Consider the following 72,089-nt stretch of genomic DNA (forward strand, 5'->3'; position numbering starts at 1 on the left):
TGTCCCCAGTGGCTAAGGTTGGTTCAGTGGGTTGAGTAGATTCCCTGGTTGGGGGGACTAGTGCCTCTGTTCTGGTGGATGAGGCTGGATCTTGTCCTTCTGGTGGGCAGGTCCTCGTCTGGTGGTGTGTTTGGGGATGTTGGTAACCTTATTATGATTTTAGGCAGTCTCTCTGCTAATGGATGGGGCTGTAGACCTGTCTTGCTCTTTGTTGGGGATAGGGTGTCCAGCACTGTTCTTTGCTGGTCCTTGAGTGAAACTGGGTCTTGGTGTTGAGATGGAGGTCTCTGGGAGATTTTCGCCGTCTGATATTACGTGGAGCTCGGAGGTCTCTTGTGGACTAGTGTCTTGAGGTTGGTTCTCCCACCTCAGGGACACCGCCCTGGTGCCTGGCTGGGGCGCCAAGAACCTTTAATCCACACGGCTCAAAATAAAAGGTAGAATAAATAGAGAGGAAAGAAAAGGAAGGAAGGAGGGAGGGAGGGAAGGAAGGAAGAAAGGAAGGAAGAAATGAAGGAAGGAAGCAAGAAAGCAAGGATGGAAGGTGCAGAGGAAGAAAGGGAGGAAGGAAGAGAGGAAGGGAGGAAAGAAGGGGGAAGGAAGGAAGAAAGGAGGGAAGGAGGGAAGAAAGGAAGAAAGAAAGGGAGAAGACAGAGTAGTATAAAGTATAGTTATTAAAATAAAAAATAATTATTACGAAGAAAAATTTCCTTTTAAAAAACAAAAAACAAAACAAAAAACAAACAAACAAACAAACAAAAAACAGAAAAATGGGTCGGTCTAACCCTAGGACAAATGGTGCAAGCAAAGCTATACAGATAAAATCTCACACAGCAGCACACACATACACACCCACAAAAAGAAAAAAAAGGGGGAAAATAATAGTATATCTTGCTCCCAAAGTCCACCTCCTCAACTTGGGATGATTCGTTGTCTATTCAGGTTTTCAACAGATGCAGGGCACTTCAAGTTGATTGTGGAGCTTTAATCCGCCGCTTCTGAGGCTGTTGGGAGAGATCTCCCCCTCTCCTCTCTGTTCGCACAGCTCCTGGGGTTCAGCTTTGGACTTGGTCCCGCCTCTGCGTGTAGGTTGTCCGAGGGCGACTGCCCTTCGCTCAGACAGGACGATGTTAAAGGAGCAGTTGATTCGGGGGCTCCAGCTCACTCAGGCTGGGGGGAGGGAGTGGCACGGGGGCGGGGCGAGTCCGCGACGTCAGAGGCCGACGTGACGCTGCACAGGCCCAAGGCGCGCCGTGCGTTCTCCCGGGGAAGCTGTCCCTGGATCCCGGGACCCCGGCAGTGGCGGACTGCACGGGCTCCCGGGAGGGCCGGTGTGGAGAGTGACCTGTGCTCACACACAGGCCTCTTGGTGGTGGCAGCAGCAACCTTAGCGTCCGACACCCGTCTCTACTCTCCGTGCCGACAGCCGCGGCTCGCGCCCGTTTCTGGAGCTCCTCTACGCGGTGCTCTTAATCCCCTCACCTCACACCCGAGGAAGCAAAGAGGCAAGAAAAAGTCTCTTGTCTCTTCGGCAGCTCCGCGCCCGCTTCTGGAGCTCCTTCAAGCGGCGCACTTAATCCCCTCTCCTCGCGCCCAGGCAGCAAAGAGGGAGGAAAAGGTCTCTTGCCTCTTCGGCAGCTCCAGACTTCTCCCGAACTCCCTCCCGGCCAGCCGTGGCGCGCTAGCCCCCTTCAAGCTGTCTTCACTCTGCCAACTCCAGCCCTTTCCCCGGGATCCGACTGAAGCCCGAGCCTCAGCTCCCGGCCCCGCCCGCCCCGGCAGGCGAGCAGACAAGCCTCTCGGGCTGGTGAGCGCCGGTCGGCACCGATCCTCTGCGGGAATCTCTCCGCTTTGCCCTCCGCACCCCTGTGGCTGAGCTGTCCTCCGCGGCTCCGGAGCTTCCCCCTCCGGCGCCCGCAGTCTCCGCCCGCGAAGGGGCCTCTAGTGTGTGGGAGTCTTTCCTCCTTCTCGGCTCCCTCCCACTGGCGTAGGTCCCGTCCCTATTCTTTTGTCCCTGTTTATTCTTTTTTCTTTTGCCCTACCCAGATATGTGGGGAGTTTCTTGCCTTTTTGGAGGTCCGAGGTCCTCTGCCAGCGTTCGGTGGGTGCTCTACAGGAGAAGCTCCACGTGTAGATGTATTTCTGATGTCTCTGTGAGGAGGAAGGAGATCTCCGCGTCTTACTCTTCCGCCATCTTTAAGCCGTCCCCGTTGTGACCTTTTTAAAAGTACGTTTACCACCTCTTTCATGTCTTACTTTATATTCTGAGTCTTTTTTCTTATTCTTTTACAACAAAAATGAATAATGAAATCTATACTGCAATTACCTGAGTGATCACGTGGGAAGTTTAGGACTTATCCTTGTCCAAACTTATATTACTATACCTAAGACCAGTCTTAGTCTGTACCTTTGGTTGTAAGTGATAAAATAGTAAATCAAATGAGTTTAAGCAAAAATAGCAATCTATTCGATGGGCGTCTACTACCTACAATAGAAACAGTCTGGCTGTTCATCAAATCATTGTTCCTCTCCTGTGGGCACTCAGCTGCACTTGTTTCCCATACTCTCTGCAGTTGGGCATTCCTGTGTGACTGGGTTCTGTCAGTGGAATATGGGCAGAAGTGATGTGTACCACTGCTGGATCTGGTCCATGAATCCCTCTTCTGTAATATGCCGTTCGCTTTTCCCCTTTAGTCCCTGAGTAGAGAAGTCGCCAAGGACAGAGAGAGGTGATGCATGAGATGGAAAGCAACTGAGTCATCACTCAAAGAAAAGCCACCTAATGGAGCTACACAACCATTGAGGACTATGTGAGTGAGATAAAAAATATCTTGTGTTAAGCCACTAAAATTTTGGGAAGGTATTAACCATTGAGTACACTGGGGTAAGGAACGTGAGAGAGATCATGTACCGTAATTTTTACCTGTAGGGGAGAGATTGATTAGGATTTAGAGACAAGTAGGAAAGAACACAGAAAAGAGGCCCTCCCCAGAGTGCCTCTTATCCAAAGAGACATTGGAAAAGACTCAAAAGGGTAATATTCAGGCTTGGCTTATTATCTTTTGGGCCCCAAATTCAGGAAAGTTTTCAAACTCCTTTGAGGGGAAAGGGAGATAACTCTATTAATATTTTGATAGGGCTTAGGACCCTGCAACTCTGCCTTGAGTCCACTAAAAAAATGCAGACTGTTACAGTGACTTTTAGATATCCAGACCAAAGGATGTATATTGTACTCTTATAAATTATTAATTTTTTACTTATTTATGCCTTGGCTGCCATCGAGAATAAGTGCCTTGTGAACTTTCTAACACTCCTTTTGACTCTGCGGTCTTATTTCAATGTGTCTAATATGTTTTCTCATTGATGGCTTATTGACTTGTCACTTGCTCCTCTCTTCAGCCCCAAGTTTTATTTGGATGAACAAATTCAGATTAGAAATTCCATTAAATTACTGAGAGAAGGCACACCGTTGTTTTCGAGGAAGCCTAAATTAGGAATGCCTTTCTTTTCTGGAGTAGATCATACTTGTTTCTTTGGATTGTATTGAGATAGGAATTTTAAAATGTTAATACTCATATGCTGATCAAAGAGGTTTAAATATTCCTCACTCCCTGTCAAATACTCTACAATATCAAGGAATGCAGGAATATTACTTGCTCTAATTTTAGCAATTTGTTGAAGGTGGGAATCTTCAATAGTCAAAACACTCCCATACCCTAGAACTCAAGAAGGAATATAAGCAATAAGTGAATCTACCTGCATTACAAATGAACTGCGTAACCACAATAAAGAGGATGGGGAAGAAAAAAGCTAAGTAACCGTGGAAAGCACTATTTCAACTGGATACTGCAAGGCTGAAAATTAAAAAGAGCTACATACAATTCTTGTGCTTTAGTTAGTAAATTTGTTGCTTACAGAGATATGGATTAGCAATTCTGCAACTTCTTTATTTGTATTCTAGGATTGAATAAGTAAGTGAATACAATGATATGATAATGAAATCCAAGTTTTTTGGCCGAGAAAGAACTTGCAAATAAGTAAAAAGGGAAGGCTAAAGAGAACCCTGTGCTATTGGAGTGGAATCAGAGATATCTGATTATAAACTCAGTTATATTTGAGTGTAAACTCAAGATTTTTAATCTACATAGAAATAGATATAGGTATATATGTATGTATGGTTTGGAATACATTCATATATTTTCTACCTGTGCCACTGCGAGAGCCTAGAAGTAATGACACCCCAGTAGCAAAAAGAACACCTACCCCCCAGATCTTGGTTTCTAACACCACTCACGAATTAGAGGATCCGTAGTCCTCAGAGCAATGTCTGACTTAGGGCTGGGGTCAGGAAAGTACATGATGAACCTGAAACATTTATGATGCCAGAAAGTAAGAAGTGCTCAAAAATGGATGGTTTCATCTCAAGGAGTCAACCTGAAGGAATTCCAAACACATTTGAGACAGTTTGTGTGAAGAAAGATAATAATGGCAATGGCTTAAAATATGTAGACTAAAATAAATATCCATGAGCCCATACAAACATAAACAATTAAATAAGTGGTGGAGAAAGGACAGTTCTTTAAGTTGAATTCCAATTAATAAATTAGGAAGTCATAGTGGAAATAAATGTCTGAGAAACTGTCAAAGCAAGGGGAGCCTAAGGAGACATGGTAACTAAACGTAATCTGGCATCCTAGATGGGATTCTGGAATAAGAAAGGATGGTAGGTAGAACTGAGAAAATATGAATAAACTATGCACTTTAGTTGATAACAATGGATCAATACTGGCTCATTAATTACAACAAATATATTACTGTAAGCTGTTAGGAATAGGGAAACTAGGTGTGGGGTATATGTGTATTCTAAAACTGTTCAAGAATAAAAGTTTAAAAGTCACCATTTGGTTAATACCATAGTAATATTTGTTGCAGTCAAGTATCATCAATGGATGTTAAAGTTAAGGGGCGAAATATGAAGAGAAATAGGATGTTTGTGTAGTTTCAAAGTATCTCAGTATAAAATGCTTATTAATTACAAAGGGAATATAAATAACTTTATAGTGGAAAAACCTAGCAGATACCGCCTCATCCCAATGATCAAAAGCAACACCAGTAATGAAACTTATTGACAACCTATGCCTCCTCTTATGATGCAATGCAGTGCTTCTCAAGTTTTAATATTTATACAAATCACCTAGGGATCTTGTTAACATGAAGATTTTGTTTGAGGAGGGATGGGGCTTGAGATCCTGAATTTCTAGTAAGATCCCTGGTGATCTGATCATGCTGTCAAGTGGACCACACTTTGTGAATCAAGGCCTGTAGGAAAACCCTGTAAGCTCTTCAGCAATGGGGGAGCTGGGTGGCAGGAGAGTGTTCTCATCCCTTTTATAACCCTCCTCCAGATTTTCCTTTACCTTATTTGAGATTTCTTTCTCCAGTGCTTTTTTAGCATCATAAATATCCAAAGCTCAGATAAGTATTATTCCTAAGCAAAAAGCTTTAAGTGAGGGATTTGCATGTGACAGGAGTTTCCCTTTCTTGGAGCAGATATGTACCCCATCTGTTTTGGAAGAGGCAAGAGATCTAAGCATACTTTACTTAGAAGCAATCGGCGATGGGCTCCACCTGTTAATATTATCTGGTACCTATGAGTAGAAAACTTCGTTGCACCATGAACGGAAAAGGCACATTAAGAGACCATTTAGGGAATGATCCTGAAGGTTCACAACTACCACAAAAGACCAAGTAGTGCATTAATACCAAGGCCGAAGAGATTTCCAGCGGCATAGGGCAAGTACAGAATGGAAGATAGGTATCACTGTGCATCATTTATTGGTATTGATTCAAATGGAATTTTGTATCCTCATAGAATTCTGCATTTGGTTGCTGTTCAGGCTTCTCAGTAGCCCGTGAGGTTCCTGCTGGCCTGGCCAACATCCCTAACCTTCCCATTTCAGAGTCAGCAGCTGCCTAATGATATAGAACTAAAGGGCCCTCTTCAGCAGGATGATTTGAAACGGCACTTGAGCCATTTTGTTCTTGGCCTTAGTTGCTGGACTGGAAAGATCCTCAACTGTAAGGAAACATGAGTAGCTTTGCTCCCTGGTGCGATTGCATTTTATGTTTCAGGGTCATATATGAATTCACGAGAGTTGAGCTAATCTCATCTAAGAAAATGAAATTGGCGTGGGAGAGGGTCCAGGTGTCAAGATTTGGGTCAGCCCCTGAAGAGGTTCCCTCTCAGCCTGCTGCTGGCACTAAGTCGAAAGTGGCTGGAAATAGTTTGTATTTTTTTTTGCCCCAGGACATTTTTTCTGGCTTCATGTAACAGTCTCTACTTCCAATCCCTTTGCTCTCAGCAGGCTTTCCTACCATGTTCTTTCATCTTTGAATCAATGATGCTATGGAAAATCTGCCTGGCTTTTAGTTCAGCCCTGTCCCCTCACCACTCCCCTATAGTGTTATCTCTCCGGTTATCTTACCTGACTTTGTGTCTTACAGTCCACAGGCAAGCAATCTTTCACCCCTCACATAATCTATCAGAACCTCTTAAGGCAGGTGATGCCTTCAAACTTCTAAGGGATAGTCATATCTAACCTAGGATTCTATTCTAAGTCAAACTTGTAATCACTTTCCTCCCCAAAGTCAGTATTATTTTTTATAAGGAGTTTCTTGGAAATCTGCTGAAGATATGATGCACCAAGGGAAAGAACAAACCCAAAATACAAATAGTTGAGATCCTGGAAACATGGAAACCAACACAAGAGAGGACTAAAAGGAATAGTCAACGTAGTGATCAAGTGAGATTCCCCAGGATGGCAGCTGTGAAACTGTCAAGAATGACAGTCCAGATTGGAACAAGAGGGTAGAGAGCCCGAGGAGCAATTAAGGTGAACTATATTGGAATTTTGGAGAGGGGCAAAATATGTGTGGGGGAAAGGGAAGACATGTAAAAAGATCAGTGTTCATCTTCCGCTTAATAACATGGGAAAGATAGACAAGAGCCCTGTATACATGCTTTGGAAACAGGAAGAAGAGAAGAACAGCTAAAGGAGTTGCAAGGGGTTGCCTCTGAGGATGAGAACTGGAAAAGAGCACAAAGAGATAACTATTTTTGTTGAAAGTCTTAGAAAACATATTATTCATACACACACACACATATATATGAAAACGTCAGATGTTAATTGTTTTTTCAAATAAGTGTATGGAATGATTTACTTCAAGGGATAAGTAACCCTGATAATGGTCTTATGAGTCAGGTGACTGAAGTAATGCAATTCAAAAGCCACTTATTTAAGCATGTGCTGTGTGCCAGATGCTATAGGGACAAGGATGAATAACATACCATTTCTACCCTCAAGGACCTCACAATCTAGGCCAAAGAGGACATGCACACAAATACTATGATGCAGAATATGATAAGAAATATTACAAATAATGCTCTAGGGAGTATGGAAGAAGTAGCAATGACATCAGAGTGGCTGGATTCGGGGAGGATGCAAGCAGAGTTGCACGCGAATGGCATTGCCCAATATCTTGGGTGAACTAGTTTGTTTTCTAGTTCTTGTTCCTTTTTTTTCATTTGAACAGAAATCAAATGATAAGGAAGCTCTTCCTTGATTCTAAAGATTCTTTGGGTTAGGAGAGATTTGGGCCTCTGGAGATAGGAAAGAGTGGAAGAGCACTACAGATGAAGAAGGAATTGTACGCGAGTTGTAGAAATAGGGCACAAAGAGTGTGTGAGGAGAATGGCAAGTATTATATGTGAGTATAACGTGCATGAAACAGATTTGGCCTGCGGTCAGTGGAGAGCAGTGAACGCTCAGAGGAAATTGGTCTATTTAACCAAAAGAAATGAATGAGATTCTGAAAGTAAACTGGTCCATAGAGGGTCCTGTATAAGAGTTGGGGTTATCTTTTCCAGTGCCTGGTTAGTATCTGGCATGAAGTAAGCAAGTCAAGTTAATAGAATGGAATCATTCTATTGAGGCTAAGTGCAAAGGTGCCATTTCCTGAAGGATTATCTCTAATGATACTAGTAACACAAATGCAGATGATTCACATTTATTGAGTATTTAACATGTGCCCCATTGAAGTAAACACTTCCTTGAAGAAGCACGGGCTTCTCTAGGTGGTAGGTATTATTAGTAGGTTCATTTTATAGATAAGTAAAACTGAGACTTAGAGAAGTTAAGTGACCTTTGGATTTTGAAACAGATGCCATTCTTCTCTTTACTTTAAATTATGTAGGTGTTTAGATCACCCAGTTATGAAATTATGTAATATTTTTAAAGGATTATGATACTGTGGTACTGCTTTATTTGATCCTACAAAGAGCTCAAATTGTTTCATTTCATTTAAAGTTGGCCACAAAAACGCATAAATATGATCCCAATTTTGATTTGAAATAATACATATAACTGGAAGAAAATAAATTTCATCAAATCCAAGATGGCATCAGCAATAGTATTCAGCATTATTTCATATACCAGTAAGATATAAAATAAACTGCTAATGAAATTATAATATGCCACCAATTGCAAGGCAAATGCCATTTCAGAAAAGTTACAATGTGAGAAAATGTCCATCTTATAATGAATCAAATATACTGGTTATAGGCTAGTGAAATTATAGGTGGTTTAAATTCTGTTTTTTACAATATATGTATGTTTCTAAAATTTCAGCATTACTTTTATACCAAAAGAAGTTAATTTTTTAAGTGTTGGAAACAGTTAGAACATCCTCACAACCAGGAATATATATATATATATATATATATATATATATATATATATATATATATATATATATATATATATATAAAATATAGATAGTAAACATCAATGTAGCTTATACTATTCTTATTTTTTGAATTAAATTCAGTAAAAGCTTTGTGATTGACATGTGTGAGAATAAATTCCCTAAAACAGACTGCTGTCAAACTGTTTAAAAGGGAAAGAGGATTTCCTGCAAAATATGCTGTAGTAAAGACATGTTTATTCTAATTCCTATCGCTACCCCTTGCCAGAAACCCAATGAACACATACACTTAACTTTGGAAATATAATATCTTACTTGTATTAAAACTTGGAAATGACTAAAATTCCCAGTTACAGTCTATGAATTGTAATCATCCATCAAGTATAGTAGGACTTGGATCAAATAGAAGGAACATATTGAAAGCCAGTATTCATCTCTCTGAGCCTTAAGCAGAGTATAGATTCCTCTCAAAGTAAGTAAGGGTTCTGATAGATCCATGTAATTTTTTTTTTTTTAGTGGGAACAATAAGGAGTAAGGGTGTGAAGGATCATGAGAAAAATGAACATGATTGCTGGGCATATACTGCTGACCAAAGAGAAACACTAAATCATCCAATAAAAGGCCTTCATGATGAGGTGCTTCCCTGCAAGTCACATAGACTTATCTGAGTGATCTGCTGCAGAAAGTTCTCCCCACGACAGAGGACAGAGCGGATCTGGTGGAAAAAAGTGCAGAAATGACAAGCCAGTTAATGCAGGTCAAACAACTGCCCATTCCCATACTGTTATGAGTGATAAGCAAAAGGGATCAGAAAAGAAACTTGGCACAAATGCTATAAAACCAAAAAGATGAAAGATACCTAATTTATATTAAAGGGCAGATGAAGGCACATTTTAGAAAACCGTAAACTTCCTAGGAAATAGAAGAAAATTCTAGCCAGATACTCTTTATACACTCAAGGAATTAGAGATACAAGGAAATATTTTGAAAATAAATTGAGATAAAAGTAATTAAAAGAGATAGCAAGACAATAGTAGGAGCTAGAAGAGGTACTGACAAAGCTCAGGAAGGAGGTTAAGGAAAAAATACACTATTGCATAAATAGAAACTACATTTAAAACAGCGGCAAAAAATAGAATGTATAGTACTAATAGCATTTCAAAATGGAAAAATATCATGTCAGTGACATATTTAGGCTTGAGGATGTCACAAAGGAAAATATAATTAGAGAGCTGATAGATATGGAAGCTAGAGGAGATCAAAGTATCAAGTAGTATATCTGAGGTACAAAACATTTAGAAATGGAAGTATATCCAAAGATAAAACAGAACAAGTCTCCACAAATAAAGGAAGACAAAAATTTCCAGGGTGTAGGGGTGGGAGATCAACCCTGTAGACATAGAAACAGAAAGAGCAGTTTAACTTAAAGCGTGATGTAGTCTCAGAGTTTCCTCATTGTCATCACGGAGTTCTGAGATAAAATACACACACACACACACACACACACACACACACACACACACACACGTTGGAACAATTCTATACCTAGCCAAGATGTTGGTTTTGTATAAATGCCATAGAATGATAAGCATGTAAGGACTCATGAACCTTCCTGGATTACAAAAGCCAAAAAAAGAAACTTCCTTGATGATAAAAATTCTTTGTAAGAATTGTCAGAAAAGGTAGGCTCAATTTAAATATGAGCCTTAGCTTGAACAACAGTGGGATTACAATCACAAATTGAATGTAAATGTTAAAAACCTTGACAATATAAGATTAAAATATGGCACATATAAATATCTGACAGGATAAGAAAGGAGAGGTGGAAGAAAATATTGTCATATTTCATAGCTGGAAATATTCCCTAGCATAAATGATGCCTAATGTTGAAAAGAATCAAGAAATAGAGCTTTAGTACTTAATATTAAATTATAAATATAATCACTAAAAAAATTATCGTAAGAAAGAATAAAAACATAAGCAAAGTAGATAAGGGAAACTATATAACAATAGGTAGAAAACAAAGGAATTTTAAAAATATATATGACATATAAATCGTTTTAAGACCCAACTTACCTGTTATAATTCATACTAGTGCTAATTCAATTTTTTTTTTTTTTTTGCGGTACTCGGGCCTCTCACTGCTGTGGCCTCTCCCGTTGCAGAGCACAGGCTTCGGACGCGTAGGCTCAGTGGCCATGGCTCACGGGCCCAGCCGCTCCGCGGCATGTGGGATCTTCCCACACCGGGGCACGAACCCGTGTCTCCTGCATCGGCAGGTGGACTCTCAACCACTGTGCCACCAGGGAAGCCCATGCTAATTCAATTTATTCAATAATCTAATGTCAGTTAAGTGTAGGCCAGTTAGCTTCTTCAATGTGTATAAGCTCCTAACAAAGGCAGGATCATGAGCTCAATATGGGCCAGTTTTATCTATTGGAGAATATGTGTTATACTCTTAACCCCGGTTACCCAAGTTACCTCTGTCATAAGTGTATTTGGTCATGAAAGGAATGGAGTGGAGATGGCAGGACATGGGAAGTAGGCAGGGCAGAATTTAGTTAAAAAGGAGAATATGTATAGTTTATATAATCCATTACTATACTAGAAAAATAATTTAAAACATCTATGTTGTGAAGATCTGTCAGTAGCATCATCTTTATTATAAAGGACAAGATTTTATTATTTGCTAAATATCAGTAGGTTACTCAACCCTGTACCATTGGTAAAAATCAATGTTTATCAATATGGCAATAAATTGGATGCTCTCCTATTCTTGGGTGATTTTCATATACTTTTAGCAAGAGATGTTTTGGTGCTGTCCAACAAACACTGCAGGGCTTGGAAGTGACCTTGAAACTTGTTTAATGTATTTGGAAACTGGTGGATTGGAGATGATTATGGGAAGGGGAAGGTCTTTCCAAAGTTTCGATGAGGGTGAGGGTCCAGATTTAAATACTAAGTGCTAAAAACCAAACAGATAATGGATCAAGAATATACACTGATAAATAAAAAGCTGTAGAAAACATTAGATCATAGAAAATTTGAGTTTTAATGAGGACATACTGGGCCAATTCTGAGTTCAGAAGAGACTCATTAATGTATGCTTAATTGTGTTCAGAGGAAGTTACAGACCAATAATATACATGTTGTCTACATAAATGCACATATAAATACATAGCTACCTAAATGTGTGTGTGTGTGTGTGCACTTAGATTAACTGAGTATCAATGGGCAAGAGCCAAGTAAATATCTGTATTTAAAGAACAGTGTATGTATCATATTTTCATTTATTCTTTTATTAAAAGAATAGTTGCTGAGGCTAATAATTTTCTGTTAAAGGGCACTCTAAAGACCTCTGAGATTCTGCCCAGCTCAGCAGTTTTTATAGAATTACAAGCACTGAGAATTTACCATGTACAAGGTCCTTGACATTTATTTTAAATTATTTAATTCCCTACAATAACTCCATGAACTCTGAACTATTATTGTCTCTATATTAGAAATGAGGAAATTGAAGCTGGGAGAGAATAAGTAATGTGCCTAAGGCCTCATGATTAATGGAAGGACTAAATTTTGATTCCCAAACCATCTTTTAATTCTATACTGCCTCTTTTTGTACTTTATATCAGGATTGATAGCACGCTAAAAAAGAAAAATTGGTAGAATTGGTGGATGGGGTTAACCTGTAAAATTTTCAGAATTCAAAAACACTTGTGAAATTTAAAAAAAAACATAAACATAAAACAATTTTATAGGTGATAAGGCAGATAAACAAATACATAAGCAATTAGACCTGACAATAAAAGGCTACATAGAAATAAAAGTGTGGTTTTACAACTTAAATTAATATCACTAAGGCTAATAGCTGCATTTCTGTCTTAGCCAAAATATGAACTCAATATGATGAATTATGCATTACTTGAGCTAAATGTGATTGTGAAATCCTCTGAAGAATTTACTTGAATCCTGTTTTTCCAGTTAGAGCTTTTACTTGCTTCAGGGAGAATTTGGTAGTGAGGGGAGGTTCAAAGAAAAGGAGTAAGTAAGAAAGAGATTTCTCCAACCCACCTCACTAGGGAATAATTGGGAATTTATGGACATACTACCATTAAAAAAAAGCAACAAGAGTAACAATAGCTGACATTTCTTGAATGCTTACTCCCGTTTGGCTCTCTCTGAAGGGCTTTACGTATGTTAACTTGCTTAATCCTCACAAAACAAAGGCAAGAATAAACCTGATAAGAAACCCTGGCATTATGGAACTACTTTTTCTGGTAGAGATGCACTCTGCTTAATGAAAGAAGTGAATATTTCAATCATGTATATGAGCTGTCAATCATGCGTTACATAGAAAGAATCATTATAGAGTTGCTTTAAATAGCAAACTTTTCTAACACATTTCAGCTGATTGGATTTATAAAACATTGATTTAGAAACTTTCAAAAATATCATTTTTAAATTAAAAATATATATACAACATGTACTTCTCATATTTATTTGTCAACCCCACTAAACCTAAAGATGCCTGGCTTAGAAACTTAAGAGAGATAAGATTAACTAGTAAGAGGATTCCTCTTTTGTATTTGTTTTTGGAAGTGTTATTACTAGATCTGTACTAAATGAATGGCTTAGGGTTCTTCTCCTGCAAGACTCATTTTCACTTCCCTAGGTCTTACTTTATTTTCCTATGGCCAAGGACCATGTCAGCATAAGCAGTTGAAAAGGATAATGCATAGTCTGTTTCTGGTTGCCTGGTCAAGGTTGGAATCATGGAAAGCTTAAGCTGGAAGGAAACCCCTATATATCATGTAGTAGTTTACCTTTCCTCTGTTTCTATATAGATGAGGGGAAAAAAAAAGAAACCAACTGGAGAGTGGTAAAGTGACATGACTTTTGCTGAGCAACACTTTTAATTCATTTTTTTCAGCATTGATTGAATTATCCACATGTTTAATTTTGGCTATTTTCTCAGCTCATGCAAGTAGGTAGGTAATGTAGAAAGTAAAGATTTGGGTAGACTGGATTCTCGGCTACATGTCAGTGAAATTTGTAATTTGATTCCTCTTCAGTCTACCTCTTATTAATAATGTAGTTATTCTTTCCAAAAGAACAGTTTGACCATCGTAGTTCATAATCTGAATATCAGAGTCTATTAGCTGGCAAATAGCTTCACATGTGTTCTTGGCCTTTGTCCTTTTGCCCAATAATTCACTGAGAACAAAGTAATGAATATTATTACAGATCACACCCTATAAGATTTAATGGCTTAATTAGAGTCATGTTGCTTATAACATCTCTTTAATAATTCTCAAGGTGTCATTGGGTCATCTCACCAAGGCACCAGAGAGGGAGGTATGCCTGACTGACAATTTATTGTTGGGGGACAACCAGGGCAATTTGTCCACTAAATACTTTGTTTTTACCCACTCTATGCTGAATATAATGCTAAGTCATGTGGGAAACTCAAAGAAGTAAAGGATGTGGTCTTTAAGAAGTTTCTGTGGTACTAAGGAGTTTCTGTGGTACTATGAGTCAGGGTGAGGTGTTGGCATGGGTAAATCAGAAGAAAAATCTAGCAGTAAGATGAGGTAGATGGGAAGGAAAGTGCTGATCTGAGGTGAGTGTAGGTGAACTAGTTCCAAGAGAATAACAACTTGTTTATTGAGTTCTTACTTTGTGCCAGACACTGTTCTAAGCACTTCACTTGTGTCACTATAACAATATATATAATATAAACATTTATATTAATTTATAATAATCCAATGAGGTAGACCTTGTTATTGTTCTCACTTTGGAGATGAGGAAGGCTAGACAGAGCTGTTGGTCTACTTGCTTAAGACCAGTTGCCTGTAAAGTGAAGGAAGCAGATTTCAATTCCAGGCAATAAGGCTTCAGAAGTCACGTGCTAAATCACCAAACCATAGTGACTTGAATAGCTGATTGTTCCATGACAACATAATTAATTAATTGGCCCATAGACACAAATGTCTTAAAGGAATCCCAAGAGTCCATCTTGTTCCCTAAATATCAGCATAGATTATTACAACCACAGTGACATTTATTTAGCTTTTGATGCTTTTAAAAGCTCTTCATCTCAGTGCAGGAAAAAATATGGGAAGCCATGTACTTTAAAGAAGTACATTATAAAGAAATCATTATCCTGTTTATCTTTTTAAAATATTTTTAATATTTTGTTTTAAGAATTATTTTTATTTTATTAACATATATTTTTAAAAATATAACTAAGATATATTTAATTATACATTTTAAAACACTTTTAACAAAGTCAGTACACAAAGAGAATCAAAATGACTGCTTACTGTTATGCGCTAGGCAAGAAGATTACCTAGCCAGAGCATCACACCTAGACATTATGGAAAAGGTAAAATTTCTAGTGATCTGAGTATATAGAGCAGACTTGGAGGACAACATCATATTAGATGAAGGCAGAAAGTGACGTAGGTCAAATGTAGCAATGTCAGCTTGAATGGCAGCTCCTCTTTGTGACAATAGTGAGATTGCCATTCAATGAACTCATTCATTCTCTTTCCTAATAACTTGACGCATGTGATGATTAAGAAAGGCATAAACTGCTCTTTTAGATAGATAACCAATCTTTCAGTACCTCACTTTAGATCCTTTCCAAGAACTGTGAAAGAAGCTACTGTCGTGAGATCTATTCACCTCTTCCAAAATGATCGTCACCTTAGTTAGACGTTAGGCCCCGTGGTATCAAAGGCTGCTGAGTGTTGAGATAATTATCCAAGATAAACAAATGCTGTCCAATTCATTCAGAAGGCATCGACATTTTGAACAAGGATGCCTGGTTTTTATCCTAAAATCATGAGTCAGTGAAATTTCAAGGATATTATAAAGAGTCTCAATGGAGTTCCAATTTATTTTTCTTCAAATCTATCAGAATTCTCCATCTGTAAAAACGTATATCACTCCATACTTTGGGTAGTGGCCTCAAAACAATATGCAGGACAAATTACTGTCTTGATTATATCAAAATATCCAAGCCATGTAATTCATGTATACTTTAATGACAATGCAACACTCAGGCCAAAATCCAAGGTAGCAATTGGTTAATAGTTACTAATAAATATTTCCCAATGCCTTTGGTCTTTTACTGTTAAAATGATTATACCTTCATCTCATGTAGGCATGGCAACACAACATGTTCTCTCTCATCAGGGAACTCCAGATAGGGTAATAAGTCATTGGATTTGACCTGTAACTTTTTGTGGCCCTGCTGCCAAAGCACTGACACCATTATCAGATTTAGTTATAAGAATCTTTCCAAAGAGGCTGAGTGTGAGTTTATGCTGTTCTCTGACAAACAACTTTACACACTGACATGTTCCTAATGCCATGAGAAAAGTCTTGGAAGCTTGGTCCACCTAAGGCTATAAGGTTGACCATTTGGGCTGAATTGGACAGTCACTGAAACAACTGCTCAACACATTAAAATTATAAATAAATAAATACATTAAGCCATAGTTTTAAATAATTGATTATGGCTCAGAAATGGGTTGAGAAAACGTTTGGCACAGTGAGGCCAAGTGGTATAGAAGAAACCACATTGGATGCCACAAAGAGGATCCTAGTTCTGAGAAGCCATGTAAAATGTGCAAGTCACTTCACTGTTCTGAGTCCCAGTTTCCTTATCTATTAAGTATTGAAATTGCTGAAAGATTTGATTAGGAAACTTCACTGGAAAAACTTACTGGGATGGTTAAAAGTTACTTATTTGAAGCTGTTTAAACTTTTTTTAACATTAGCTGAGTTGATCAAGAGGAGGCTGTAGTTCTCCCCTCAGATTCCTATTATTCTACCTACTCACCATACAAACCGTAAACAATAGCTATATAGCAAGTTATTTGAAAGAAAGAACCACACTTTGGATCCCAGTGTATCACATAGTAAATAGTTTTCAGTAAATTTAGTTGAATGGAACTATCTTTTATCCACATTTGGAGATCAAAGGGCAAATAGCTTTGGGAATCTTAGAATTATCTATTAGTTTAATTCCAAATCAAGTCTCTTTGGATCCTAATAAATGAGCTGCCTGCTTAATTCTTACAGTTTTCCCACTGAAATAACCTCTTCCTTACCACTGTGTTTGGAGAATTCTTTTGTCCCCCAGGATTGCCTGGTACCTCACCCACTAGGAGAGTCATCAGAGTTCGGCTCAAGTTCAAAACTCTTCCCTGTCTAGCATAGATGTGAGAACTATGTACCTGTTCTCTACCGCATTTTATCACCAAGGTTAATCTCATTAAGTGTTGTTAGAAGGTAACTTAGTTCTTTCTGTGTATGACTCCAAAATGGGACGCTGATAAGGACCTTTATTTCTTTTTGCAGGAGCTCATAGGACGATTGCGGCAATTTAATGGGATTATGTAGGTAAATTTCCCAGTACCATGCTTGACCCAGAGTGGGTGTTCAATAAATGTTAGTTCTTTCTATATGTCTTTTTATATTTTCCACCAGGAAATATAAAAGCCAACTTTCACTTAAAAATGTTTTTTGTTGAAAGTTATCGTTCCTGAGTTTTTGGCTTCCTGGCTCCTTCCGTATTGAGGAAGCAGCTTCAGTTTCCTGAAGGGGTAAATCTGTAAATGAATTTCCATGGCTAATTAGTCTCTTTGACCTCTTTTGTTAATATTGGGAACGTTGAATACAAAATTTACCCAGATTCCTACCTGAAGTGTTTTTGAACTGCATCCTTCTTTCTTCATCAATCTGACAGTTGAAATTCAAAAGGCTATTTGTCACTTGCTAGTGTTATTACCAGCCCATGATGTTAGCCAGCTGCCACATTCCACCTCCGAAATGACTGCAAATCAGCTGTTAGTGAAGGACCCCAATATGAGGGCTTTTCAGCTACATGTTGAATTTCTCAGGAACAGAATCCTAATTTGTTGAGCTTGCGTTATTATCCAGGCTTGGCCTACATGCACAAACCATCTTGGGAATGAAACAGAGATTGAATTCAGTTTATTCCTTTTAAGTGACTGACTAAAACCTTTTTATTAGTTTTCTTTCCCCAATATGACTAGTTTTATTTCCTCTTCAAATTATTGTGTCTAAATAGACAGGGCCTTGGAAAGAGATCACCAAGTCAACATTCCGTTATAAATCTTTTTTGACTGCAAGGAATAGAAAAGGCAGAGGGGAGGGGAGGGAGGAAGGAAGGAGGTAGGGAATCAAACGTGAAAGCATCCCAGACAAGAGCAAACACTGGTAACCAATGTCAGACACATTTCCACCTGCAGCTGCCTAGAACCAACCGTGCTCATTATTTGATTTGGGAATATTTAGTAAGGTTCAGTTGACTTTTCCAGAATGGCTTGTCTCGTGTCCATTCCCACGGTCGGCCTGTCCTTGGACTTTTTAAAAGGCCTTCCAGAGACATGTACTAAAAAGCACTTTTTTCAGGTTCCCTTAGAGGAATATCCATACTGGGACTCTTCTTTTAGTGCTATTAATTTACTGAGGATGGATGGAAATTTCCCTTCTTCCTCTTTTCTTTGTTTTTCTTTTGAGCCAGTCCTCATCTTAAACTCAATGTTATTATGCAAAAAGAAGGAAAAATTTACTTGAAGAAGAACCAAATAGGGTTCATTTCAAGCCTGTAGTTAAAAGAAACTGCTCATTATTTCATGTTCCAATTTTCTCTCTGTTTTTACAAATATGCAACTATGTAGAGACCGATCCTAATTGCAGAGTGACTCCATATTCCAACTAGCTGACAGAATGACATGTAATAATCATTTAATTAAATAGGCCTTCACTTCACTTAACAGAACCGGTACATTTTTTTAGAATATGGAGGAACCCATGAAGAAGTTGCATTAGCCAATAGGCACAAATAGGGAAAGCATTATAGCCAATGGACACATTCACTGAACAGCATCACAAGATTTTTGAACTAATGGTACAACCCAGAGCTCAGATTCAAAATACCAGCTGCTGAAAGAGAATTCAAGACCAAATGTTTTATACGTGTGTCACAGAAAACAACAATCTGCTGCACTTCTTTTTCTGCAAGTAGACGCTCTCCAAATTAAATAGGGCGATTCCTGAGGAGCGTTCCATAGATTCTATAAACATGTCCTGTTTGTATCAAAAATCCCATTAGTTGGGCTTCCCTGGTGGCGCAGTGGTTGAGAGTCCGCCTGCCGATGCAGGGGACGCGGGTTCATGCCCCGGTCCGGGAAGATCCCACATGCCGCGGAGCGGCTGGGCCCGTGAGCCATGGCCGCTGGGCCTGCGCGTCCGGAGCCTGTGCTCCGCAACGGGAGAGGCCACAACAGTGAGAGGCCCGCGTACCGGAAAAAAACAAAAAAAATCCCATTAGTTGGTAAAAAAGAATAGTGTGGTATTTATACCTAATTGATTTTTTTCCAACAGCCAGTTAATTGAAGAAGCTTAACTCCCTCAAAGGTTTGGTTTCCAAGTATTCTAAAAAACACTACATCCAAAATCTTATCAAAGTTTGAGTTAGCCCTATGTGGGATTAAGGAAATGTGGCAGAAACAGTTCCTTATTCCCAGGAGGGTCTAGTGCTACGTTAGTCAGAAGAGCCTTGCAAAGTATCTGGAATATTAGGCAATTTCTAAAGGGCTGCTTACAGGGACCTCCGCATTGACCAAAAGCATTGGATCAGGCTTACCAATGATCAGTGCAGTTACCTGTTTTCTCAATCTAAATGCTACATTGATATAATGAAGATGAGAGAGGCAGGGGACCTACACAAACTACTCTTCCCTGTACACTTTTTTCTCATGCATAGATTAGAGCAATAGAGAAATCTTCCTCCCTCCAAAGATTAATTGGTTTTCTTGGTGTAAACCTAACTTTATACTGCAATTACTCTTAATTAAGACTAGTTAACTCTACCAGTGAGAGAAGGGAATGTGACAAGGGACTTTAGGAGACATCACTTTTATCTCAGATGTTTTATTTCTTATGCTGAGTGAAGAATTAACAGATTATATTATATTATTTTTATATTTTTTGTACATCTGAAACACCTCAGCATTAAAAAAAGAATCTCTCAGGTGAGCAGCTAAGAATTTTGCACTTTGGAATCACACAAACCTAAGTTTAAGCCTTGTTTCTCCTATACATTAACTGTATTGGTTTTTTTTTTTTAAGTTGCTCCACCACAGATCAATTTATTCATCCTTAAAATGAGCATACAGTGCTACCTGCTTTACAGAGTTGTTTTCTGGATTAAATGAATTAACCCATTTACAATGTTTAGCATACTGTTTGACACCCTACATTCAAGACATGGTAGGTATAAGCTTACACATAAAGTGCAGGTTATCTCCTACACTTGTGTATAGTATAATTACTCCTTTTAAAACTTACTAGCTATATTATCCTGGCTAAGTCATTTAAACCTCTGAGAATATGATTCTTCATCATATAAAGTGAAAAGAATTAGATTACATATTCTGTCTTTATTACAGGATCTCTAGGAATATTAAATGCAATAGTGTGTAAAAACATGTTGAAATACTTGAAGTGGTCATAAAAAAATTAAAGCATTTCTTTAAAAAATTAAAATATTTTTTATTTGCTACCTTTCATTCATTCATTTAACATTTTTCTATTGTTGAGAATCTACTGTTATACTGGACACTGATAAATTCTGTGAATACAGAAGTAATTTTTAAAAAACATATGGTTTCTACCCTCATGTCCTCTTAGGGTGCACAGTCTGGCAAAGGAGATGAACAGTAACAATATCTTAGTGAGCTCAAGCTGACTATAGACCGAGTGGCTAAAACAGCAGACATTTATCTCTCACATTTATTTCTCTGCAGGCTGTACAAATTCAGTAAATATCAAGCCAGCAAATTCAGTAACTGGTGAGGAGCCTCTTCCTGGCTTGCAAATAGCTACCTTCTTGTGTGTCATCATATGGTGGAGAAAGAGAGAAAGACAGCTCTGGTATCTTCTTCTTTTTATGAGAGCCCTAATACTATCATGGAGACCCCGCTCTCATGACCTCATCCAAACCTAATTATCTCCCAAGGGCCCCACCTCTAAATACTATCACATTGGGGGTTAGGATTTTGGGGGGATGTAAAACTCAGTGCATAAAATCAAAGAAAGTGGAGAGAGGAAAATATTTGCTAAGGCTTTGTAGTGGGAAGGAGTAAGGTAAATAATGAGGACTTTAAGAAGCCTCCGTGTTACTGTACAGAGGTGGGAAGAGGCTTTCATGGTGAAACGTTGGAAAAGTAGGAGCAGACAAACAATAAAAATCTTTGTAGACCGTGTTAACGTTGTTGGTCAAAGAAGTCACCGGAGGATGTTAAATATAATGTTATGTAACCAAATTTGTTTACAAGGTCATTCTAATGGCTCTGTAATGATCAGATTAGAAAGGGGAAAGAAGGGAAGTGGGTAAACCAGTTAGAAAGGGTTTTTCTTAGTCCAGGAAGAGAGTCTAGGAGTTTGGAATAGAGTAGAGGTGGGGTGATGTTGGAGAAAGACGTACATATTGAGGACTGAAGAGTGGGTGATTGGATTGGCTTTGAGTTGGGTGGAGATGAGATAGGAAGAAAAGTTGCCTGCTTCATTGACTGATATTAGAGATCCCAGCCTGTAGACAAAGACTAGGTGTAAAACCTTTGAATGGTCCTTTCAAGTGCAACACTTTATCGAAAGATAAATTAATTCAGTCAAAATATATTTATTGAACTATAATGGTAAAGTACTGGTCATATGATGGTAAACAACAGAGACAGATGTAATTCTGCTCTCATAGTGCTTGTAGACTAATAAGGGAGAACATAACTAAGATAAATAGATAAAATAATCACAAATTATGACAAACCTGAATCATTTTCCTGTGGCTGCCATAACAAATGACCACAAACTTGGTAACTTAAAACAACAGAAATATATTCTCTTACACTCCTGAAGGCCAATAAGTATCACTGGGTTGAAATCAAGGTGTCAGCAGGGCTGCATTCCCTTTGGAGGTTCTAGGGGGGAAACTACTCTTTGCCCTTTTGAGCTTCTAATGGATGCTGGCATTCCTTGGCTTGTGGCCTCACACTCCAATTTCTGCCTCGATGGTCACTTTGCCTCCTTCTCTTTTATGGTAATGTCTTCCTCAGCCTCTCTCTTATAAGGACACTTGTGATGACATTTAGATCTCATCTGAAGAACTCGGGATAATCTCCCCATCTCAAGATCTTTAACTTGATCACAGGTGCAAAGTCCATTTTTGCCACACAAGGAGACATGTGTTCCAGGAATTAGAGCATGGATATCTTTTGAGGGGCTATTTTTAAGCCTACTGCATGCCCTATGAAGGAAATAAACATGGAACTATGATGGAGAATAATGATGAGGATTTACCTGATGGCTGGAAGATAATGATGAGGAAGACTGGAATGAGCTAAAGTGAAGAAATGGACCGAGATTGGATCATTTAGGGCCTGCAGGTGTCCAGATTTTATTTTAAATGTATTGGGAACTCATCCAAGGAATTGGAGAGGCAATGTAATTTGATTTACATGTTTATAAAGATCATTGTAGCTGCTGTAAAGAAAATTAGAAGGAGTTGAATGACAACGGAAGCAGGGTGACATGACAAGAGGCTACTGTGGTCATAAGGACAGGAGAGAATGATGGCTGGAACATGGTGGTGACAATGGACATGTAACATCATGGACAGAGCTGAGATTCATGTTAGAGACAAAATAATCAGGATTTAGATGGATTGGGTATAGAGGGTGATGGGACAAAGAGGAATAAGGGATGACACTTAGATTTCTGGCTTTAACATTAAATAGCTGATGACATTATTTACTGACATGGGGAAGGGAAATGCAGGAGGAAACAGGAGTTCTGACTGGGGAATGGGGACCCTCGGATGACCATGAGGGCTATGGATCGTCAAGCAGGCAGATGGGTGAAGAGGTCTGGAGCCCAGGGAAGAGGTATGGGCCAGAAATATAGATGAAGGAACATTTAGCATAGAGATAATAATCAAAGTAATGAGAATGGATGAAGTCACTTAGAAGGAGTTGTATGAAGAAAGATGAAGTGAGTCCAAGGCAAAACCCTGAGGAATACCAATATTTAAGTTTAGGTAATGGAGGAAAAGCCAGCAAGAGAAAGTTAGAAGGAGTGGCCAGTAACAGAGGGGGGAGATACCCAGAAGACAATACTGTGACAGAAGTCAAGAAAGGAGGCTGTTTACATACAAGAAGGAAGACGGAAAATGTTCTTTGTATTTGGCAACGCGGGGGTCACTGACTTTGACGACAGCAGTTTCAGTGGAATTTGATGATGAGACTGAAGCCAGCTTGGACCGATGAGCTAATGGGGAAAGCAAGAAGGTGAATATAAGTGAAGAAATAGAGACAGCACCCAGACAGTCTTCTGGAAGTTTTCTGTGGAGGGGAGCAGAAAACAGAGTTATAACCAAACAGAGATTTTTAATTCTAAAGGGAGATACTATTAGGGTACATTTGTATATTTTCTGAATAGGCATAATATAATAGAGAGGAAGAAATTTGGTGACACAGTGAAAAAAAATACCTAAGTTAGTCCCATGGTGACCTTGTGTACTTGAGTAAAGGAATACCATAATTTTCAGCAGCCCCATCAGCTTTCCTCCTCTCTGATTTTTCCTGTGTTCTAACCATCCCCAGGAAAGGAGACAGAGCTCTTTTAGCATTAACCAAACTGTCCATGACTATTTGAGAAGGTCTACTGTACCTAGTAGCTTTCTTAGCAGAGTCACTTTCGTTTATTACTTTGCTCTTTCCACTTGAGAAGTCCTGGAGTTTCTTTTATGATTTAAGAGAAATTTTCTTAAAATCAGTTTTGGTTTCATTCCCATGCATTATATGTCTTGCTAGCAACGATTCTGCCAGATCTTTTTCCTGGATTCCAGCAGGAGGCGAGATGGGAGGGTAGCACTAGTCTTCAGATGTTCTTAAGTGCTTTTGGAATGGGAATAGTCCAAGTCACCACCTCTCCCTTTGTCCTCTCCCCCTCCTCCACATGCAGCTCCCAACAATACAACACTCCATGCTTTAGTCCATATAGAATTGGATTATTTTCCCCAGACAGGTGTATAGGCAAGGGTTTGGCTGGAGGAGAGACTTCAGAGCATTGAAAACTGCAGCCTCTAGCCCCCAGCTTTACCTCTTCACTCTCCTGCTTCACAATGAAGATGTCAGGGTTTGAATACGAGCCCGAACACTTACTGCTCTAACACCCCATCCCCAGCTTCCTTGTCTTCTCTGTAAAAATGAAATTAATAACGTGCCTGAAGCAGAGGAGGTTATTACTAAAAGATGTCAGGAAGGAGGTGGACATTGCGGCTACGCTCTGGTGAAGACATGGAATTCACGCTTTCAGTCAGCCATAGTCCTATCAAGAAGGGAGAATTTATGGAAGGGAGAAGGTTAGCAGAGGATGGAGCGCTCTCTCCTCTGCCCATTCCTGGCTAGGATTTGAATTTGAACAGCCCTGTGATTTGTAAGCACCAGCCCTTATGTTCCTAGTGTTTACCTTGAAAGTCCCCAGTCAGGGAATCTGGTGATTACTTCCCCATGAAAAGGAGGGCATATATTACAACGGATCAGGAAAGGTGAAGGTCAAGGTAATATTTTACCAAAATGACTGGAAAAATCCCACAAGTCCATGCCATGTTCCCAAAAAAATCTCACCTGAAAACAACATGACTTGGTTGCGAGAGTTAAAATATGTAGTAGGTCTAAAGTTCATGTTGCGGCCCCAGGGCAAAAATCAGGCTTGATAATGATGTTCCTGAAACTGTGACATGGCAGTGCCCCAGTGGAACCTGATCAAGAGTTGCAGTTAAGAGCCAGCTGTCCCTTGGGGACAAATTCTAACCTGTGTGCACACTGAGGCAGTTTGGAAACACTTCTAATCTTGGGTGAGCTTAGCAACTCAGCTATCCCTAGCAATAAAAAACAGTAACCCCAAGGAGAATACTAATGCCAAACTTAACTACCCTCCCCGCAACTTAGCCACAAGAGAATCATCATTTATATTTTGGATAATTTGTGTTTCAGATAATAATTTTAGCCTAGGATAAAACTGATCTATGATCGTGGGGAGAGTTTTATTTTATAACTTGCTCTAGCAATGTCCAGAATCCCTTATCTGGGCATTGGTAGAATGTAGAATCACTTATCTCAACAGTATGCATTTAGACGTGCCTAAAATAGTCTGTATTCTCCCAAGATATGCTCTTGTTTAGTTGTTATCTTAACTGCTGGGGTGGCAAGAGCAAGTGATGTTTAGAACCATAATAATGATGGGAGACTCGGGTGTAGAGATAGGAGAGGCTTTCCTCTGTTGAAGAGTGTCCTGTAATGCAGGGCTGGCATTCTTATTCTCAAGTAAGGGCTACATACTCTGGTTGTAAGCAGAGATATAATATAACTTTCCAACTACTAGTTGTTGAAGCTGAAAGCACATAGTCTTTCCACAACACTTTAAAGGGGAATCTGAATCAATCAAGGTGGTACCGGTTTTGAAATGTAGCTATGAAGCCACTTCCCATGTAATCAGAACCCATAAGCCAGGTTGCATATTCCTCAAGCTCTCCAATATGTCCTCCCTTATGGGGCTTTTCACTAATCAGTTAGCATCTACTTGGGAAGAAGAGAACATAAGCAGAACAAAGGAAGTGACATGGCAGAGAGGGAACATCACAACCCGGAACGTTGCCCCTAAATGCTCTACTTCAAGGGTTTATTTTGTTTGTTGTTGGCTTCTCTTTCACTCCCAGAGAGAGCCCTTCAGAGCCTCATCAGATACCACTTTCAACTGTGGTTTCATGTAGAGAATGACCTGTCAAAAGCCAGTGGAGTAAATGCAAGTGAAATGGAGCAGACACTGGAAACTGTCAGGATAGCAGAGGCTGTACTTTATTTTACAACCAGATTCTGACAAGGAAAAACCAGAAAGCCAGGAATCCAAGCTGCCATGGTGACTTGGCAGCAAGACCCCAGGCCATAAGGCAGGACACCAGAGTTCAGGCAGATAGCATTTCACTGGAGCTCCAGGCCAGTTGAATCATCCTGAAGTATGAGATGGGAAAGACAAAATCAGGTCAGCTGCTCCATCTACCAGGACCAGAGAAAGATCACAGTATTCCTTGAGATTTCTTCTCCAATGTTACTCAAGGCCAGGCAGCATCTAGCAGGCCCTAAGGGTTTTAGTGATTCTTGGAGGGGATAGTCACAGCCCATCAGAATAAAAGCATTACTGGACACTCAGGAGCGAATTTCCTGGGCCAGTTGTACCTCTTCACCTCTGTGTCCTTAAATCATGACCGATGGCTTGTCCTTCCTCCTTGGTGTTGGTACTTTTCAAATATTTACTCTTTCTTCTTTATTCTTGGGCACTCTCATGTCGTGGGTCAAGTTATTAATGAGAGAACAAATGTTTGCTGAAATGTATAAGTCTCTGTGTTAGATACTGAGCAGGGAACACAGAAGTTAGGGGCCACAGGCTCTCCCTACAAGGGCCTTTTCAATGTGCTCTGGTCAGTATAGATTACTGTTGTCACTGTTACAAGATAAGGTAGTTGAGAATAAATACTGAATAAGAGGATGCAGTAGTAATAGTTATAGAAGCTCAGATTACTGAACTGATTAGACAGAGTAAATCAATGTTGGTTCATTGAGGCGCAATAGGGCTTTTTTTTTTAGCCACTGAATTGGCCATATTTCAAGTGAATGTACAAATACAGAATTACTTTAATTCTTCCTCCTTATGATATTGTAAGAACTGGAAGAGGAAAACCATCTATTAAATGGTTATTTGGTGAACACCAGTCCTAAAAACTGACTTAGTTTCTTTGTGGTGTGAGATGTATGAGAGAGTGTGCCGGAGGACTGAATCAACTCAACTGACTGACCCTAAGAGGCCTTTGGCATATACATTATGCTTTGCCTTATAACTATTATTGAAGCCATCTTATTTGTTAGGCCTTATGTTCTTTGCTTCCTAGAGGAGTAGTAGTAGTAGTTCTTTGCTTCCTTGCTCATCTTAATGTATCACGTTGCATCTAGTACATTGCTTACCTTGTAGGTAAGCAATCTACAAAGATCTCTGAGCCTCTGGGAATATGGTTCCCCTTCCTGAAGGCTTCTCCCAGCACCACTGCTCCCTTATGCCTGACACTTTTGCTAGAATAACATGTCTTTCCGTTTCAGTTTGGACATCACCTTCTCTGGAAGGCTTACCTGATCCTCCCTCCAGATGTTTTGGCTAGATGTTCCTCGACTGGGTTCCCACAGCATCCTCTCATCTTCCTTGTCAAGACACTTTAATCACTGAATTATGTCTTCCCTTACTGCATCGTACACTTGTGGGCAGGAACAGGGTCTTGAGTTCACATGCCCAAAAAAATGCCTAGCTCAGAATGAAAACTCAATGAATATTCATTATTTTAATGAACACATGCATGAAAGAATGAATGAATAAAGGTAGGTGTCATGGGGACACGGAAGCAACTGTGTTGGCTGCGTTTTGAGCTCTTTTCCTAACCCCCAAATTGGCCCCCTTCTTTTGGCAATGGAGTTCCTCTCATCTACATCCACCTGGGAAGTCTCATTTGAGTGATTTGCAAGGAAGAGGTGCGATCATCAGGATGCTTATTGGACCATCCTCTCCCACCATTCTGGCTGTTACTTCACAGAAGTGGAAGACTGGGCAGGTTACAACTCACCACAGTCTTCCTACTGTGACTCTCTTTCATTTCAAGCCAATTGTCAAATGCGTATTGACTTTTCTCAGTGCACATTCACTGTTGCACTTGGCTTAACAAAAATCTTTACAACCACCCTCTGGTTGAATTTGTACTGTTTCCCCAACTTACATGTGGGAAAACTTTGTTACATAATGTGCAGGAGGTCAGGCCAGGCTAGTGACACAGATCATTTTTGAACTAGAAGCCTCTGGGTTTACAAGGTTGTGGCAGGCTGTTCCCCAGCTGCCTTGGAGGTCTCAGTTCATTATCTCCTGTCAGTAAGGAATGAATGGGGGAAAATGCCTCCTAAGTTTGGGTTCCTATTGCTTTCTTGGAAACTAAATACCAGCTTTTCATAGATCCTAATTTATTAGCAAAACCAGCTTGCTGAGTGACTTTGAAAAATTTTGGAACAGTTGCTACATTAACAGTGGTGACAAAGAGGAGAAAGTGGGACTATTCACAATGTCAAACTTGATTTTCCTTTACCTTCCCTCTACAAGAACTCCCATGTCCATCTCCTAAAAGGCATGGCCATCTCTCAGGGCCTTTAGGATATTAGAATGCCCCTTTTTTCCTGGAGTATCTTGGACTCAATGTTGCCTTCTGCTAGGCTTTACACTTCATCAGAAGAGGCACCTTGCCTCTCAGAACTTCTCCTCCATTGTCTCTACAAGATTTCTGAAATTCCTCCAACCAAGGACAAAGCCTTTCTTTAGCAATTAGTAATAAGGTTTGAGCCACAAATTCCCAGGGACAAGAAGCCAATTGATTAAATTGGATATTCATCAAATTTGACCCCAAGGCTCGAGTTTCATAGTGAACAGGGAATGTTGAAGTAGCCACAGATTCTTCTCCATGGCAGAGAAGAAAAAAATAAAACCAGAGGCTGGAGGTATCCAGAGAAGTTGTCATCTTCAAGGTTTGCACTCAGACAGTTTTCTCATAACAGTGTTCATCTCTGTATCCTTTTGTCTTCAAAACATTGCTGTGAAGATGGAGGTCATGGAGATCATAATATTCCTTTTGCAGGAACATGTAGACAGAGTGGGAACAGTAGCACGAGTGGTCAGTCAGCACTCTACACCCAGTGGTAGCCAAAGTCTCCCTATTTAGGGATTATACAAACACAGGAAGCAGAAGGCAGGACCATTCATGGTCTTTGTTTTTGACACATGTGAAGTAATTTTAAGCTGCAGGCAATATTCTTTAGCTGGCTGAATAGGGTTTCTCCAGAGAAATGGGCTTCTATTTATCTTTGTTTCCCAGAACCTAGTACTGGGCCTGGTGTTTATTATGTGCGTAGGAAATATTTGCTGATTTTATGTTCATATGTATTCCCTTTGAACTCCTTTGTATTTCATTTAAATAGGGCCTCTCAAGCTTTCATATTGGTTTTGTAAAACGTAAGGGTATTTTCTTGAAATCTTTGCGAGTTATTTTGCCTTTTCATTTGGAACAGGTCTCTTATTTGTGAGGTGTTCTCTTTTCCTTGGGAAAATCAGCTGAATAATATATGTGAAAGAACCTAAATACCTCCAGAGATAAATACCATATTTAAGTTCTTATCACTATTGTCATTATTATGATTTTATAAAGAATCATAACAGAGTATTTTGCTTCACTAGATATAGTATGACTGCATGTCTTGGCTCACCCAAGACAGACACATTTATGCCTGTTGTCCTGAAGTAATTATTAATAGATCCCGATTTTACTCTCAGAAGCATCACTGTTTGGACAAGTGTTGAGAGTTTAGCTAAGCTATTCCATCGTATTGCTGCCTCAGTTTCCATTTTATTCGGCCAAGCAGCCTGCAGGGACCTTCAGCTGACAGTAGCCCCCCCATGCAAGTGCATGCCCTGGATAGCAACCATGGGGTCACAAGCAAATATGAGTTCCTGATAGGACTTCCCCAGTAGCTCTTGTGGGCAATAATCTCTGCTGCCTCCCAGCACCTGTATGCCTATGTGCTCCTTAGACAAGACCCCCGTCGGGCTGACCAAAACCTGCTCTTTGGGTTTGAATTGACCCATCTGGTCCTAGCCTGGGAACCCCAAAACACTCCAACCATGGATCCTATTAAAGCCATGTACCCCAGGTGCTGCCTCCCTCTCTGTACTCTGCCTTGACCTCCCTGTGTGGCTCTTCAAGGCATGTCGTGTAATTCTTCCAGGACCTGTGAGTGATAAACTTGTCTATTTCAAATTTTCTTGTGGTCAGTTATTGAACCACGGCTCACCATCTGGCACCTTGTGTTCCGTTGGACAAATGTTAATTTTACAAAGTCATAACAACAATAAATTACACAGTCATTAAAAGTCCGTGGAATCAGAAGGCTTAGGTGATAGTCCTAGACTGCCCATTTGTGACCTCACACTAGCTATTTACCAACCGTCTGATCTCAGAATAATGAGTCCCACTATCTTAGCTAAAGCAGTCTCATCTTCCTTTATCCAAGCACTTGTTATCATTTATCCCATTTCATCTTCCTTCCTTTAGTCACTTGCTACCATATCACCATTTTATTTTCTTCATAGCACTAATCAGTATATGAAATCTTATTATTTGTTCGTGTGTTTACTGTCTTTCCCCTCACTCCTTGCTCCTCCTGCATGCGTAAATGTAAGTCCTTAAGCAAGGAATTTGTCTTCTTCACACTTGTAATCCTAGCACCTAGAAGACTACCTAGTATACTAGACATGCAATAGAAATTTGATGGTTGACTAACTACAGTCAAAGACTTTTTTAATGCTAAAGAGGGTAGATAATAATGAGAAATTTTGATATTCACTTAAAAAATTTTTATTGACGTATAGTTGATTTGCAATTTTATGTTAATTTCAGGTGTGGTATTCACTTTTATTAGAGCTGTCTTGTACTCCTTCACCGTGGTGCAACTGAATTAGAACAAATCAGGTGGTTGACATTCAGAACAAATCAGGTGGTTGACATTCAGCCTGGCCGAGCTATAAAAGAGAGTTGGTCAGATGCGAAGAATAAAAAAGCAAAACGAGAATAAGAGGGACTCTATTTTCTATAAGAAATGTCAGTCTTCTCTTCTCCCATGGGGAGATGGGCACACTTTCTTTTTATTTCCCCCAATGGGAAGTTCTCTATATCAAGCAGGCTACTTTTCCTTGAGGGATGTCTTTGAAACATGTAGAAGTGTCATCAAAGGAGGTTCTGCTTACCCTCCCATTTGAGCTGTTAATTAATGTTTCGGCTTCTTCTCAAAGATATCTGCCATTGTCACCAAGTAACTGGTAGGGGAGATCAAATTTGAGTTTCCTTTTGTTGGTGAGAGAAGTTAAGGGCAAAGGACAGATGATAAACTTCTAAATCAAATCCATTTAGAAGTAGTTCCTCTTAGAAAAGTAGATTTCGTAGCACTGGCCAATGAGATGGTTAACTTTATGAGTCAGTTTGATTGGGGTAAGGGGTGCCCAGATGGCTGGTACAACATTATTTCTGGGTATGTCTGTGAGTGTTTTGGGGTGTGTTTGAGTGTGTCTGTATCTGGGTGTGTTTCTGGAGAAGATTAGTATTTGATTTGACAGACTGAGTAAGCAGATCACCATCACCAATGCTGGTGGACATTATCTGATCCATTTAGAGTGTTAAGCAGAGCAAAAAGATAGAGGAAGGACAAATTTGTTCTCGGCGTGAACTGGGACATCCATCTTCTTCTACCTTAAACATCACTGCTGCTAGTTCCTGGGCCTTCAGACTCAGACCAGGACTTTACACCATTCACTCCCCAGGTTCTCAGGCCTTTGGGTCTGGACTGGAACTGCATCACCAGCTTTCCTGGGCTTCCAGCTTGCAGATGGCAGGTCGTGGGGCTTCTCAGACTCTGTAATTGCACAAGCCAATCTCTTACAATAAATCTCTTTTTATATATCTGTAGATATTCTATTGATTCTGTTTCTCTGGAGTACCTTAATAGAACCAACATTAGACTAATGAGGAAAAGACAGAAGATATTTACATTGATAAGTTGTAGTATAGCTGACTCTGTGATAGAAGTTTTTATTATGATTTTTAAATCACAGGTTAAATTGTATTCTTCCTCATGAAGGAGCATATACTCTATTTGGTTAGTTTGCTCTAAAATATTATAGGAACTGCTGGTTGTATGTGACTCATATGTTATGTGGAGAAATTGGGTGAAAGCTAAGGAAATAGTCTGGGCTTTAAAATACCACATATTTATCATTGCTGTTGTTGTTATTCTCTGTAAGTCATAAATTCAGACCTCACCAGATTTTAACTAGAAAAGGAAGTTACATTTCCATTTACATCCAAATTACAGGACACCAAACTCACATAGGAAATTAGTACCCCTCATGATATCCTCTAGTTATTTCTTAGCATGCCCAAGGAAAAGCTTTCCTTGTACAAGGCAGTCTTTTAGCTGCAGCAATATTTTGGTGGCTGCTACGATTTTTTTCTTTCCTGATTGAGTAATTACCATATAACTGTAGTCTCTAAGAAGCAACTTGAGAGAGGTTCATTATCTTTGTGAGAAATACAATGTCCAAGCCTGTAGTAGACTTGGTGTATTAGTGCCCCTTGCTCACAATTGAATCTCATTTCTCAATATTCATGCTCTTACTTTAACCCCTTCCATATTGACTCTGGGCTTGACCATGTGATTTTCTCTAGCCAAAAAAAAATCCAGGTCAAGGATTAATAAGTGCTTGTACCCATGTTGGATGTTCAATATCTTCTTCTATTGGAGTACTCTGTTTTGGAACCCAGTTGTCACAAGAGAAATGTTACTACCTTGAGCCTACCATACTGTGAGGAAGCCCAAGGTAGTCACATACAGAGGCCCCCTGAAGTTGAACTGAGGAACCTGAGCAACAGCTAGAACCAAGGTTCCAAACGCATGGCCCCTGTTCAACAATCCCTCACCATTTGAACCCTTCAACTGACAGCGCCAGGTATTGGGAAGCAGAGGTAAGCCATCCCCACTGTGCCTGCAAGAATTCCTGACTCACAGAATCATGAGCAAATAAAATAATTGCCTTTGTAAGCCAATAAGTTTTGTTAGGCAGAAGTAGATAAGTGAAATAAAACCATTGTCTTCGGAGTTCCAGAATGGTGCTGGATCTGTATAGAAATGGGTAGAATTGCGTGTTGACAAAGGGTGCCCAAGCAGAGTTTCTTCCCTGGTCTGACTCTCATTGACCTTAGTTAGGTCACATGTTCATCAATGAACCAATCACTGTGGCCAAAGTGTTTTCCCAGGCCAGGGCTACATATTCACCCCTGGAATCTCACCAGAATCACTCAGATGGGGGTTTTATTACAATAAAGGGACATAGACTTTAATCAGGCAGAAAAGGTAGATACCCATTGCAAACAAACAAAAACTGTGATGCCAAGTTCTGGTCCATTGTCCAAAATTCCAATTATAAGATATCTTAAAGGAAAGTCATGATTTCCATTGTAACTTCATGATTCTTTGGCCAAAGAGGAGTAGTCAGAGAGAAGACACATTGGAATCTGATATAATGCTATTCAGTAATGTGAGCCACCAAGAATTCTGCTGTATTCACTGCTACTTTCTGCAGCCAAAAGGGCCGCCTGACATCTTTGGCCAGAGTCCTTACTCCTAGACTCTTGGAAATCGATTTGGCCAAGATTTTTGTATCTCCCACAGATACTTTCAGTGACTGGGTTGCACTTTCTGGGAATGTGATTTGAATGAAATCTTGCTCTGTGTGAAATGTGAGAGTTCTCCAATGAGAAAGACAAAGCCCTGGGGTTTATATTATCAATTGTTCTCTTGGTCTCACTTCCTGAGTACAAGATGACTTTAGTCAAGGTGCTAATCCTTTTCTTTCTTTAAGACTGAAACTGGAATAGGGCATGGAATAACCAGTTGGTAGTCTTCTCTTGCCTAAAATGCAGTCCACCTGGCTTCCACACAACAGATAATGCCACAGCCTGGTTGGGCTGAGAAGCCATGGTTGCTCAGAAAAGAACCCAAGCTATTCTAACCTTTCTTTCCCAAGGTCCACAACCTGAAATTATTAGTGGAATAAATGCATACTGGTTGTGTAAGTCTGTGTTTAGTGAGTTGGAAGAATAAGGATGTATGGTAGACATCTTTTGGGTTTGCTAGTCCAGAATCCACATCCTTTGCTTCTGATAACAGCACTTAGAATTTACTTTTGAAAATTACCTGTCCCTCACTCTTAGTATATGTTATATAAGATGGATCTATGCCCCACTTCAGGGATGAGCACCTTAAGCAGATCCAACCTAATGAGTATAATCTATTTTCTTGCCATATTAGTTGGTTCAGAGTTGGACATTTGATATGATTTGTACCAATCAGAAGACTCTTGTCACAACGGTTTCAAGAAACAATATACTCTTCCTACTGATCATGGGACTAGGAAGATGCACCCCTAGAGTTAATGTAGAGGACTACCACTTTGGAGAAGACCTGACTAAGGGTGAGGCCAACATGAAAGAGCACAAAATTAAGAAATGGAAGGAGAAAGAAGGAGAGAGACATAGTCCTGATGGCACTGAGTCCCCAGAACCAGCTATGCTTGAAGCCAATTTTTTCTTACAAAGGCCAATAATTTCTTATTTTGGCTTCCAATTTGAAGCTGAAAGATGCATCTCAGTGAAGTTCAAGCAGATTTCTTAACTTCCTTCTACACTGGACTGGCCATTGTGACCCCCAGACTGGGGAATTAGAGATGGGGATAACTGAATAGGAGGGCCACAGGGGATTTTGATTTATTGTGGTATCTAACATGCCAATAAACACCCATAGTTTAACACAAGAGGTTCTTAATTGGCCCCTGCACCTCTGGTATACGCTACTCTAATCAGTTCTTCATGCTATAGTCAGAGTGAGCATTTCAACATGCAAATCGAATGACGTCACTAGCTCTTCAGTGACTCCTCAAAGCTTGTAGGACAAGTCCAAACACCTTAGCATGTTTACAAGGCCCTTCTGTTCTAACTTCCATTTATCTCACCAGCTGCTGCAATTCCAGGTTCTTTCTCACCTGTTATCTGCCCAACCTTGCTTCCCTTTACCCAGACATTTTCTCTTTGATTCTGTCTTAATGCCACTACTTTATGCAACCCCTTCAAAACTATGTTACATACCTCCTGGTCTATGCTCTTGTATCAACAACACTTAGACAATGGAAGATGCAGTTATAACACAACATGTTGTCCCACTAACCACACTATATACCCTATTGGGGCAGGGACCATGAATGCCTCATTCACCACAGTATTTACAGAACCTAGGTGTTGCTTAGCTGACATTTCTGAATAAATGACTAAATGAATGAATGAATATACCTATGTATCAGTTAGGAGCCAATTTTTTTGAATATTCTAGACTGACTTGTACTGTTAGCTATTCATGCTAATGCTTCTTTTTTTAAAGGCTAGAAAAGGAGATGTTAGTACAGGATCCCATATTCTCCTTTTATGAATTTCTGTAAGGAGAGGACTGCTTCTTTCCTTCCCAGGAGGTGGGGAATGGTTTGGAATGAATATCCAGGCTCACTCCTATATCTTTCTGACTAGTCTCTAAGGAGGAGTAGTCATGAATATGAATGGTGAAAACTCTACTTCCAGTGGGCTACCTTTCTCTAGGGAGGGCTCTACTCATGAACAGAAGTGCTCCTCTGTCTTGATCTCTTAGATGGGAATGTGCTCAGACCCAGAAGGTGCCCAGTCCTCCAATTCTCTCCTTTTCTTCTGATGCCCAGGCATTAAACCCACTTGAGTGGAAACGGGGACTGCCAATTTCCGGCTTCTTGCATGTGACTGGGAAGATAAGTCAAATGGGGCAACTATCTTCAGTACAGGTGTAGCAAATTAAATAGGGCCCATCCCACCCTCTAAATATATGTCCAAGTTCTAACCTCCAGAACGTGTAAATATGACCTTGTTTTGGAAAAAGGCTCTTTGCAGATATTAAGTTAAGGATCTTGAAATGGAATTATCCTAGATTTAGAGTGGGCCTTAAATCCAGTGATAGAGTCCTTATAAGACACAGGCAGAGGAAGATTTGAGATGAGACACAGGAACACAGGAGAGAAGGCCTGTAAAGACAGAGATAGAGATTGGAGTTATGCTTCCACAAGCCATGAAGCCACCAGAAGGTGAAAGAGGCAGGGATAAACTCTCACCTAGAAACTTCTCAGGAAGTGTGGCCCTCTCAACACCTTGATTTTTGACTTCTGGTCTCCAGAACTATGAGAGAATAAATGTATGTTGTTTTAAGCCCTCGAGTATATAGTAATTTGTTATAACAGTCATTAAGAAACTAATACACGGGTGACGGTTAAAAAACAACAAAAAAACCCCTCTTATCTTGTTTCAATTTAGCAGTTATGAAAGAGCCCTATCTCGGCACATTACAAAGCTGATACTCAGATCCTTATTTGGCAATTTCTTTATGTACATATCCTACAAGTCAGAGCCCTGAAGCCAGAGAGGTGAATGATTGGATTGATGACTCAATGCCCATTCTGAATATCTAGAGGGAAATGATGGACAATAACCTTAGAGTTCTGGCTTCTTTGTGGATCTCAGCCATAGTTGCACATTTAAACTGTATGGAAAGGTTAGCTCCAGAAGAGATGGTGACTCTGCATATCTAGGTTCTGGCTCTCCTTTGAGATCTGCCAGCAACTCAGGTCCTATCTCTTCCATAAATATATACCAGATTATTTTAGCCCCAGTAGCATTGACTCCTTTGAAAAATTCTGTGGCCTTAATCAGCTGCATGTCTCCTTTGGTACTTATAAGCTATCATATATGACTCTTCTAATGTCTATGGGCTTGCTCCCAAACTATATTGTGAGTCCATTGAGGGGAAAAAAAGTAACTAATTCAGTTTGTATCTTGAGCTCCTAGCTCAATGAAAAAAATAACATTAAGCATGTGTGTAAAATTATGTGCTAGGAATTGTGCATTTTATCTGTGTTGATAATGCATAGTCCAATGTCTAATACTAAAGAGGCCCTCAGTAAGTGATAAAAGAAAAGAAACTTGATTCTTAACCTTCGAAATGTACTGTAATAACATTTTTTTTTCTGCCCAATGAGATCTCCCTTCTTGCTCATGGACTCTGTCAACCTTGGTCACAACAGTCAGCATTTAATTAAAGCAGGAGAAACTGGAATCTTTCCCTGGAATTGATATAAGGACATTGGGAAAAGGAAAAGATCTCTTTTCCTGTGCTAAGTTTAAACTGATGAGTGCTACATTCATGGACACATGGAGAAGGAGTCTCTATAGTAGGAAATAGTTCAACCAACATACAAAGAGATTCAGAGTCAGGCAGAGATGAGATGGATGGAAAGCAAGACAGACCTCACAATATTGTGATCACAGGTTCCAGTTCTAGCACCTGAGGTCCTTGTCCCTAGAGCACTTTCCCTGGTTCTTTAAAGTACCTTGATTTACTTCCTGACTTTATGCAGCAATACACTTCCTTAGGTATGGATGTAATCTAGTTTTTCTTGGGTTTCTGTCACTCATAACTAAAAAAGCCTTAATAAAACTTGGAAGCCTCAATAATAAGAAGAGTTTCATGGTATCCTGGAGCTATTTTAAGGATCCATGAGAATGATCTACATCTGTATGTGATGCATGCACATACACACGCTGATATAATCCAGTTGCTAAAAGAGATTTGAAGTTTAATATGGGTCTTGTCTCATTTCTGATGTGTAACAGCTTAAGATTGAATTTGAACAAACATTGAATTGAAAAATGGAAAATTCAGACAAACATCAAGAATCTACATCATAAGAATTGTTTTCCTAACTTTTCAAAAAGTAGATTACTAAAAGATTCAATGACATGGTAAAAGTAACCCAAAACATTGTTTATTGTGTAGCCATTTATCTATGTGTGTCATGGTATCACTTTAAGATGATGTGACAAAGAATGCTGAAAATAATGAAAAAATTATAAATTGATAAGTTAGTATTGATTCAGATAAACCCCCCAAATTCAGGTTCTACATTGATTGAATCCACTGCTTACTATTTACAGAAGCTTAGATAAAAACCCACAAATTTTATCAGCATTTCACCTTCTGTTTAAGCTCCTTTATTTCTCACCCAATTGCTAAAAGCGGGGAGTGATTGAATGATGTAGCAAGCACACTGGGGATATTCTGTTCAAAGTGCTATGTAGTGGAGATATATCATTTTTGTCTGTGCAGAATTCCTTCTTTTGGGATAGTGGCTCTGTACTACTATGTCGAGACTTGTGGAGAGTAACTGAAGATTAATCTTAAGCATACTAGGCTACCCAGCAAAGGCTATTAATTGATACAATTACCATATGTAGAAAGATTCCCTCACTACATATTGCAGTAGTTATTATATATATAATTTATATACTTATATTTTAAATATAAAATTTTATGTATTTATATTATATATATATATATATATTTCAGATTGTTATTGAAAGTGTTTGAGTTGCTATGTTTCAACAAATCATCTGAATGCCTAAATTGCAGCAGGCACTATTCCAGGAGGTGGGGCTACCATGGTGAAAATGACAATCAAATTCCCTGCACACACACAGTTTATACTCTAGTGGGAGAGGCAAGCAATAAATGAAAACAAAAACAAAACAAGCTGGAGAATGACTAGAGTTGGAATGTGACCCTTAAAATAAAATAGTCAGAAAAGATCTCTTTCATGAGGTCCCACTTGGGTTGAGAACCAAATACTAGAAATGAGCCAATCAGGTCCAGGGTGTTGGGGGAGGGGGAAGGAAGTGTCTAAAGCAAAGGACAGATCCAGAGTAATGGTCCTGAGGCAGGAATGAACATGGCATGTAAAGAGTTTGGATTATTCTAGGTACAAGAGTATCCACTGGGGATTTTAATCAGGTGAATGACATAATCTGATTTATGTTTTTTAAAAGATCATGTAGATGAATGGCTGAAGCCATTCTGAGTTCAAGAATTTGATTCATTCTTTCAACATAAGAAGTTTTTCCTGTTTAATTATTGCCATTAAAAATCTGGAACAAATGAACCCTCCTTTGCAGTGTCATTTTGAACAATTGACTCTATTGGTCTAAAAGTCTTCTGCAAATAAAATAAAATCTAAAAGATCCATTGTCACTTTCCTTCATAGACAGACAATCAGTGTGGTGAATTGTCCCTGAAAACAATCAATCTAAAATGTTCCCTTCTGTTCCCTCCAAGATTCTATGAACCCAGACAGGCTGGACACACACTGAAGAGGCTGAGATGGAGTCCCGTGAATAGAGTAGCCAGCTGTGATTTGAGTGCTGGGGGAAGTGCCAGCTTGCTCTTGGCCAAATCACTCAGGGGCCAAGCAATTGTACTCATGCGTGGTTTGCTACTAATTGTACAGCGGAAGAGGCCTGGAGCACCTGGTGCCTGTTTGCAATGCATGCTAGAGAATACAAGGCAATAAACTTTCCTCATAACATCGGTGATGGCACATTTGGGATGAGCACCAGTTCTTTCACCTCTGTGGACTCTACTATCCAGATGTTCTCATTTTAAACTGTCTTCTTATGATTTCATGAGAACTTATCCTGCACAAAAAACCTTCTAGACCAGAGGAATGCACCTTACCCACCAGCCTGAGACAAGAGCCCTGGGTACTTAATTTCTCCTCCTCAGTTTCCCCTGGATTTTACTCACTTTACAGAGAGAGGCAAAAATGTAGATACGAATACTGTTGAATTAAATTTAGGTGAAGAGTGTTTGGTGTTTTGGTTTCTGAAGGGCCCTCACATGGAAACCCTCTTCCTACTTAGGTTTTGAATAATTAGAAATGAAACAAAAGAGTGGCAAATGGAGAAGAGCACATCACCTCATAAGATTAATCCATGTGATTTGAATCTGAGTCTTTTACAGCACTGGGCATGGGCAAAATCCTGCCCTGAGCCACAGAGGGCACATCTAAGGCAAAATGTGGGTGGGAAGCAGCACACTCCTAAGAAGAAGACATATGTGGCTGGGTTACCCAGGCCAGGTTTATTCTTCAGATAAGTTCAAACTTCTGGGACTAGTGAGTCAAGCAACAGAGGCCAAGTGTTATAATGATTTTGATCCCTCCACAGAAAGGAATCATCAGGAGTTAATAAGAAGGGTTCCTCCATAATATTTGGTATTAGCTCTTTGAATGGTTTTAACTTTCAAATAGCGAAATGAATGAATAGGAAGGACATTGTAGATTAAAAGAGATAAACAAGAAAAGAAAAAAGAAACTAGAGATAGTTATGCAAAGAAAAAATAAACAGCATACAGAATATGGATGTGGGGACAAGGGAATCCCCATAAGGTTAACAGCTGATCTTTCAGCAGAAACTCTGAAAGCCAGAAGGGAGTGGCAGGACATATTTAAAGTGGTGAGGGAGAAAAACCTACAACCAAAATTATTCTACCCAGCAAGGATCTCATTCAGATTTGATGGAGAAATTAAAAACTTTACAGACAAGCAAAAGCTGAGAGAGTTCAGCACCACTGAACCAGCTTTACAACAAATGCTAAAGGAACTTCTCTAGGCAAGAAACACAAGAGAAGGAAAGACCTACAAGAACAAACTCAAAACAAGTAAATAGTAATAGGAACATACATATCGATAATTACCTTAAATGTAAATGGATTAAATGCTCCAAGCAAAAGACACAGACTGGCTGAATGGATACAAAAACAAGACCCATATATATGCTGTCTACATGAGACCCACTTCAGACCTAGGGACACATACAGACTGAAAGTGAAGGGATGGAAATAGATATTCCATGCAAATGGAAAACAGAAGAAAGCTGGAGTAGCAATTCTCATATCAGACAAAATAGACTTTAAAATAAGAACTATTACAAGAGACAAAGAAGGACACTACATAATAATCAAGGGATCAATCCATGAAGAAGATATAACAATTGTAAATATTTATGCACCCAACATAGGAGCACCTCAATACATAAGGCAAATACTAACAGCCATAAAAGGGGAAATCTACAGTAACACAATCATACTAGGGGACTTTAACACCCCACTTTCACCAATGGACAGATCATCCAAAATGAAAATAAATAAGGAAACACAAGTTTTAAATGATACATTAAACAAGATGGACTTAAATGATATTTATAGGACATTCCATCTAAAAACAACAGAATACACATTTTTCTCAAGTGCTCATGGAACATTCTCCAGGATAGATCATATCTTGGGTCACAAATCTAGCCTTGGTAAATTTAAGAAAATTGAAATCGTATCAAGTATCTTTTCCGACCACAACGCTATGAGACTAGATAGCAATTACAGGAAAAGATCTGTAAAAAATACAAACACGTGGAGGCTAAACAATACACTACTTAATAACGAAGTGATCACTGAAGAAATCAAAGAGGAAATTAAAAAGTACTTAGAAACAAATGACAATGGAGACACGACGACCCAAAACCTATGGGATGCAGCAAAAGCAGTTCTAAGAGGGAAGTTTATAGCAATACAATCTACCTTAAGAAACAGGAAACATCTTGAATAAACAACCTAACTTCACACCTAAAGCAATTAGAGAAAGAAGAACAAAAAAACCCCCAAATTTAGCAGAAGGAAAGAAATCATAAAGATCAGATCAGAAATAAATGAAAAAGAAATGAAGGAAACAATAGCAAAGATCAATAAAACTAAAAGCTGGTTCTTTTTTTTTTTTTTTTTTTTTGCAGTATGCGGGCCTCTCACTGTAGTGGCCTCTTCCATTGAGGAGCACAGGCTCTGGACACACAGGCTCAGCGGCCATGGCTCATGGGCCCAGCCAAGCTGCAGCATGTGGGATTCTCCCAGACCAGGGCACGGACCCACGTCCCCTGCATTGGCAGGCAGAATCCCAACCACTGCACCACCAGGGAAGCCCAAAACTGGTTCTTTGAGAAGACAAAAAAAATTGATAAACCATTAGCCAGACTCATCAAGAAAAAAAAGGGAGAAGACTCAAATCAATAGAATTAGAAATGAAAAAGGAGACATAACAACTGACACTGCAGAAATACAAAAGATTATTAGAGTTTACTACAAGCAACTGTATGCCAATAAAATGGAATACCTGGAAGAAATGGACAAATTCTTAGAAATGCACAACCTGCCAAGACTGAACCAGGAAGAAATAGAAAATATGAACAGACCAAGCACAGCACTGAAATTGAAACTGATTAAAAATCTTCCAACAAACAAAAGTCCAGGACCAGATGGCTTCACAGGCAAATTCTATCAAATATTTAGAGAAGAGCTAACACCTATCCTCAAACTCTTCCAAAAGATAGCAGAGGGAGGAACACTCCCAAACTCATTCTATGAGGCCACTATAACCCTGATACCAAAACCAGACAAAGATGTCACAAAGAAAGAAAGCTACAGGCCAATATCACTGATGACCATAGATGCAAAAATCCTCAACAAAATACTAGCAAACAGAATCCAACAGCACATTAAAAGGATCATACACCATGATCAAGTGGGGTTTATTCCAGGAATGCAAGGATTCTTCAATATATGCAAATCAATCAATGTGATACACCATATCAACAAACTGAAGGAGAAAAACCATATTACCATCTCAATAGATGCAGAGAAAGCTTTTGACAAAATTAAACACCCATTTATGATAAAAAACCCTGCAGAAAGTAGGCACAGAGGGAACCTACCACAACATAATAAAGGCCATATATGACAAACCCACAGCCAACATCATTTTCAATGGTGAAAAACTGAAACCATCTCCTGTAAGATCAAGAAGAAAACAATGTTGCCCACACTCACCACTCTTATTCAACATAGTTTTGGAAGTCCTAGCCACAGCAATCAGAGAAGAAAAAGAAATAAAAGGAATCCAAATAGGAAAAGAAGAAGTAAAGCTGTCACTGTTTGCAGATGACATGATACTATACATAGAGAATCCTAAGGATGCTACCAGAAAACTACTAGAGCTAATCAATGAATTTGGTAAAGTAGCAGGATACAAAATTAATGCACAGAAATCTCTGGCATTCTTATACACTAATGATGAAAAATCTGAGAGTGAAATTAAGAAAACACTACCATTTACCACTGCAACAAAAAGAATAAAATATCTAGGAATAAACCTACCTAGGGAGACAAAAGACCTGTATGCGGAACATTATTAGACACTGATGAAAGAAATTAAAGATGATACAAATAGACGGAGAGATATACCATGTTCTTGGATTGGAAGAATCAACATTGTGAAAATGACTCTACTACCCAAACCAATCTACAGATTCAATGCAATCCCTATCAAACTACCACTGGCATTTTTTACAGAACTAGAACAAATAATTTCACAATTTGTATGGAAACACAAAAGACCCCAAAAAGCCAAAGCAATCTTGAGAATGAAAAGTGGAGGTGGAGGAATCAGGCTCCCTGACTTCAGACTATACTACAAAGCTACAGTAATCAAGAGAGTATGATACTGGCAGAAAAACAGAAATATAGATCAATGGAACAGGATAGAAAGCATAGAGATAAACCCACACACATATGGTCACCTTATCTTTGATAAAGGAGGCAAGAATATACAGTGGAGAAAAGACAGCCTCTTCAATAAGTGGTGCTGGGAAAATTGGACAGCTAATGTAAAAGTATGAAATTAGAACACTCCCTAACACCATACACAAAAATAAACTCAAAATGGGTTACAGACCTACATGTAAGGCCAGACACTATCAAACTCTTAGAGGAAAACATAGGCAGAAAACTCTATGACATCAATCACAGCAAGATCCTTTTTGACCCACCTCCTAGAGAAATGGAAATAAAAACAAAAATAAACAAATGGGATCTAATGAAACTTCAAAGCTTTTGCACAGCAAAGGATACCATAAACAAGACGAAAAGACAACCCTCAAAATGGGAGAAAATATTTGCAAATGAAGCAACTGACAAAGGATTAATCTCCAAAATTTATAAGCAGCTCAATGACAAAAAAACGAACAACCGAATCCAAAAATGGGCAGAAGACCTAAACTAGACATTTCTCCAAAGAAGATATACAGATTGACAACAAACACATGAAAGAACGCTCAGCATCATTAATCACTAGAGAAATGCAAATCAAAACTACAATGAGATATGATCTCACACCGGTCAGAATGGCCATCATCAAAAAATCTAGAAACAGTAAATGCTGGAGCGGGTTTGGAGAAAAGGGAACACTTTTGCCCTGCTGGTGGGAATGTGAATTGATACAGCCATTATGGAGAACAGTATGGAGGTTCCTTAAAAAACTACAAATAGAACTACCATACGACCCAGCAATCCCACTACTGGGCATATATCCTGAGAAAACCATAATTCAAAAAGAGTCATGTACCACAATGTTCATTGCAGCTCTATTTACAATATCCAGGACATGGAAGCAACCTAAGTGTCCATCAACAGATGAATGGATAAAGAAGATGTGGCACATATATACAATGGAATATTACTCAGCCATAAAAAGAAATGAAACTGAGTTATTTGTAGTGAGGTGGATAAACCTGGAGTCTGTCATACAGAGTGAAGTAAGTCAGAAGGAGAAAAACAAATACCATATGCTAATACATATATATGGAATCTAAGGGAAAAAAATGTCATGAAGAGACTAGGGGTAGGATGGAAATAAAACACAGACCTACTAGAGCATGGACTTGAGGATATGGGGAGGGGGAAGGGTAAGCTGTGACGAAGTGAGAGAGTGGCATGGACATATATACACTACCAAACGTAGGGTGGATAGCTAGAGGGAAGCAGCCGCATGGCACAGGGAGATCAGCTAGGTGGTTTGTGACCACCTAGGTGGGTGGGATAGGGAGGGTAGGAGGGAGGGAGACACAAGAGGGAAGAGATATGGGAGCATGTGTATATGTATAAGTGATTCACTTTGTTGTAGAGCAGAAACTAACACACCATTCTAAATCAATTATACTCCAATAAATATGTTAAAATAAAAGAATATGGATGTGGGGAGCAGTCAAATGGAAGGGTCAGGAAATTATGGAAGTTTCTGCAGAGCAGCATGTGACAGTAAGTAATCTGTCTCTCTTGGGCAATGTATTAAGCATGTGGATATAACATCCTGTTATACTGCATTCTAGCAATTGAATACGTTTTGGTTTTTGCTCTAACTTTTGACCTTTGACTTTTGTCATAGGTTTCTTTGGGGAAGATATTGTTCCATCATGGTTAGTCATAGATGATTATAGTCACCAAACAGGTAGCTTCAGTGGCGTTCTAATTTGCAATCAATTCTTTTGTGGTAGAAAAACTGGCAGTGTCCATAGTAAACCTTCTATCCGAATCTGTGGGGAATCTATCATCTGTGCATTTCACACATCTTCTTGGACACATGGGAAGGATTCTGAATGTTCTCCTCTTATTTTTCTGCTGTTTTCAGATTTTTTTTTCTTTTTAGATTAACAGAGCTGGTATTATATTGACTATTTGCTTGTAGTTGATGATGAGATTTTTTTTTTTTGATACCAAACATTCATCCCCTTGATTTTCCCATGCAGTGCTTTCTCTTAAGTGGAAACAATCTGGGTTGGATTGTAATTCCTCACACCTGCCTGCTATGGTCTCTTCCCACAAAAGATCCTTCTTCTAACCATGTCTGACACATGACCTGAGCTTAGCCAAACGAAAGTGTTCCCTCTGTTCCCTCTAAGCTTCTATGAGCTCAGATAGGCTGGACACACATATACTCTTTAGTTATTGACACAGGAAGATGATAGTATTTGGAGACCAGATTCGTTTCAACACATGAATAGGGATAGTTACAGTGGAAGGAGAGCCAATAGTGCAGGTGGCAACAGAAAGGGCATTCAGACTAGCTTTTTTTTTTTTTGCCCATGAGATAGTTGTGTTTCTTATTCTGGTTTCCTACTACTATTCTCTAGTACCCTTATTTTCTACTCTTTCCAAGCCTGGTCTCCCAGCATCCAGTTCATTTGTTGGTGAGTGCCTGTGCCATTACCTGAAAAGTCCTTCAAATAAATCTACTCTTACTTGAAATAGCCAGAATGAGGGTCAAGTTTTACTTGCAGATGAGAACTCCTACTGACCCTCTTTAATCACTTTCAGGAGGTGGTTCAAAAGTAAAATCGCCCTGATGAAAAACATGAATTTTTCATATATGAGCCTGTCAATTTATTTAATATTTATTGAGTGCCTGTTATTTTCTAGCCCCTGGGGCATGAAGATGAAAAGTAAAATATAAGATAGTCTATACCCTCTTGGTGCTTAGAATAGAGTTGGAAGAAAATCATTAAAAATCTGTGAATAAGTGTAAAATTACAACTATTATAAATGGTATGAAGAAAAAAAACTGATGCTATAAGAAATTACATTGGAAGGAATTAACTTAATAAGGGAGATCAGAGAAGACTTCCCCCTTGGTGATGAAGACAGAATAAGCATTAACTAGATAAAGAAGGCAAAGAGGAAAGGGGGGGGATGCCTCTCGAGAGAAAGAACCCTAGAAAGACCCTAGGTAAGGCACTAAAAACCCATATTGACATGTAAATTTTATACCTTGGTGCAGAAAAGATATTAAGCCATTATTTCCATTAATCCAGTGCTAATTAGTTATTCAGATTCTATTTGTCAAGAATGGAGCTCTAGCCAGATACCTGTGTATTAGAGAATGGGAGACCATTGGGAGTTCGATCTACATGGGCCATCAAGGATGGAGTACCACAGTTACTGGATTAAGGTTTTCTTCTGGCAGAAGAGCCAGATGAAGCATTAGACATGCTAGAAAAAAGAAGGGCATTCAGAAGACTGAGATAGTATTGCCAAAAGAATAATGGGAGGTGCTATAAATACTCTTTCTTGCATGAATTTTCCCAGGATTGGTCTAACTAAAAAAAAAATCACAAGAAAATCTCAGAGCAAAAAGCATTCTCAAAGCTATTTATTTTCAGCAATATTAACCATTACAAATGTCCAGAGTAACTAAATAATTTATGCAGCTTTTGGGTTGTGAATGGTAATGGCCAAATGATAAATAATGAGAACACAACCCAGCCAGAAATGAGACATGGACCAAAATTCAGCTGGCAATAGTTGGAGCAATTGTAATAATTTATCACATTTATATGATATCATTCAGTTTATAAAACACTATAATGACATTGTTTTATTTAATCCTCAAATATCCCTCTCATAGTGAAATAAAAAACACAATATATTCCCCCTCTATTACATAGAAAATTAAATGAGGCTCAATGAGGTTAAATGACTTGTCCACATTCCCTGAATTAGTAACTGGCAGTACAAGAGAGGAACTCAGGTCATCTGACTCTGACTCATAATCTAGGGCTTATTCCAAAACTCAGTCCACAGGTCCAATCCAACTTACCTTTCCCTAGAGTGCTTCATGCTTGAAAATTCAGCAAAAGAGATTTTATCAGACCAGCTGGTATACATGAACCAGTGTGGTCTAACCCCCTACTAGTAAGGAATTTGAGATGTTTAGACTAAGCATGGAAAAACTGATTCTACTTACTAACGAAAGAGGAAAGGAAAGTTACAGATGTTTCACTCAAAAAGAAAGTTGGTTTGCTAGCTCTCTTTTCATCACTTTTCATAAGGGTGTGCTAAATTTTTTTAGTTTAAGTACAAGATGTGATGAAGGGAGAGATCAAGATGGTGAGTTTTACTGATGTCCACAGTCTTAACGATCACCAGGTTGTGGGATATTTGGAAGATATAGTAAAATATAAACTTTTACTTTATATGAAGAAGCAACTTGACAAATACCTTCCCTCTATACCAAATCCACAATGTACAGCAAAATTTTAAAGTCTTTAGAATTGTTCTCCATTGGACACATTCTGATTGACATTGAAGGCAACTGAACACAGAAAACTTAAAACTAGGGGGCTTCCCTGGTGGCGCAGTGGTTGAGAATCTGCCTGCTAATGCAGGGGACACGGGTTCGAGCCCTGGTCTGGGAGGATCCCACATGCCGTGGAGCAACTAGACCCGTGAGCCACAACTACTGAGCCTGCGCGTCTGGAGCCTGTGCTCCCCAACAAGAGAGGCTGCAACAGTGAGAGGCCCACGCACCGCAATGAAGAGTGGCCCCCACTTGCCGCAACTGGAGAAAGCCCTCGCACAGAAACGAAGACCCAACACAGCACAAAAATAAATATTAATCAGTAATTTTTTAAAAACTTAAAACTATGGGAAGGGGGATAAAGAGCATTATGGGTTTATTCAGGGAAGTATTTGTATCCATTTTCAAACCAGGTCAAGGAAACTGATGTCTTCATACTGCCCTTATTTTCCATTATAAAAGTAGGACGAGTTCAATAGAATCACTTCTACAGGCTGGAAATGAAGCCACACTTTCAGGAGAGATTCACAAACTCCGGTGAGTTTTTGCAGCTACCATAGATGGAGGCAAACCTCTAGATTTACATCAATCAGTGAGCAAAATGGTTGAAAGGAAAGCAAATGCTTTAATAAGCCACACTGTCTGGGAACTTTATGGAACCAAATCTGAAGTTCAGGACTCTTGAAATTTCCAGCTCCAAGTGAGGTGTTTCTCCATTTGAGACAACCCCAGAAATCTTGAGAATAAGTCAACTTATCAAATGCTAATATTCATACTGACTAGTGAAAGTTTATCCATAGTTACAGCTAGGCTATAACTATATCATTTGTCTGGATAAAATGGATAAAATCTGTTTTGAACCCTTTTGAATTAAGACTAAATACATATAATTCATAACAAATTAGGAACTCTACAGATACACATTTTCAATCATGTAATTCACAACTGTCCTTTCAGTGAGTATACTCATACCCTATATCTCATTGTTGACAGTTTGTAAAATGAATGAGTTGTCATTTTAGCCATATCTGTATTTTTTGTAAATAAGAAATAAACAAAGACCACGATGACATATTTTTTGACAATTCATTAATTCAGCAAATATTTATTAGGTAACCTACCTTATCTATGCCACTACTGCTCAAGGTGTTAAAATGCAGCAAAACAGATAAAACTCTTGGCCTCTTAGAGCTTACAACCAACACATATAAGTAAAATTTCTAGTGTGTTTGTTAGATAGTGATGTGTTCTAAAGGAAGAAAATAAAACTGTAAAAGCATTTTGCAATTTTAAATACATCCTCTAGGGAAGACTCCACTGAGAGGAGAAGAACGATTTATTTGGCTATCTGGCAGGAAGAACATTCTAATCAGAGGGAACAGCAAGTGCAAAGGCTCTGCGGCAGGAGCCTGCCTGGAACAGTGAGGATTTCAGTGTGGGCAGAGAGAAATAAACAGCAGGGGCCAGGTAGAGGGGAGAGGCGGGTAGGAGATGCAGATACATGGTAGCCAGTGGGGTTGAGGGAGAGGGAGACATCTCCTAGGGCTTCAGGTCATCCTACGGAGTTTGACATTTACTCTCAGTGAGATTAGATCTCTTGTAAAATATGTATAACACAATGCAGACATGTTTTTGTAATTTCAGACCTTGACCCTGATACAAAACCTTTTAAACTTTAGTTTTCTGGATCTATTTTATTGGGGACATTTAGAATTATACAAAAATTTTCTATTGGAATTTGTTTTCGCCTTACAAAATTCAGTTTTTAAATGTTTTAAATGCTTCAGGAAAGGAAAATTTCCACACAAAAGATTGCTAAGATAAATTGCTTTATAAAAGAGTTGTCCTTTAACTTATTGGTTTTATAAGTTTGGATTTTCCACATCAGTTTTTCCTAAGCTAGAGTCATGTATAATTTTTATTCAGGTATCAAGGTATGTTCAAAGGAATTTTAAAGGTAATTTATGTATCCATGTTGATAAATTTTCTCATTAGATTAATTTGCACTTATCAAAATGTTCTAGGCATAGGATTAAGTAAAGAAAATCATACAATCTCAAAATTTCATGCTCCCTTTTCTACCCTTATTAAGTCCTTTCCAGAACTTAATAGGAAGTGGACTCAATGATTTCAAAAGCTCTTCCAATTCTCCGGCTCCTAGAGGTTAGATTAGAAATTCATAGATGTTAAATCTTCAGCATAAAAAGCCATAGAGTTGGAAGGGGGACCGTCTTTATAACTGAGGAACTAAGGACTTGGTAATTTAAATGACTTGCTCAAGTTAATTACTAGCTTCATCAGGATGAGCACACAGATGCCTCTGTGTGTAGCTCACTGTATTTCCAATGAGATCTCTGTTTTTCCTTGATTTCCTCAATGTGGACTTAGCCAGGGTGAGTAATTAAGGAGCTTCTCTGGTGTGACCGGTTTCTTCCTTGAGAAATGGTTCTCTCTTCTTTACCTTCGTTCTTACTTTGGTGCTATTATTCCAGTCTTTTCTCTTCGGTGTTCACCACAATTCTAGTCCATTCTAGATAATTTTGGTTTCCAACCTAGCGCACTGGAAGGCCCTTCTGACAGTTGTTTCAGTTCTGTACATATTACTTTTGATGAAGTCTGATTTCTTTTTCAGGTACATAAGAAGGGAGTCATCTACCTGATTTATTCCTCTGCAATTTCATCTCAGTGATTTTACAAGGCTCTGGATACCCTTGTGTTCTGCTGTCCAGCTGTCACTTTTTAGACAGATGGAAAAGTTGGGCTTCATGAGTTGAGTCTAACGGGGGTAATAGAAGATCAGGAGGTCAGAGTTAATACCAGCGCTAATTTTTTTCCCTTGCCTTCAGAGTTCTGGCTTCATACAGCAGACAGAAGGTGAATCTGGTCTGATTCCCGCTGTTGAAAGGCAGCAGATTTACTAGACGTGTGCATTCATTTTCATGCTATTAAAATTGGCAGAAAGGACTTTGCTATTACAAGCTTTTTTTTTTTTTTTTTTTTTTGCGGTACGCGGGCCTCTCACTGCTGTGGCCTCTCCCGTTGCGGAGCACAGGCTCCCGACGCACAGGCTCAGGGGCCATGGCTCACGGGCCCAGCTGCTCCACAGCACGTGGGATCCTCCTGGACCGGGGCACGAACCCGTGTCCCCTGCATCGGCAGGCGGACTCTCAACTCTCAACCACTGCGCCACCAGGGAAGCCCCTACAAGCATTTTAAATATTAGATCTTGGCTTTTATATATTGCCACTTGCTAACAATTTGTGGGATAAATCCTAGGTGACCAGAGAGATTCTTGGAGCTACCAAGTTTCATTAATTTAAAAAGAGATAACTATGACCTAAAATGACTGGCTATAAGGCTTTCCAATTGCACATTGTCTTGGAAAACAGCATCTTTTGGAATTCAGCTCCTCTTCTTATTTCTCCTCCCCCTTTATTCTGTTTGAAAAAAAAAATGTAAGTTAAATATTTGAAAATGCTTTAAAGTTTTCTTATGAGTTTAGGGTTTGAACTTCAGCTCATAATGGACCAGAACTCCTGGTCACCTGACCAGGTAGACCCTTTTGTGACAAGACAACCATTAACTACACATCTTTAGTTGAGGTCAATGGACCTATGGGACCAAGTTCTTTTCTTGAATAACTTTTTGGAGAAGTGGACCATGAATTCAGGCCAACTGTGAGTGACTCTGGTGTCCATTTCAACAGTTTTCCAGCACAATAGGCCTTATTGAGACCCTGCTTAAAATCATGGAATGTTGCAGTTAAAAAGGAGTTCATCTCATCGGGAGGTCAAGCACAAGGCAGTGTGCCCTTCTAAGGCACCTGTCATAGAGGCATGCATTTCAGCCAGCAGTGACCCATCTCATTTTAGTTTCCTCCACAGCTAGACATTTACCACATCTAGTAAACTAAACTTTTCAGTGTCTCTTGTTTCTGTCCTCTTTTTCCCATCTTGTTGCCACTGATGTAGATCAGAACTTCATTTCCTTTAGCCAGACAATTAAAATAGCTTTTGAGCCACCTCCCTTATTATCTCTCCCGTTTCTAATCCATTTCACTAATTAATGCAAATTAATCTTTCAAAACCCAAATCTATTCTTTTACTTCCCTGCTCAATCATTTTCAGTGACTCCTAATTGCATAGGCTTTAATAAAAGTGTCTTATGCAGGCATTTGGGGAGGGAGTGAAGTGTGGAAATGCCATTAACGTTAGAAAGACTTGGGTTCAGATCTGAGCTATTTGTAGCTGGGTGATTTGGGGAAAGCTATTTCATACCTCTGAAATGCAGTTTTCATCTATGAGATGAAGGTGATGATAACTATTTCTTAGAACTTTGGGGAATATTAAATGAGATACTAGATACTAGATAATACGTACTGAAAAGACACTAGCTGTCTGTATCCTGAGCCTTCTACAGTACAACTCTAAACTTATGCCCTATTGTTTTTCTATCAGGATCCTACATTCCAGCAAAACACTATGATGTAAGTGTTTTATATACCGTATTTGGCTGCAGCCTTCTTAAAAGTAGGGATGATGTCTTCGTAATATTCATAGTGCTTTGTGCATATTAGGTACTCAATAAATATCTGTTAAACTTGGTATTCTCAAACGGATTTCATCACCAGAAAGAGCAATTTCTCTTTGGAAAAATTCTAAACTGCCTTTCTGAGTCTAATAGATCTCACCAGGTCTGGGCAGGGTGAGCCCATTTTCCCTGCATCAGATCCTCCGTGACTAAGCATGTTGTCAAGGTTCTAGATGGACGTGGAGTTCTTCATTCACTTCTGGGTACTTTGCCCCAGACTTTTACAGCTTGAAGTGAATATGGAGATGGGATCACCTTGATCCTATTTGCAGTGTCCCTTTAATGGTCAGTAAAATAGGGAGTAGTGGAAGTTTCCTTGAGGTCAGTTTATAGTTGAGCAAAGGGAACAGTCCCTTAGGCAGGTCACTTGGCCTCCTCCACAAATGGTAGGTGAGTGCTGATGGGGAGAAAAATCAAGCATGTGCTAGGAAGGGAGTCACTAGCAAAGGTTTCTGTGAAGTTTATTAGATCAAAAGTTTGCTTCTCATTTTAAAGAGAAAACACATCCTTGTAAAAAGTGCATGCGACAAAGAGCTAGTAGAAGACAGATTCAAAACTACCTGTAATAATTCCTGGCATTTACTTGCCTCCTTGAAGTTAGTATGCCAGTTTCACATACATTATCATATTTCATCCTCACTAGCACCCTGTGAAGTAGGCAGGGCACGCTCTACATGCACTGTCAATCACTCCTACACCTCTCCTCCACTCCCCACTCTCTGCCTTTTTCGTTTGTTTTCTGTTTAAAGTTTGGAGGAGTGCAGGGAGTTCCCGCGAGATCTCACAGCAAGTGGCAGAGGGGCATCAGACCCACCAGTTCTGGTCCCATGGTACTTCCAGTGCAGTGAAAGACAGAGGGAACTTGAATTATGACCACAGTGTCACTCTGATCCCAGCTATCCAGCGACTGAGCCCTAAGAGGGGAGGTTGAAATAGACTTAGTACCTTGTGCAGATGGCAATCTACCATCTTTCATTTTGCTTGTGCAAATAGTAAGCTTTAGAGTAATAAAAAAAATAGATATTGCTGTTTATTTAGCACACACCATCTTTCTATAAATATATATTTATATTATATAATATATATATGTATGTATTTGTCTCATTTATTTCTCCCTATTGTCCCATAATGTAGGTGTTGTTTGAAAACTAAGGGTCAGAGAGGTAAAGTAATTTGACCAAGGTCACACAGCTGGTACAGTGCTAAGTGTTAGAGCTGCAGACTGAATTCGATCTCACATCTCTCTGAAGCCAAAGCCCATGCTCTGCCACTACGCTACCCCTGTCTTCAGCTTCCAGAAGTGGGTCCCCATCCGACCCAGACTAGTTTTATGACAATTCGTCACAGAGTTCTCCCACTCAATATGACTGGCATATTTATTTGATTCAGATGTCTGAGGAAGAGTTCTGAAACAGTTTCCAACTGGAAATTGCCAAAATGGAAATACTTACTGCAAGGTTAAGCTGCTTCATCTAGGTGGATGACAAACTAGGAAGACATCTGCAAGATGGGGAGTGCTGTCCCCAAGATAATTTCTTTGGGAGTAAGAGGAAAGAACGTTTAACATTTAAGACATTGGGAAGAACTAGGTTTAAGGAATAGAATGGTTAATTACAAGAGCTTTGGAGTAGGAGATGGCAGGCCTGATGCCTTGCCTGTGACTTGAATTTTAGGTTTTTCTTTTTTTGTAAAATAGGACGAGAGAATCCCTCTCACTCACCTCTCAGGGATTCAGGGATTATCCTGGGAGCCAATTTATGCAAACATACTGTACGATTCCATATAAACAGAGGGAATTTTTGACCTCTTGAACCTCTGTGGTTGGCGTGGTGGTATCTCACAGAGAGTGTGAAATTGAGAGAACATATGTGAGAATTCGTTTCCACATTCAATGAAATCCAAGGTCATTTTGGTTGTTTGTTTGCTTAAGCCTCCCCTTCCTCTCCAGGAACATAAAACAAAGTGTCCTGTGAAACCACGGTGTGTTCTGTTTCTCAGTACTCCAAATTGCTTATGGGAGCCTGATTTATGTCTTCACACCCAGGAGTCACATACTCTCAGCCAGAGGACATTTCCTTGACACTACTTTTAGGAGGAGTAGGAAAAAAATCAGAGAAAAGATGATGGACCACAGGCCAGGCTCTGCTCTGTACATCTCAGAATCTATTCTTGTTTCTATAGACCATATCATACTTTCCAAGCATTTAACACATCCAGATAGTGCCTAAAATTTGTCCAGCACTCTTCTAAGAAATTTCTACGAAATTTACAAATATTAACTCATTTATTCCTCCTCCACCTTGTGGTGATAATACTATCCCTGTTTTACGGATAAAGAAATTGAGGCAGAGAGGTTAATGTTTGAGCTTATAAGTGGGAGAACCAGGAATCCAATTCACGTACCAGGGTTTACCTATAAAAACGTGAGATGATTTGAAATGGAAAGCATTCTCAGGGGTCCCTTGCTTCCTGTTTCAACTCAAAGTATGCCTATCTGTGTTTCTGGTCTTGCATTTTTAGACCCATTTTATCTTATTTCCCACTTACTGTTTGATTTCCTGCCATGTTTCTTCCTTCCTAATGATTCTAGCTTTTCTGTTTTCTGATGACTATTCCATACCTAGACCTACATCCTTGTTTTGTTTTGTTTTGTTTTGTTTTACGGCTTATTTGTTTATTTATTTATTTATGGCTGCCTTGGGTCTATGTTGCTGTGTGTGGGCTTTCTCTAGTTGCAGCGAGTGGGGGCTACTCTTCGTTGCGGTGCGTGGGCTTCTCATTGCAGTGGCTTCTCCTGTTGCGGAGCATGGGGTCTAGAGCGCAGGCTCAGTAGCTGTGGTGCACGGGCTTAGTTGCTCCGCAGCATGTGGGATCTTCCAGGACCAGGGATAGAACCCGTTGGCCCCCTGGCAGTCAGATTCTTAACCACTGCACCACCAGGGAAGTCCTCATCCTTGTTTTTTGTTGGATTTTTTTCCCTTGTAGCTTGGCATGCTTTTCTAATTCCCCCTTTTCTAGTTAAAACTTATTCAGCTTAAAATCCATTTCATGTTTCATCCGTGAAAATTTTACTCATAACCCCAGACCTCGCTGATTTCAATCTGTTTTGAATTTCTTTAGCATTTCTCTGTACCTATGTAACAGAGAACACATTTTTTATGGTTATATGTTAATCTTGCCTCCCCATCCAGGTTGTGGTATGCTTGACTTACACTATGACATAACTTTTTCAAAAAATTTCTTGCCTTTCCTAGCAAAGTGCTATGGATTTTCTAAATGTTCAGCAAATAATTAATTGAACTTTATGATTATCTGCATACTGCCGGCAGAAGCATTTGCTAACCTCATTCATTAAAACTCATCCTCTCGGTTTGGTGTGTTGTTTGTTTGATGGCAAAGGGATCGCATCTCCGTGGCCAGTCCAGTGGATGGGTCATGGCTGCCTGGAGGGCTATGTGGAGAATGCTTTCAAAGAGTTATAGCTTGCACATCTCTAATCAGTCACAGCATCCTTCCTTGCTGTCAGGGATGTGGTATGGGAATGTGGAGGTAAAAGCCAATCCTGAACTTACTGACCCTAGTTTGGTAACAGAGAGAGAAAATAATCTGTTTATTAGGGAAGGAGATGGATTTCAGCCTAAGGATACTTTAATATAATTGTTGACGTCTGATAAGTAGTACCAGGATTGGAACAACTCCACGTGTTGATCAATTATTTATTGAGATGATACCAGGAAGCAGTGTTCCACTCTTCATTTGCCTATTTGGTTTTAGACTATATGTGTGTCACGAAATCTGTTTTTTATACAGTGTCTGTAAGGAATTACTTCTTATGGCTCTGTAACAACTCTAAAATACATATATTTTGGTATCTAGCACTTTTGTTTCTAGAGATTTGCCATTATATCATTCCAGAGCCACACTCAACATACATATATTATACAAACAAAAATTGCAAACGTGCAGTTAGCTTTTATGTTGCCCTAAGTTTGAGGCTTATAACAAAGAAAGAAATCCAGTTCCCAGGGAAAACAAACCACATGAAGACAATTCCCATCCCAATTATGTGTTAAGGCGAATGTTGCCCAAATTATGTGTCACTTATTGTGTCATCAAATGACTTATGTGTGATTTATCCCTTGAAAGGTCATTTGTCCACAATTTAGAGCAGAATCTGGACTATGATGCAACCGTGGTATATTTCATTTGAGGACATTGTGGATAGGTTAATAAGTGGAAAAGTATTTTATTATAAAGATCTGGTATTTTTTATCAGCCCCAATTTTTTCTTTTTGACATTTCTTGCTTGCGTGTTTGCCTTTGCCGATTTGAGTTTAAAACAATAAAAACAAAACAAAGCAAGGACATTTAGGAGATTGGCTTGAGAATGTCTAATAAGCATTCCTCCTCTTCTTCTGACTTCCTAGTTTTCACTCTAAGGTCTCTCTCTCTCTCTCTCTCTCTCTCTCTCTCTCTCACACACACACACACACACACACACACACACACACACACATTATCCAGCCAGAGCAGAAAGAGCTAATCAGCCTAATTATTTCTTGCGTGTTGAGTAAGTCCTTGTTCATGGAGGGTAGAAAGTCTTTATTTACACCTCCAATGTGGCTTTCTTCTCAAACAATAATATTAGAAGAAAATCACTGCACCCTGGCTTGAAGTCTGTATTGGAAATCTGGTTTGACACGTGGGGGTAGGTTTCTAAGACAGTTGCAACTCAAGAAGACTGCAGAAGGTTGCAAGATGAATCAAATGCAACCTGACTTGGTATAGCCATAGAGAAGACTGTTTCTATTTGGGTCTCCGATAAGGGCACAATTTACCTACCTTGCTCACTGCTTCATCTCTAGAGTCTAGAATCGTACCTTGGTCATGGTAAGTGCCACAAAATATCTTGGAATAAATAAATATATACACCCATTAAGAAAAACTCAATCAATGTGGATCTTGTTTGAGCACCAAAATCATGACTTTGGTTAGTTAGGCTCGCCTAAATTCAAGAGTTTCTGTTTTTACAGTCCTTAAATATTAGGACTTTGGAAATAAGATTCTTAATTTAGATGAGTTAAGGGAATCTTATACTGGATTTTAAAAAGCATAGCATTTGATATAAACTCATGTAACTGATTGTAATTAGAATAACAGGAGTGCAATTTTTGTTTAGTCGTGGATCTTTCCTCACTAAGGGACCACTGAACCCCCTAGGAGCATATTTTCAATACCAATCTGGCTACCTTTGTTCCATGCTGACTCTTTATGTATTTTTAGTCTTCTTTTGTTTGGTTCACATCTCTAGATATTAGTTTAGACGTAACTAGTTAACACTAATTTATGTTCCGTTCCATATACACAACTTTCTCTCTTACTATTGGTTACTACTCTCTTTCCTTACATTGGTTTCTGTTTCCTTGTGCATATACATTCTGGGCATTGCATTAATTCACTAAAAGGGTGTCATTTCTCTTTTTCTTCTAGGAAAGGCCTGTATATTTCCTGCTGCCCTTTCAGGACATTGGGCTCGTCTATGTTTTCCCAGCTCCTGAAACAGGCTAAGCTATGCTCTCTTTAGCGTTGCTTCTCAAAGCTGCCCTTTCTCTGCCTTTCTTCCCTTCAGTAAGGACTGAGGAGCCCCGTCCTCTGAGACAGTGGTTCTCATGTACTGCTGTTATTTATGAGCTCTTAGCAACTGTACTTGCTAATGGATAAAGTACCAAGAATTGTAAATAATTCCCTTTTAAAAATACAAATGAGAGAAGTCTAAAAGAGAATGTGGAATTAAGTACAAAGAAGAGAAGTGCATTTCTTATCAGAGAAGAAGAAACAGAATTTGCAGTTCACCAATGCAATCCTGATTGGGGAAGAGAGATCATAATTTTGGAATTAGACAAGCTAAGCTGGAAACAATGGTGCATGTGATATTTTAGAGGTTTAAGAAGAAGAAAATGCACATAGTGTTTCAGTGTTTTTCTCTCCTCCTTTGACTTTAACAATTACAGGCCTTTAGTGTTTAAAAACATCATACTTTTCAGAAGTGATGCAGATAATATTCTTGATATTTTAATAAATATAAACTCAAAATTTTTTTCCAAGTTAATTTGAACATAACTGAATTTATTGTATAAAGGTGGTGTTTTTTCCTATATAATTGTCTACCTACTTAAAAATGTAGAATAATTTAGCAACTGTGTCACATTTTATATACTATGAACATAATCGTTGTAAGTAATCTATGTGTAATAATGTTTGATTTATGTCTCTGAAAAGGCATCTCAGTTAAAATATTAAACCAGAGCAGATTCAAGGATATCCATGTAATAAAATCATTCTTATTCATTTTCTGGAATATCCTGTTGAATGAGAGAGAAAGAAATGGGCTTATAGCTGGAATGCTCATACCGTGAATGTACCTGTGGAAATCTATTATTTTAGTGTTTGTCTTATCAAAAACAAAAGAAAAGACAAGACAAGAAAAGAAAAGCCTGCTGAGAATCTCTATTGTTAGGTCTCTGATATTTGGTTGCGCAGTTCCAGGACCAGTGACATCACAGGTGGTGTTGCCTTAGTAACCCCAGGCTCCAAAGTTTTCATTGACTAGCCTGTCTCCATGGCCCCTCCCTGCTGCTCTTCACAGCTAGTCTGTTCTGTTCTCACCCCTGGCCTCAGGCAATCCTTCCTGACCCCTTGGTCTCTCCTCTTGGCTATCCGGGAATGGCTCTACCATACTCTCTTGTTTTGCAAGGGAAAGAGGAGCTTCTGTGCAGAACATTCCAGAAAGACCTTAGGTACCAGAGACTCCGGCCTCTGTGATGCTCCTAGTGTTGTTTACCAGAGATTCTTCCATCTCTGGGATGGAAGCAGGGATGGATCACAAACCATCTCCTCCAGAGCCCACAGAACCAAATCAATATATATTTGAAGAATTAAATTAAAGCTGAAACCACTGGCAAATTTGTAATTCAATTTAAAACTGCAGCTATCCCAGAAGAAGCAAATAAAAAAGGACTTCTTAGCACGTTCAAGTCCCATCATTCTTTTCCTGTGCCACCAGTCATGGCTAGATAGGCCTCCTAAACAGTGGCTCTGGAACTGCTTGGGAGGAGTTATAACCCCCTGCCAGCAGTACCGAGTCACTTAAGATTTCTCTCCAGGTGCTCATACAGAGCCTAGTCTCCAACAGTGTGTCAGAGAATAGTGATCTCAGGTTAAAATTGTAACTTGGCAATTAAACAAAAATAAAACCTTTGAATTACAGAAATAAAGTGCAGGGTGAACAACATGTGACTTCCCAATGAAATGAGCAAGCCTCTACACCTCTCCTTTCTCGGAGAGACTTGGGACAAACCCTGCCTAAACTTGATGGCTCTTCTATTATGTATTCTATATGTATTTTCTAAAATCAGTTTGAAGTATGCGAATGTCTCATGTTTCTTTGTAAGTGTCCCCAAGGCAATTCCCATGTGTGGATTTTGTGTTTGGAAGAAAATCCTTCAAGAGCATGGGCTTTCAATGTCCTTCTCTTTTATTTCTCACAGTACTCAGCCTATTGCATACTGAGTAGATGGTCAGAAACTTCTTGTTAACCAGCTTTTTTTCTTGCAGGCCCCAGCTGCGCATGGGGCAGGTACTTGGTAAGTATTATTGACTGCCTCCCTGACTTTTGAAGCTAATGATTCCTTTACATTTCATGTTAAAGCTCTACCACATCCTGTGAAACTATAACCTTGATGTAAGGATATGCATCTTCAGGCATTCCACCACATATCAAAGAAATAACTAAAACAGGGGAATCTTGCACATATGAATTTATTATATTGTTTACTTTATGTTTGAAGGTAGGAGCCACAAATTTTTTGATGTGCAACAATAATACTATTAATAATAATAATGCTGTGTCCATCACACAGTAGGGTTTCAATAAATATATATTTTGCTGGATTTAAAATTCACTGTCTTCTATTTATATTTGTGTGAGTGTTTGTAAATACCCAGTAAAGCATCTCTTTTCTGTTGTTGGCTTCTTAAGAGTCAAGACTGAGAACAGACTTAATTCAAATGTGAAGTTAAGACCTCAATCGAAACTCTTTACATTGTTTTGAGTTGGTGATTGGGCTAGATTAGTGATATTGAAAATAATATTTTCCTTATTTTCTATTTCTCTACCACTTTTATGATAAACATAATTTATGTGACATCACCTAAAATTGAATTGTCTCTTCTTGAATTTAATGGATCAATGATGCCATTATTGTGTTACATAATCCATGTCTGTTTAGTAGGGACTCAACAGTTTTCAATCTTGTTAATACATACAGTTAAAAACCTGTATTAAAATACATATTAGGGCTTCCCTGTTGGCGCGGTGGTTGGGAGTCCGCCTGCCGATGCAGGGGACGAGGGTTCGTACCCTGCTCCGGGAAGATCCCACATGCCGCGGAGCGGCTGGGCCCGTGAGCCATGGCCGCTGAGCCTGCGCGTCAGGAGCCTGTGCTTCGCAACGGGAGAGGCCACAACAGTGAGAGGCCCGCGTACCGCAAAAAAAAAAAAAAAAAAACCACTTAAAAATTCTCTATATATAACTCCATGTATTTAAAACAGTGCTATTTTTGATGTGTGTGCTATGTTACAGTAGTTGGATTGCTTTTACAGAACACTCTCTCCCATCCTCATAGACTGTGGAATCTCTGAGCCTTTGGGACACTCTGCTGACTTGGCTGGGAGAAAGTTCTTGCCTATTCAGTTTTTGCCACTGCCTTTGGCACCTAGAAGCCTCCTTCCTCTTTCCCTCCCGGGTTTCTGTATAATAAGTGTGTCTGGGTTTCTGTTGCACGGAACGTCCCAGAGCAAGAGACTCTGGGGCAGTCAAACAAAGGCAGGATTTCATTCACCTGGCACGCTGACCCCTTGGATCCTGGCTGGAAACTGGGCACCGGGGCCCAAGGGCTGAGAGCAGGCCCTTACATAAGCCCCAGTGCTAGCAGCTGCTGCCTGCCCGACCTGCGGCAAGGGAGCTCTTCTCCCACAGTAGCACACGGATTTCTCTTTGTTGGAGAACACGTTGCTTCATAATTTAAAAAATCCACTGTCTTCTGTAGATGTCCACATACTGGTATCTTGGCTCAAATGAGAGAAGAAAATTTGCATGTTAATAGAGTAATCTAACTATTGGCAAAACTCCCTTAATAACCTTCTTACTCTTTTCCTCTTCCTCAATTGCCCAGCTGTGGCACGATTAAAATAGCGACAGGGCAGGCTTCCTCTGAGTGCCCTAGATCCCATATCCTGTCCTGTGTACACATTCACAACATTCATAGGTGACCCCTGGGAACTAGAGCTGTGTGAGCCCAGGCGAGATTCATTACCGAGCCTCAATCCCTGTACCTGAGATAAAGAAAAAGGATACCCAATAATGCTTCCAATTACTAGTCATTTGTATTATGTGACCAAATCCCCCAGGGGGATCTTCTAGCCCACCAGCCTCCTGGGAGGTTGTCTATGTAAGGTGTATCTATCAAGGCTTTCTGGAAGGATGGTGTCCATCTCCACTCTTGGGAAGAGCTTTATGTTCCCAGGCATGAAGGGGACTCCTTTATGGAGTTCCCTTTAAAGTAGAGGAAAAGGGACTTCTCCTGCCGCCTGTGGAGGGAAAAGGACCACCCCAGCCCAGTCTCCCCAGTAGATCTCACATGCTGGAGTCTGGCACTCTTTTCTTCTCAGAAACAGTAAGACTACTTTATTCATTTATTTTTACCTAATTTAGGGTTATGAGTTTTTTACCGGGGAGAGTGATAAATCAACCCTCTAAGAGAACTGGTTCTTGAAAGCCACAAAAGAAAAAAAGAAAAGAAAAAGTTGTATGAGATGTTTTAAAATTCACAACAAAAAAACTTTCTATTCCTAAGTCGCTTGCTGCTTTTTTATTTTGGCTGTTGTTTCTAGGCTGCTGCAGGTTGTATATGTAATTTTGACACCCAGAATCCAACTTCCCAGGTGGCTAACTTGGTCATTTGGTTTTGCCTCCTTCGATGGACTAAACTTTTCAGTCTGACTAATATTGATGTCTCCTTCAATCAAGCAAGTCAATTGGTTCAGAGTTATTCTCCCTGCCAGCAGACAGCTGCATGAACTTGACCTTTACCTTTAGTTTAGCTTAAATGTCACATTTTATGTTCCTGATTTGGGAATAGACATTGAAGTCAAGAGTGGATGACATGGTGACTTATTTTCTAAGAAGTTTGCTCTTCCTCAGTGGGGAATTAAGGTTGGGGAAAAAAAAAAAAAAAAAAAAACCCAACCACTCCAAATTGGAAATCCAGAGAGATCCCATGAGTCCGTCATGCTGAGAGAGGACTCAGCAGGACTGTTGCAGGTGTCCATTCACAGTTCACATGTCTTTGATGTATTAGTGGATCCATGAAAAAAAAGTAGCTGTGCCATGTATAGAAAAGATCCGTCTCTTGTTTCCCTTATTTTCACAAACACAAAGTTAGTTTCTAAGGAAGGTGGCTCATTGGGAGGAGGAGACCAAAACCCTAAGGAAGAGACCAGCATCTTGTGGACCTAGCGCACATACAGACTTGAATAGTAAAATCTCCTCCTTCCACTCTGGATAAGAAGTAAGGTAGACCTTTTCAGGCCACTGGGAGGAGGTACAGTCTAAAAATAAGAAGACTTTGAAGGGGAATATTGCAACTGGGCCAAGAATCATGAACTCAAGGATAGATTTTTGCAGTCACCAAATACTCTTTGGGGATTCTAATGTTACCCATCTTGAGAGCAGTGGTGACCCACTGTTTGTACAGTTCCAGCCCTGGTCATATTTTTGACTGTCTTCATCATGGCCTTTGGCGGGCCTGCCTGTTCTCTCCATATTCCTGCTTTCTGTCTCTTACAGCAGTGGGTGTCAGCTAACATAAAAAACATAGTTACCTCTTTGGGAAGTGGGGAGTGTGGGCGAGAACTCACTTCCTCAGGCAAACAGAGAAGTATGGGAGGGGAGGAACTTTGGAATTTGGTTGAGGAAAAAGAAAGAAAATAAGTTTATTCTTGTCCCCTGGGAGCTAAATTTGACAAACGCCTGACTTAATAAGGAAACCCAAACCTCCCAATACTCAATATTATGTATATAAAAGAGAATAATAGTGTCTCAGGAAAGAGCTGCCAGGACTTTCATGAGAACTTTGAACGGTTGTCTGTTTAGGGCAATTGGGCTGTTCTTGATTTAATGTTTTCTGTATTCCCCTGGGCCAGTGGATTCCTCATAAAGGGAAGGGTTTTGAAAGTGGAAAGAGTTCCTCCTTCTTTCCCCATCTATGTCAATGCCATATATTTGTGACCTCAGAGATGACAGACACCGCTGAAGTAAGTGAACACCTTCATAAAAAATTCAAAAATATCCAGCGAAATACACAGAAAAGCTTGTTTAATCTGTTACTTCCTCAAATAGCTTCTAGGTAATGAGATCAGCGTTGTTCTAAGGGGAATTAGCAGGACTCAACATCCTAGGACTTCTGAGCAAATAGATCTGTGAACCTGAACAGAGCAAAATCCCACGGTGGGAATTAAAATAATAAGGGGAGGTCACATGCACCAGGGGCTGTAGACAGTTTCCTATTTTTCTTCTGCTCTTTGCTCCCCAAAATTGGATGTAAAAAACAAAACAAAACAAAAAACAGCTTGGCCAGAATTCACAGGAAGTATAGGACTTTTTTTTTTTTTGGCTATGACCCCAAGAAAATTGCTCACAAGTAAATCTTTAATCCAGTTCAGCACAAATATACCTATTGTTGCGTTCTGACCATTAATTGTCCCTTGACTGCTCGGGGAATCATGCATCTCAGTGCCTGCTACAATGGCAATGATAATGACTTGCATTTATTAAGTGCATTATCATTTATTACTGTATTTAGAGCCTCATGGCAACCTTTCGAAATAGACACTGAATATTTTGTTAGTCACATTCTTTTAGATGAGGAGACTGAAATGTCTGAAAATTGACTGACTTGCCAAACATCTTGCAGATGGAGAATAGCAGAGTCAGGCCCAGAATCCAGGTTTCTTGACCCCTAGCCCAATAAGCTCTTCGGAGCAACAGTGTTTAAGTGGGGGGAGGACGTATCTGAATGAAACCCGTGTAACTGTATTACACGGTTTCTCCTGCTTTCAAGGGACAGAAAACTCAGTTCAACTTCTCTTACGGAAAAAGAAAGGATTCATTTGTTCATATAACTAAGGAGTCTGGGAGAACTGGTTGGCATAGCTGGATCCAAATCCTCATATATCTTGTCAGAGATATGTTATGTCAAATCTCTGGCCATCCATTTCTTCTGTATGTTTAATTCTTAGGCAAGCTCTCCCTCTGTAGTATAAAGATGAACAACAGCAGCTCTCAGCCTTATAATCTTCCAATTAAGTGATATCAGCTAAAGCAAGTCCTTTTTTTTCTAATAGTTTCAACCAAAATCCTGAGATTTATTTTCACTGGCCTGGTTTGGGTTGTGTGCCAGGAAATGTGATGTCTGTGAGGGCAGGTCTGGTTCATGGGTCTTCTTTCGAAACAGAGATGGGGTAGCTCTAACGGCATAAATCTGGAGTGGAGGAATGGTGATTGCTCAAAGGAAAGCCAGGGTGCTTTTATCAGAAGAAGAGAGAATAGATGCTTGGCAGGGAAAAACAGCAAATGTCCTCTAGAAGAGCTGTTTCCAACTCACATATGAGTCAGCCCACCCCCCTTACTGAGACAAGACTGAAGGAGCAGGTGCGGATGTACATGCATAAACAAGCAACATAAGCAGTTCTGATACGCATCTCTTCTCTTCCTCTCCTTTCTCTGGCCACCAATACACACCCTCATATCTTGCTGTTTATCAGTCAACTCATTTACCTAGAATATTCTTTTCTTTCTACTGCCCATATGTAAAATAGATGGCTAGTGGGAAGCTGCATAGCACGGGGAGATCAGCTTGATGCTTTGTGACTGCCTAGAGGGGTGAGATAGGGAGGGTGGGAGGGAGGCTCAAGAGGGAGGGGATATGGAGATATATGTATACATATAGCTGATTCATTTTGTTGTACAGCAGAAACTAATACAACATTGTAAAGCAATTATATTCCAATAAAGCTATAAAAAAAACCCACAACAATGAACAGAGGTCTGACATTAAGTATAAAAAACCTTACTAACTTACACAGAAACCACTGAAATGGGCAGCCATCACCCAGCCTTTACATAATCTTTTTAGGATGGATAATTGAGGGGAGCCACAGATTTGCATAATGCCTTTCCTTGAGTGAAACATTTGTTCAGATCAATTTCTGGAATTGTATCTTACATTAAGAACATTCTATAAATGTGTGTGGGAAAGACCAGGCTGATAAGAACTTGTCTTTGTATAACAAAGGGTCAATACACAAACACACATACACACAAGTACACACATATGCACTATGTGCATACACCATGTGCACTCACATACACCATTGTTAAGAGCTCAACTGATTTTGCAGAATCATTTCAGAGGAAAAACTTAATTATACTGGACTTTTCCCCACAATGGCTCAGTGTACTCAAAAGTCCACCTTAGAATTCTGGGGCAAGAATCATAGGCCTTTACTTGTGATAGGCAACACTCCGGCTGCTACTTAATATTGTTCCTGATGATAATTTCATACACACCTCAAATAAGGATGAAGAATTTATGGACAAGCTTCTTAACTGCTGCCTCTGTTTCATTAGCCATAATATCACTGATAAATAAATGATCCCTCTGAAAGAATGGACAAAAAGCAAAACAAGAATATATTCCAGAAGCAATTCGATTTGCATCTGTTAATCTTTGCTGAGATTAATCTCAGAATAATGACTGTCCTCCAGAAAGTCTACTAATGAAAGCTTTCTTCTCCCTTGCTTGCTTACTGTCTCCTACAGAACAGGGACCTGCCATTCGAGCATCCCTCTTTAATAAACAGAATTATATATCAAGAGAGAAGTATTAATCTTCTTATAAATCTTGCCTCAAAGCAGGTAGGGAAATAGGAAAACTACACTATGGAATAACAATACAACACAGGGTAATATTTTATTGTATCTTTAATACCATTTTCACTGGCAAAACAAAATAGACTTATGTGAAGACTCCCTATACCATTGGTGCCAAGAGACCAATAATATATACATGTATTAGATTTTCTGTGTTAGTTCAGATAAAGTAAATTTAGCAATTATTTATTCACTACTCACTAAGTGGGTAGCATGTTCTGGGAAGGGCCATTCTCAAGTGCATTGTGAGATGGGAAAAGTTTAAGCATAGTCCCATTTGCCTCTACTTTCTGTACACCTTACTTTCCCTATTTTATGGTGCCTAATTCTGGCAATATCCCCCCAATATGAAAATATGCTCCCGAGAAGGGGTTGACAGCTTCATACATACAGCTGTACATACATACATGACCATTTTTGCTGGGTATTTTCTGCTTGCCCCTGCACACTCTCTCAACTATTCTTTACCGTTCACTCTGCCCCAGACAATGACCTATGTTAATTATATCAAAGAGCTCTCTAGCCCTCTGGCTTTAGGTTTGGTTTGGCCAACAGAGGTCCCTGGCAAAAGATAGGAGGAAGGGAGAAAAATGAAGCCAAGATATTAAGTCACCTGGTACCCCTCTGCAGGGTGCCACAGGCTTGCTGCCCCCTTTCAATGAAAGTCACAACTCCTGTCCAGGTGCCCCCTTTCACAAAATTTTTACCTTCTAGGGTCTAATAACTGCTCTCTCTCCTAGATCCTTTGGGTCAAGGGATAGTAATTGTCTTGGGATACTGCATTATCTCTTGTGTTTTTAAAAATACTCTGCCTGCCCCCTTATAGATAATCTCTTTACTAAACCATCATGAAATTATCCTAATTTTATTGTGCCGTATTTTCTTCTGAGACCCTGTGTCATGCAACCAATGGGCATTCACACTTAAAGGAACAATTCATGGAGACCCCAAAAAACAAAACTATATTTATGGTATTTCAATACTGGCTACACAGAAAGTGTTCTAGGTTATATTCATATTCTACTGCCAAAAAGTTTTTAGTATACAATCATTTAGTTCTTGAGTCTGCAGGGTTCTGCTGATCTGGAGTAAACTGATCATCTCAGCTAGGCTGGGTCTTTCATCTGTAGTCAGCTGCAGGTCTTCTAGGTGGCTCTGCTGATCTTGGCTGGGCCCATTCACAAGAGCCTGAATGTCTGCTGGCAGATGGCTGATCTAAGCTGGCCTTATCTGGAACAACTAGGCTACTTGGCTCTGATCCATATGCCTTTCCTCTTTCAGCAGATTAGCGAGATATGTTCTTACGGCAATGGCAGAGATCAAGAGAGCAGAAGGCCAATTATGTAGGTGCTTTTCAAGCCTCTTTTCAATTCAGGTCTGCTAACATCTCATTGGCTTAGGCAGATCTCATGGCCAGATCCAGAGTCAGAAGCACACTACAAGGTTGCCCGGCAAAGGATGAATACCCAGGAATCTATGACAAATTGGAGCCACCGAGGCAATCAGCTAATCCCAGAGGTTTTTACAGCTATCTGGTTCTTTACTTCACAAAGGAAGTGACATTTATAGTGGGCCTTGAAAGATGAGTAGGTTGTCATGAGATGGAGAAGTGAGGTAGCATGTGCAAAGCTTAGAAGCATGAAAGTGCTTGATATGCTTAGGAAATAGTGAATAAACAAGTGTGCTATTTTTAAACTTTATATAAATGGGTCATACATTGTATACTCTTGTGTCTGGCTTCTTTCACTAAACATTACTGAAGATTTCATATTGTAAATATGTCAATTTTCCCTAAATTGATCTATAATTAATGCAATTTCAATAAAAATAGCAGGATTCCTTTTTACAAGTTAATCAGCTAATTGTAATATTTATATGAATATCAAAAAGCCCAGACAAACAATCCTGAAGAACACAGTTGAAAGAATTACACTACTAGATATTTTCCAATCCAAGAACATGGTATACCCTTTCATTTATGTAAATATTATTTCATTTCCTTTGATAATGGTGTTTTTTTGTTTTGTTTCTGTTTTTTAGTTTTCAATATACAGATCTTAAATAAAAGATACTAGATTTTTCCTTTTATCTCCTCAGTGTGTCACACACCCAATAGATTGGTAAGAAGATGAAACAGATGGGATTTATCTTTTCTGCCTTTCTCATGTTGTTATTTAACTACATGAAAGGATTCTGATCTGAAGAGGAGAAAGAAAGAGAGTTTGAAGAGATGATAAACCATGAGAGGGCCTTGTTCTCTATGCCCTTCCCTGGAATAAACTTGCCTATAAGATTGAGATTCTAGATTTGGGAAGATTTGCAACCTGCTCCCTGTCTGGAAGGTTTTGAATGCAGCAGCTCCATTGAAGAACCCAATATATGAAAGGTAGAAAACTTAAAGGCATGGATATCTACCTGGGATACTCTTAATTTCCCATGGTCCCCAAGTGACTTTGAGAATATTTCATGTCTTCTGAAGCCATGAATAAAACCTAGGTATTAGGTGGGAGGGAAAGCTAAAATGCCAATCAGAAGATTACAGTGCCAAGTGAGGGTCTGGATCACCTACATGGAGTGAATGAGGATGTAGCTGCATCTTTGATGGAGTGTAGATGGCAGAAAGCTGCATAGGAGTTAATGGAGAAGTGTCAGATGGATCAGTTGCCACCTGCGTACGAGCACTGGGTATCATCTAAGCTTGGAAACAGGATGAGGACTTTAGCTACAGATGCTAGCATGATCACAGAGGCCAAAAAGTGTGCTGCTTATTCTGCAGTAACATAAAAGAGATTGCTGAACCACCCAGAGGCTCAGAATCAGGGCCAAGAAAAGGGAGAAGCAGAGAACACTTGGAAGGCACTGAGGAGGGAGAAAATACCAAATTATATTAAGGTTTAAACTAGAAGAGACTAGGAAATTACTGGACTGGAATAGAGGAAAATCCAGAAGTAAATGAGTTTACTTCTGTAAACTGTACTAAATTTCAAGATTTAGTACAGTGTGGAAATGGTCACTTGAGACCAATTTTTGATTATAGGAAAAAAAAGAAAACCTAGAGTTTTTCACACTTGAGTTTTGTGGGCTGCTGAGACAGTAAAGAGTATGCCCATTTGAGACAAAGAAGTAAATGAGGGCAGATTTTAAACAGCTTTGACTCATAGGAAAGAGTTTGGACTCTGATGTGACCTATAGAATAAATATTTTCAAGCAGAAGATTAACAGGATCGGTTCTATTTTACAAGTATACTTGACCCTTGAACAACAAGATTAGAGCTGCACCGGTCCACTTATACACAGGTTTTTTTCAATAGTAAATACTACAGTACTACACAATTTGCTTTAGTTGAATCTGTGAATGTAGAAACAAGGATGTGGAGGAACAGCTTACACGGAGAGCTGATTATAAATTTTATCTGCAGATTTTCGGCTGCTAAGATGATCAACACCCTTAACCCCTGTGTTGTTCAAGGGTCAACTGTATTTCTAGTAGCAAGGTGGGATATGAATAGAAGGAGAGCGACTTTGGCAGCACAGCACATAGGAAGCTTTTTAGAAATCCAAGCAAGAGATGATGAAGGCTTATATCAGAGACTTGACAATGAAGATTGTACAACAGTATATAGGATATGTTTCAGGAGTAGAACTTCAAACATTAGTTTGAATCTTCCAAGGGCATGAGAAGAGCTGAAGACTCTTGTGTGACATGGTCAAAAACATGAGAAACAAGAAGAGGATTAGGTTTAGGGGCAGAAGGCTTGTATTCAGTTGTGTACATGGATTTGAGATGTCCATGTACTATTGAGGTGAAGACTTGTAATGGGAAGTTAAACATGGAAAGCAGGAACTCAGGGGAGTTTGAAGGCTGGAGATGAAGATACAGTGGCTGATTATTTTCTGTGTGCCAAAAACTTTCTTAAGGACAGTTTTTTGGGGAAAAGAGAACATAGAAAATCTAGTGGTCTCTGTTCTCCTGCATTGTCTGAATAGCTAGTGATTTGTAGGGTCCTGGGAAATTCCTAGCCCCCGACAGGCCTTCCAGATGCCTAAAGTCTTACTGCTAGAATGTATTCCTTTGTTTCAAGATTGCTTTATCCCGTGGCCCATTTTAATGCAAATATTTGTATAAGTGGTACATCATTGAAACCCCATGTCTTGGTAATAATTTGGAAGAAGGAAAATTGGAAAATACTAACACAGGAAGGAGAGACAAGGATGAATGGCTACAATTATACTATGCTTCATATTTTGGTAAAGTCTGCTCTGTAAATAAACCTTGGGAACCATGCCTCAGAGTCACAGATCTTATCACGGTAATCTGCAGTGTCAGAGATTTCAGTCACTCCTTCAGATTTATGTCTTTTCATCTTCTGATGTAGGTCTTTTTTCAGTGTAACCTCAGCTACATCTCTGGCCCCTTTGTTTCTGAAAAACCCTCTTGGAGGCACATCCTTAGTATGTAATAAACATAATTACAAGCTTGGTATGTATCCACATCTTTGGAGGCTCACTGTTGGATTTTTTCAGGAAAGCTAAAGAGCATTTGGATACAAAGCCAAGTGCAGTAGAGGCCTTGCTCAATTGACCTGAAGAGAATGGTGCTTTGGAGGGACAGAATAACTATAGACTCTAGGTTATTTCAGAACTGTGTTATTGAAACACAGAAAGGTTAAAAAATTTCTCTAGAGACCCAACAAACTCTTCTTAAAATCCCAGCTTATCCCATTTATTGCAGCTATGAGAACTTGAGGGTCTCTGTGCCATCGTTTCTAAATATGTAAAATGAGAATAATAGAGTCGATTTTGTAAGGTGGTTTCAAGGATTAAAAAGCAGAAAACATCAGATTGCAATGTGCTTATTACTTTACATGCAAGAGCTCAATGCATTGTGGGTGTGTAATGCTCATCATGACTTGTCCAAAATAACGAATCTCTTACCTTAATTTCTGTGTGGTGTTCCCTGAAACACATCTCCTTTCAAATGTCTTTGGACAGAGGATGAGAGTCAAAAGAAGATATGTGTGGAAAAGGAGAGGCAGTCACATGAATTTGAAATGTTAGGTGGGAAGGGAATTGGAACGTGCACTAAAACCATGACGTGCCCAGGCTGGATAATCATGCATCTGCAGATCATTCCTTCTTACCACTCAGCCAGTTGCAAGTCTGACAGAACCTCCTTAGGAGTAGAAAAGGATGAATCATCGCACAGTGTCTGAGGGGGGATGAATCCAGGCACCGGCTGCAATTTCATATTGAAAACGACTTACTCTGCTCTCACAGTGGGCTTTCTGATCTTCTTGGGCGGCATCCTTAGTAGAGCATTTCATATGTGAAGCATATCATTGCATTCCCATCAGTGGTGTTTTGGGAAGGGTATGTAAATGTTAACCAAAACCACAAAGAAAAGATGTTGTCACTTTCCCATGGCATGTAAGAAAAACATGGATATTTTGATGCATCCAGTTACATGCAAACTCAGCATAGCTAAGGAAAAGATCAGTTTTCAAAGTATTACTGCATTGAGTAAATGAGGTATGACTACAGAGAAAGGAACTAATTATGTTTTCAAGTGTAATTGTTGAAGAAGTCACATATGATGTGTGTGTGTGTGTGTGTGTGCATGTGTGTGTCCTTTTTAAGCATTTTTGCCTACCATTTAATTTAATATTGGGAAAAATTTTCTATGGATTATAAAAACAACTCCTACACATTAATACTATGTTTTTAAACATCTTGCTTGATTCCAAGTTGTTCATAAATTAGCATCTAGAAAACAGAATATTTGATGACAACAAATATATACAGTTACATGTTTTATAAAACAGTGTTTGCAATAGACATTAGAAGCTACACCTTTGCAATCTAATTTCTGGCACTATCAACATCTCTTCTGAGGAATGAGTTACTGAATCTGTCTCTTTTATGGACATTTCATATTCATAAAGTGATGGCTTTCTCCTGGCAGGCCTTAACCTCACTCAGCTAAACTGGAAGTCA

This window comes from Kogia breviceps, chromosome 3 (assembly GCF_026419965.1).
Source record: "Kogia breviceps isolate mKogBre1 chromosome 3, mKogBre1 haplotype 1, whole genome shotgun sequence".
NCBI lineage: Eukaryota > Metazoa > Chordata > Mammalia > Artiodactyla > Physeteridae > Kogia > Kogia breviceps.